Source organism: Sander vitreus, chromosome 12, assembly GCF_031162955.1.
Source record: "Sander vitreus isolate 19-12246 chromosome 12, sanVit1, whole genome shotgun sequence".
Taxonomy (NCBI): Eukaryota; Metazoa; Chordata; class Actinopteri; order Perciformes; family Percidae; genus Sander; species Sander vitreus.
The window spans coordinates 9418995-9479942 of record NC_135866.1 but is presented as its reverse complement, the minus strand read 5'-3'; the positions used below and the strand labels follow the sequence as shown (position 1 = coordinate 9479942).

The 60948-nt window shown below is 41.6% G+C and overlaps 2 protein-coding genes across 2 annotated transcripts; one reads left to right on the top strand and one right to left on the bottom strand.

Moving 5' to 3' along the window:
• Positions 1-690: 690 nt before the first annotated feature.
• Positions 691-4406, top strand: tm6sf2a (transmembrane 6 superfamily member 2a). The gene is made up of 10 exons (XM_078264971.1): positions 691-782; positions 2028-2131; positions 2214-2311; positions 2415-2518; positions 2600-2682; positions 2761-2885; positions 3594-3695; positions 3802-3894; positions 3989-4108; positions 4197-4406. The coding sequence occupies exons 1-10, from the start codon at positions 691-693 to the stop codon at positions 4404-4406; spliced, it is 1131 nt and encodes a 376-aa protein (XP_078121097.1).
• A 4629-nt stretch (positions 4407-9035) lies between these two features.
• On the bottom strand, positions 9036-39569 carry LOC144526676 (neurocan core protein-like). The gene is made up of 19 exons (XM_078264290.1): positions 39506-39569; positions 34296-34496; positions 32138-32320; positions 31360-31534; positions 30100-30227; positions 29222-29506; positions 28293-28436; positions 28063-28152; positions 27815-27969; positions 27568-27730; positions 23943-25136; positions 20374-20490; positions 16116-16229; positions 13084-13135; positions 12788-12894; positions 12388-12470; positions 11721-11865; positions 10465-10647; positions 9036-9220 (listed from the first exon to the last, which is right to left on the bottom strand). Exons 1-19 carry the CDS (start codon positions 39567-39569, stop codon positions 9102-9104), a joined length of 3702 nt encoding a protein of 1233 aa, XP_078120416.1. The 3' UTR covers positions 9036-9101.
• Between the last annotated feature and the right edge of the window lie 21379 nt (positions 39570-60948).

The window sequence follows — 60948 nt, the reverse complement described above, 5'->3', positions numbered from 1 at the left end:
CAGAGGAGTTCTTAATCTGACAACAAACAGGACAGATGGCTCCTTAATCAGACCCCAGGGGCCACAGGAGCACAGACATCACTTCAACATGTGCAGCATGACATTATCTTTTCACAACAGACTCATCTCATGTACCTAGAATTCATAAACTGGATGAAATGAAAGCAAAAAGGTGAAAATCAGTGTTTGAAAAAGTCATCGCGGAAAGAAAGTTAAGTACTTCCACCAGATGGCAGTCTGTACAAGCATACACTGAATGGTGGACGACAATAGATTGTGGTTTCCTCGCACAGCAGATAGTTGAACTGTAATCAATTGCAGCCAGGAATACCAAAGTGCTTGTTTTCACAAGGACAAATGCGTATTTTACGCATTACGCGCGATCCAGAAGTCCATTATCTGCACTTTGCACGGCTCTCCCTTTAAAATTTCAATCAGTAGACGTGATTACTGAGTTGAACTTTGAGACATACTAGATAGCAAACGTATTGGAGCAGCAGTGTTGTTTCATCACAGATCAAAAGGCAACGGGGTGATACACTTTAATGACCTCCGTCCCTCGGTGGCAGTGGAGAGGACACTGGCTTCTAACATGCCTCGCTTCACAACCAAGCGTGTTTAGCAGATAATATTTCGATCTGGACATTTCTTTCTAAAAAAAAAAAGAGGTCAAACAATTCGTTTTTAACAATGCGGCCTCCGGTGGACGTCTGCGTGTTGATCCTTTCTCTCTCGGCTCCTGGAGTTTTGAAGGCCATGGACAACATCCCTGCACTTCAGGAGTAAGTGTGCATCATGCACTCTCCGATCATTTAACTGTCATCTTGGCCTGCTGTAGACTACTGTATGGAGGCACTGCTTAAAGCCGCTGATATTTGGGGTATAAAGCGGCCCACAGCAAGAGGGGAGAGGAGGTTTAGCGAGGGCGTGTTTATCCCGAGGTAACCTCGTTTAAAGTTACTGTTGGGAGTCTTTAAGCCAACACAGGAAACAAGATTCACTTAAGCCTTAGGATTACATTCGTGAATTTAAGGAGAATGTAATACACTTTTAAAAGTAGGCCTAAATGTAGTAAATTCATTGATTGCCTTGAGTGTGAGGCTTTTAAAATGTAACTATATCACACACATTCATCAGTGTTCCTTGTTGGTCCCAAGATCAATGCTATTGATCCATAAAGCTGCACTTTTAAAGGTCCCATATCAGGCTCATTGTCAGGTTCATACTTGTATTTTGTGTTTCTACTAGAAATGTTTACATGCTTTAATGTTCGAAAAACATACTTTTTCTTGTATCTGTCTGTCTGAATATACCTGTATTCACCCTCTGTCTAAAACACTCTGTTTTAGCGCTTGTGTCTTTAAGGCACCCTCCTAAAAAAAAGCCCAGTCTGCTCTGATTGGTCAACGTTTCTGGATCTTCCACATCTTCTCTGTACCATCACTGCAGCCGGGGAATGACTGTAAAGCCACTGTAGCTGCACTTTCTACCTAGTAGAGTTGGGAATCACAATCTAGTTTCACAGTATTTATATAGCACCTCAACCTGCTTTATAATTTAAAAAAAAAGACCTACAACCCTACATTTTCTTTTCTTCTTGACCAGCATTACTCTTCAAACAAAACTGAGAATTTTAATTTCAAACCTCAAAGTTAATGAAAGGTCTGTGAATTTGATGTCTAAATGAGAGTGGGGGGAGTTTGGCCCCTTGTGAGTCCAATGACTCAGTGTGTGTTGAGATAATTTTTCTAAAAAAGAAAATGGAGGAAACGACAGGTTATGGAGTCAATGAAATGGTGTCTAGGGTTGTCTACAACCTATAAACCTTTGTTTCTAACCTCCTTTTTTCAGATTTTTATTTATGATCGGGGCTGCAACTAAGGACTATTTTCATTTTCAACTAATCTGCTGATTATTTTCTCGATTAATTGAGTAATCACTCGATTAATGAATGTCAGAAAATGAAAGATCATTTTCCAAAGCACGGTTTGTAAATTGTTGTATGGACTCTCCCCGTTATTCCTCAGACCTCTTCCTATCCTGGGAATGGGAATGTTCGTCCTGGGACTTGTTAGTCTTCTCCTCCTCCTCACTGTGCGAAACCAGAAGAAAGTGGACCCCTTATTCTATGGTACAACCAGACAAACACACACTTGAACTTTTGTTTTTGTTGTGAAATGGTGTTTTTTTTTTTTCATTGTGTGTCTGTCCAGTATTTGCAGGGTTTTCCTTCACCTGCATGGTGGGCCTGACCAATGCTTTAGAGCAGGATGGGTTCATCTCTGGCTTCATGGCCTTCTACCTAAAGATGGTAAGAGGACACCAACACAGAGCTAAACCTTCACCCTCTCTGATGCTTTGTATTTCAGACGTTTCTATGTCAAAATTCAAAATTCTTCATGCCGTCTGTCCAGGGTGAGCCTCATCTAAGAACAGCCTACGCTGTGATGATGTCTTACTGGGACGGCATCGTTCATTTGCTCCTCTTCCTCACCATCATCCACCGCATGTTCAAAGGGTAAGCTATGACATCACCATCAGAAACCTGTCCGCTATGTGTTCAGTGAGTCCTCTAATGATGGATTTTCTGTCCATGCAGGAAGTCCTATCGTAGCCTGGGGCTGCTGTGGGCCGGCTCCTCCATCGGCCATCAAATTGTTCACATCCCAGGAGTGGTTATTGGTAAGAGCTGCCTATTGATTCATCACATCACCTGTGCTGTTTGCATCTGTTTCTATTACTGATGTCTTGTCTGTGCAGGTAAATACGGGTCTAACATTCAACCAGCCTTTTGGAGGAACGTCCCCTTCTTCTTGCTGCCTTTCTGGGTGGCCTCGCTGCTCTTTAGCCGACCCAGAGAGATGCCAGTCATAACAGCAGACAAGGTATATCTCAGCAGATGAGACATTTACAGTATTCTGTATATCTAGAGAAGTGGTGTCCAACCTTTTTTCTTTTAAGATTGTTTAATATGAGCTATTGTCAGAGGAGGAACGTTTTTACAGTAAGAAAAGGCAAAGGGAAAACAAATAAAAATTGTGAAGCAATCATATTTATTTTTTCTTTCCTCACTCTGACAATAATGTCATGACCCGTGAATGCAAAATAACAGAATTTCATCAGAAGTTATGATAAATTTCATTTATTTTTTATTCATCTCAATCAACAATGTTGCAAGACAAAACAATTTTTTTTAAACCATAAAATAAAACACAAACAATTAGTGTAATAAAAAAAAATATATATATATATATATATATATATATATATATATATATAAGGATTAGTTCGTGAAGGAGCAGGCAATAGCAAACAGCTTATTTGGTCCTGCTCCTTATTTCACAAAATCTTATTATTACAAAGTAAATAGATATGCAAATACAGCATACAACCTTTCAGGTCTTACAATAACTTACAACAATATACAACAAATAAATACTATAAAATTGCAAATACATTTTAAACATTAAGACATACAAATATGCATACAAATGTGCCTATGCAAATTTGCCTATTGGTCAGGCTTTATTGACCCTTTCAAGTAATTGAAGGTATTGAATGTTCGGTACTGAGATTTTTCCTGTGTCGACTAGATTATAGCCGAGCAGAAGAAAGGATTGCTGTCTCGACCCGTTGACCTGCTTCTGTCTCTTCTGTTACTCGGAGCAATGGCCTTCTCTGTTTTCAGAGGCTTTGTGAGTAAAACTATTTATCTGTCCAGTATTACTGCTGAACTCACTGAGACACAAGGTCACATGTGTAGTGTGGATACCATGAATGTCTCCTCCTGCTCTGCTCCAGGTGGTGCTGGACTGTCCTCTGGACACCTGTTTCACCTACGTCTACCAATACGAGCCCTATCTCAAAGACCCAGTTGGCTTTCCAAGAGTTACGGTCAGTCCGGAGAAAAATACACCGGATAAATTCAAATGTTCTGTATATTCTTGTTCAAAATGATAAGTGATCTTTTTGTGCACCATTCCTGCAGATGCTGGTGTATTTTTTCTATGCTCTGCCCCTGCTGACTGTTTTCACTTATGGTCTGAGAACACCTGGATGCAGCTGGATGTTGGACTGGACCATCTTCTTTGCTGGGGCCATGGCTCAGGTAACTGGTTATTATTGTTGCTTTAATTAATATTCCTTGAAAAAGCTAAATACAGTGTAAAGCTGACTTCCTCCTGCTGTTCTCTCAGACCCAGTGGTGCCATATCGGAGCATCTCTGCACTCCCGCACTCCCTTCACGTACCGAGTCCCAGCAGACAAATGGTGGCCTGTTATCACCCTCAATGTGCTGCTGGTTGCTGCGCCGGCTTTGCTGGCCCTGCGCTGCTGCAACAACCCCGCTTATTTTCTGAAACCTGTTCCCGAGGGACAAACCAACAACGAGAAGAAGAAAAACTAGACCACACACCAGCCACGGTCTGTTGAGGAATAATTCACGCTGTGACAAGGCTAATGTTTTCTGGGGACTCTCTTTGGCGCACAAACTGCATTAACACACTTTATCAACTTCAAACTCAGATGAAATCTTAAAAAACATTACTCTCTGAATCAACTGTTTAAAATCAGTCACCTCACGCAGTGGCAGCACTCCCTGCATGGACTATTGGACCCTGATAAGAAGGCTGTTGATGGAGTTGAGGAATGTGATCAGCTTGCAGGTGACTCATGCGAAAGCCAGTTGGTATCTTCCCAAACTAAGACTATTAACCTGGATCATACAGTTTGGCAACACACTACTGGAGAGTAACAGTCAGCATTATGCATCTTTTTTTATGCAGAAATCTACAGCACAACTCCACTGTTTTTACTGATCTAAAATGCAGTTTCAGTTGTTTAAAAACTGTGAATATAAGAAGACTCACTGAATGCTTAAAATGCTGAATAACTAAGAGTTGATGATAAGTTAGATAATAGCAGATGCTATTCAAATGGAGAATTTGATGAAGGAAAAAGTCAACCTGGTGCTCTATATTGTGTCAAATATTTGATGACTTTCATTATGTCACCAGGGGAGCAACCAACAATGACATTCTTATTAATTGTTTAATCATTTGGTCTAGAAAATAATGAAAAATGTCCATCATAATTTCCAAAAGCCCATGGTGACATTGTTTGTGTTGTCTGACTAGCGGCTCAAAACCCAAAGATATTCAGTTTACAATGATTGAAAAAAACCTCCTCACATTGGAGAAGCTGAAACCAGAGATTATTTGGTGTGCTTGATAAGTGACTTAAATGATTAATTGATTATCAAAATAATTCTGTCCAGCAACTAATTGATTAATCAATTTCCACTATAATTCTGACTGCATCTTAGAGTGGTTTTCCATGTTTTTATGTTCCACTTTATTTTGTATAATAAAAACAAATGGAGCACTGAATTGGGCTTGTTTTTGTATTTATGGGATACAGATTATTTGAGCCGGGTATTGGCTGGTAGTGTCTAAATCAAAAAGTTGATCAAAAAAAAGTTGAGGATTATCTTTTCAGATGTCAATATTGTCTCCGGTTAGTAATGTCATTGTGTCCTGTGAAGTGAACTGCTGGCCCAGTTAACTCTGCTGCTGTTGGCAAACTGATAAGAGATGAACCCTGGATTTAGGTGAGCCACAACAGCAAACATGATGAATTACACATCAGTCAGCTGTCTGTGTAGTTCTCTCATGGTGAATCAACATGGTTGCCCTTTTCTCATCAGTTGTGGGCTGTAGTTCACCTTTTATATTTAAAAGTTACACAGTGTTTTAAAATGGAGGATACCAATGTTTTTAGATGCAGTGACCTGCAATTTTACGCTTTTGGTCGATTGCTTCAACATTTTCCCAATAGAATGTAGTCATGGTAGAGGAGAGAAAAGTAAAAGAAAATCATCATTTTTAGGCCACATGCAAGTGGTTTTAAATGAATACAAATGTACACCAATTTTGTTTTATTATACATCAAAAAAAATATTTCAAAACAGAAGATTTTAGGGAATTTTTCACGTCTCCCATACGGGGCCAAAAGGGCTTCCTGGATTTAAAGACAAATGTGTAGGATTAAGTGACATATAGCGATGAGGTTCCAGATTGCAATTAACTAAATAACCCTCCCCTTTCCGCTTCCTTTCCAAGTGTGCAGGAGAACGTACAGTAGCTTTCAGGAAACATAGAAATGCAAAAGGCCCTCTGTAGAGCTGGTGTTTGGTTTGTCCGTTCTGGGCTACTGTAGAAACATGGCAGTGCAACATGGCAGGCTCCATGGAAGAGGACCTGCTCCCTATGTAGATTTGAAGGGCCCATTCTAAAATAATGAAAACACAGTTCTTAGTTTCAGGGTATACACTAATGGAAACAAAGAAAAAAATATGAATAATATATTACATTTCTGCCAATATATCCCCCTAAATTCTAAACACTGCTGCTTAAAAATCCTCGCTATGGCCCTAATTAAATCCAGTTTAGATAGAAGTGAAGAACCATAGATTTCTGTGGTTGAACTTCAGTATCAGATTAAAATCAAACCGTAATTCACCAGAAGAAAACTGAATGGTTATTTTCACAGTACGGTTTCTGTTTTTTTTTTCTGGCATACAGTCTTTCATGTTCCACTCACCTGGTGGGCCATCCTTCTCTCTTCAAATATTCTGCTCACAGACACAACAGAGATGAGAAAATTGACTTGTGAACGCAACAGGATAAAACTATTGCTCGCTGTGTAGTGCAATATAGTGAGCAAAATAAAAGGGTTTGATCGAGTTCTATCTGCTGGGGTACCAAGGTGACACAAAATCAAAACAATCTCTAAACACAACAGCACTTTCCTGTCTGAAAGTAATGGATTATAGGATCTGTACACACTACAGTAAAACTAAACTTGAGCATACAGTCATGCTAGTGGCTCTAAGTAAGGCTACTTAGGCACGGGGGTGCTAAATGCTAATGTCAGCATGCTAAAATGCTTACAACGAATGCTAATATTTACCATGTTCACTATATTGGTTTAGTATGTGAGGTTGCTAACGTGCTAAACAGCACTAAACGTAAGCTAGCTAGCTAGCTGAGACTAATAGGAATGTTGTTAGTTTTGTAAGTATGAACCAATATGTGGCATTAGGGAAAAAGTTAAGGAACCACCAATGTTATAATTCATACTGTGGGGAACATGAATCAGTGTACCAATTTCATTACAATCCGTCCAATAGACTGTATATAGAATGGACCAACAGATCCCGTTGCTCTGGACGGAGACCAGTGAGGATATTAGAAGCACTTTTCCGGTGATGGCTGAGCGTTACTGTGCAGCCTCCAACTGAGAGAGACGACGTAAATGTGACGTGAGCAACCTGTCTGAAAGTTGTATGTCTTCTGGTAGCTGTGCCAAGAGAAATCTCAATCATTCCCAATCTTACAGAGACGGAGAGCGTAGGTATATGTAAGGAGATAACATGGACACAGGCTAATTATTGCTAGCTAAAGTGCTAGTTAACATTAGTAATTAAACTTAAACAGCTAATGGAAGTCGAAACTGCCTGCGAGCTTCTCCTGTACTATACGGTAATTCCTCTACTATGCGACTTACTGTCGCATAGTAGAGGAATATATTATATATATATTTTTTTATTATTATATTATATATTTATTATATTATATATTTATATATTATTATAAAAACGTCTGCTACTGAGCCATAACGTGAGATACAAGGTAATGGAGCCTTTTATACATTGTCGTGTTTCTTTAGAAATAAACAATGGACAAAAAAAAGTCTTTAAACGCTTCAGATGTAAAGTTATTCGCTGTCAAAGTGACGTCAAAATGAATGGCAGTCAATGGAATGCTAACGTCGGGTGATCGTCTGGTAGCATCAAAATGGCGCCATAGGAGGTTCGAGTTCTGAAGCGAAGCTTACCCCCTTGGTTCATCCTCTGGGGACCGTGAATAGAGTACTGCAGGGATGACGTATTTATGTGGGTGAACCCGCAAGTTAGCATCGCACCGGTTAGACAACAATAAAATGAAATGTTTCAATTTGATTTTGGATCATTGCAGAAAATAAGCTCTGTGACAAACAAATGTTACACGTTTTGTTCAGTAAGATAATCTTTAGTAGTTAAGCTAACGTCAGTCTAAACCAACCGAACTACACCACGATCACATGACTTCAGGTGACGTTTAATGTCCCAGACAGCTTTTAGCTTGAATAAAATTAAAAAAAAAAAAATCTGAAATTGTTGTTCATTTTATCGATTTATTAAGAATGGAATACAACAGCAGGAAAAAAAGTCATAAGAACACCAAAAAAGTGGATGACCGATCAAATATCAAAGGGACCAAAGACAAAAAAAATTTGTGACATTCTACCCATCATGTAAATATAGCCGTGCAAAGATTGAAAGTATTTAGCAATTCAGATACAATCAAGTGGTTATCTCAAGAAAGTATAATCCCATCCACACTATCTATTTCAGTGGGACATATTCATTAGCTGAGAGTGCTTATGAGGAGGGGGGGGGTCTATTTGATTAGACAAGGTCCAGCTGTTGATCAGGGATCAGCCAATAACAAACACCACAAATACAATACAGAGATTAGAGGCAATCAAATGATTACTTTAGTTTGTTGTTCATTGTTGGACTTATATACTGGTATAGAAAAATGATGTTACATCAGCTTTTTGAAGTATAAGTAAAAAAAGAAAGCATATTCACTAGCAAACAATTCATAATAAATAGTAACATAACACAAAAACATCGCAAATATTAGAAAAAAGCATGTCAGTAGAACAAAACAGACTACAGATTTACTGTACTGATGATAATGATATTAGGTTAGGTAGGGAGGGCGGGATCAAGAGATAGTGTTATAGTTAGTGTTCGCATGGACCTTGGTTAAAGGAAGCAGGGTGAAAACAAAAAGAAGCATCAAAACACCCAAACTCAGAGATAGGGGTTATGGAGTTAAACTGTATGTTAGAGTAAGAAAACTGTAGGAGGAATGAAGCCAAACGGAGCAAGGTTAGAAGCAGGAAAAAGTAGTGAGGGTGATCTGAACTACTGTCTTTCTTTATGGGCCATGGTTAGCACCTAGGCTTTGCAGATGTTATATTATTTGGTTCAGTAGTAGCTGTGTGCGTCCTCTCTGGCCTTGTGTCCCTCTCCTCCGTGTCTCCTGTGGCTGCGACGTTCGTTGTGCTGATTGTGATGGTGGCGTCGGTACCGGTGTGACCGCCGGGCTAAAAGTGGAGGTAAAAATTTTTTTTTTAATGTTTAACGTATACTGTAGTAGATACACAGCTGTCATCAGGTTCTTTCTTTCTTTGCACTTAGAAATACTTTAAAGGGACCATACATTAAATACGAAAGATCGACTGATACTGGACTTTTGAGGCTGATGCTGGTATGAAAATCAGAGTTTTAAAATCCAATAATAATAATAATCTTTTTTTAACATGAACACATAACTAAAAACATATTTCCATTAAATTCTTTTTTTTTCTTTTTAAGAATTGTGGCCAATATATGGAGTGGCAAACAATGTAAAGGTAGTCTCGCATTGCCAGACCTTCCTCCACAGTGCTGCGGAGGAGGGTCTGGCTGGTCCACACAGCATTCCGGGATGGGAGAAAAATGTGCTCTTGTTTATTGGCATCACAATCGTCTTGGGGCGGCGCTAAACACCGGACACAATGACAGCGCCTCTGCAAAATAACCTTGGGCAGGAACTTGTTTTTGTGGAACATACGTTCAAAAGTTGTTTAAGTCGTGCAACAGAAAACTACAGATATGACAGCTGATCTAGCAGACAACACAAAGAAAGCGGAAGGTGACGGACATCCGGCCGAAAATGAGGGACATCCGGCGGAATTCCCGACGGCACCTGAACATTCCCGGAAGTGGAACGTAGTCGATATAGACTAATGTGAAGAGGTGACACTCAAACATATCTTGCTGTTTTTCTACTGCAATTTCTTGTTGCTAATCAGCCGACAGCTGGACATGAACCAGGGACATTGTGGCTCATGGTTGGTGCCCTGACCCCCAGGCCACAGGGGCACCTTTAGTTTGCCTTCAATCGACTTCTTACATTGAATTCGTTGTAATTTCAGTGGTTAAAAGGAATGAATCCTATTTTACTCCTGCACTAACTGTATTGTAAGTTGCACTGAACATGAGCATCAAAATACAAAAGACCAGAAACTAGGCTATATGTAACCAGGAAATCCAATAAAAAAAACAAATAATGATTTACAATGACAATCTGGCAGAGGGTTTGGAATTGAGGGAACTGGGGGACAGGGCAGGACAACAATAAAAAAGACACAATCACATGGCAGTAAAATGTTATCAGATGACACAGAAATTGATTACAATTGATAAAAAAACAAACTAATACTGATAATCTTTAACCTCTAACCAGTTGGTATAAGAGAGCCTTTACATACATGACACACGATAAAGCTTTAAGATAGACACTCACACTTTGTGCAGATGATCCTGGGTCTCTCCCAGCTCCCGTCGGCCCGGCAGCGAGCGGTGGGGATGTGACGCTGGAAGAAGCCCTCAGAGCACTGGTAGCGTACCACTGCGTGGATGTCATAGTGGGATCTCCGCCGACCTATCAAATGGGCATTCTCCACTGCGGGCGGGGTCCCACACAACACTGCCAAAAACAATTAAATCAAACCATATCAATCATACAGTACAGATAAAGGTTGGTATATATCCAGTATCTATTTCAAATTAATCCAGAGATGTATATGTTGCCAAAAGTCCAAAATTGTATGACTCTCCATGATGAAATAACCAATATAATAGTGTTAACTTCCACTTATCAAGCATCGGTTAAGTATAAATACTCTTACTACAGCAAAAGAGAGTGTCAAGAGACATATTGTTTGGTTCTCCCTCTAGATGGCAGCCTTGTTGCTGTATCTGAGTGTGATTTGTAGAGTGGCTAGAAGGAGGTAATGGATCTCTGCAGTAGGCAGGGAGTACAGCCAAACCACAGAGCCATGAGACCACAGCTTGACAAACAAACACCCTTAAACTACTTAATCCTCTTCACCATGTCCTCCTCCATCTTTGTCCTTCCTTTCCTAACTCCTCCTGACCGTCCTCCATTTCTCCAGCGTGTCTGTCCCAGTCTTTAGCTTTTCTTTGCATTCTACAAGCTCTCGCTGCATTCACATTCAGGTCAGTTGAGTCAAGGCAAGGCAGTAATTGCCAATAACTGCAACTAACGGTTCTGCTGTCTGGAAAAGCATAAGTGAGCCCAGAGGAGAGAGAGAGAGAGAGAGACAGCAATAAGAGGAAGATTGAGATTTATATTGCTCTCATGAAATCAATACCGGTTTGAGACTGAATCACAACTTTGACTTTAGTTTGTGTTCGTCGTCAATTTTCTTTTGGAGCATTTGCCCAGTGACCTTTAATTGAGAAAAAGCGCGAGTGATGCGAAACGGCTACCAAAGTCTGACCAACCGCTGAATCTTTTCTGCATAAAGAGCACAAGAAGTGATGATGATCAGTGATGACTAACAGGTGGCCAGCTGGTCAGCAAAAACACACAAGCAACCAATTGTTGGAAGACAGCAAAAATCTCTCCTGATGAATTGATTTAGCTTTGATTTGATGAGAAAGTCACACCGGACCTGAATGTGACAAACAAGTTATTGTTTATATGCACGTTTGCTGTGCTGTTTGGTTACATTGGGTCCAGCAGTATTACAGTACCTGTGCCTTTCTTGCAGATGTAGGGCAGGTTGTAGTTGCAGGGCACGTCGTTCCACTTGCCGTCCTCATGGGCAATTGTGACCACGCAGTCCTCCCCTCCCGCGAAGAAGTTATCCGGCTGGCTCTCCCTCCAGTTCTCGTATACCTGCACAACAACGAAACAACAGAATCCAGCTGCAGTTGCTTTTCATTTGTCAGCACCTGTGACAGCAGACTATAACTCTACAATCTTCTCTCTCGCTAAAAGCAAAGATGAAACCTTTCAGATGAATGCCATTTGCAAGATAACACATGAGATCTTGCACATAAATCGGGACACAGTTTTAATTAAAATGCTAGATTTGAAGATGATTTCTTTCTATGAGCAATGGGTCCTTAATGAATACAAAACTTTATAAGAACAAGAGATTTCTTTATTTGTGTTTTTGCCTGAACTCTTCTAACTGGTTTCCAGAACTTCTGCCCATTTTAGGATTGAGCAACATTTGAATCATAGATCTGTCTGCTGATGTTGGAAGGCTGCTGTCTATCAAATCTGATCGGTCGTTTTTGAGTATAAAACCTTAAATCAGTAATAACTGAGGTCAATACAAACAAAAACTTTAGATTTGAAGATTTTAAAACTGAGATCCTCACATAGTAGCTCAATTTAAAACTGATCACTGACCAGATCGTTGCTATCAGTCCACTGAAAGTCTTCCTCCACCGTGCGGTCATTCAGACCGATCCAGGCGTTATCATGACCCAGACCTGTAAAAAACAACAGTACATGTTCCTTTTGTAAAAACTCTGATATCCACACAGACTTAAACACTCACTGATACATTATCTCAAATCATTTTAAATTTCTGTCAGTGAATTAACAAATCAGGAAGACTTTGGAAATAAGTTAACACAACACCTCGTCTTTGCTATGCGATAGTTATGCTATACTTTTATATTATATCTTTTGTTTATGAATATACAAACATTTCGGTGCATTCAGAGACATTCATTGAATTTGTGTCTTTTGTGTTGGTACAAGTGTGTTATGTGTAGGTTTGTTTATGACAGAAATACACACATACCATTGATAAACTCCTGCTCAGTAGCCGAGATGACGCTACTGAGGTGGGCACTGTGCTCTCTGCAGTCTTTCTCTGCATCCTCCCAGGTGTGTCTGTGGGTGAAGTACCTGTGGGACAACGCAGTGAAAGTGGAAATGAAAATACATATTTCATACATACAAGACAAGTTTAAATCAGTGCTGTGGTAAGATAACTCCAGGGTATACAAAAAAAATGCAGATAGATAAGGCACCTGTGGTTGCAGGTAAATATATTTATTTTAACAGCGCAGACAGTTTTTCATAATTTTTTTTTACCTGTAGCAGTGGCCGTGGAACTTTCTCCAACCGTGCTCGCAACCTTCTACGTCTGTGAAGATGAAGAGAAAAGAGGAGGGGAAGTGAGAGACACTAAAATCATTTCTTGAAGGGCACCTGAAGGCATAGTTACTGTAAGTGTAGGAACACAAAGTAAGATAAAATGGTCTGGTAAGATGGGAGGAGAGAGGAAGCTTCTTTTTTTTTTACCGAGCGTTCAACCCATTTGGCAAATAAAGACAAAAGTATATATGACTGTGGCATCTTGAGAGGCTAAATACTGTCATTATACAGGCTTGTTTTCAATTCACAGCACATGTGGTCCTCTCCATGCACTATTAGTATTCATTAATAACACCACAGCCCGTGGATTCATTTATAACTGCAAAGGTTAGATATTCATTTGTTCTCATTACTAGTGCACGGCTTGCACACACACACACACACACACACACACACACACACACACACACACACACACAAGGAGGACAGATCTGGAGCTGGAGGTGGCTAAAACCAGTGAGGTGATGAATCAGCACGTGAGTGCACGTTGGTATGAGTGTGTGGTATGGGGGGTTATTTGCACTACCACCATGACACACACTCTCATAGAGCACCTTACTATAGAGCACCTTACCTGCCCTGTCACTGCAAGCGTCTCATGCGTATACATCCCTTAGTACATTCATGTGGATTTTTCATTTTGTATCTTTTCTTTTATTGTCCGTATTATTCATGTGGATTTTTTTGTTGTTGTTATTTTATTATCCTGTTTATGATGTATGTGTATGTTGTGTGTGATGTCTTTAAGCTACTGGGACCTTTAATTTCCCCTTGGGGATCAATAAAGTATCTATCTATCTATCTATCTATGAGACTACATTGCCTCCTTTTTTTTGTATAATGGGCTGGCGGCCCCATGTTGGTTTGTTGATTGCTGCCTTAGGCTTCTTTGATTACATCACGCTAATCTTGATTTGCCAACTTCAATATCAGATGGCCTGCATCAAATTATTTTATAGCCAGCCAGTTATTGCTAGCTTTGCCTGCATGGTTTATATTTAGCTACAAAGCCATCCTCCTGATTGTTTTAACTGGCTTGTTTCTCTGCCTCCCCATCCTTGGTTATGACTGTTATTTACTTAATTATTTACTTTACTTTGGCTTAGCATAAAGACTGGAAACCGGGGAGAAACAGCTAGCCTGGCTATGTCCACAGGTAACAAAATCCCTGAACAAGCACCACTAAAGCTCACTGATTGACACATTATACTTTGGCAACTCTTGGCAAGACAGCGAATAAGCGTGGTTTCCAAAATGTCTATTTTGAATGCACATTTTTAGTGCGCGATCACGGAAGGCTTGTATCATGTGGACGCGCCGACAGTTTTGTTGTCATTACTTAGAATTCCTCATGGGGGCGACAGAAACTACGCACTATAGCTTTAACTGGCGACAGCATAAATCTAGAAGGCAATTTTACTGGGCTCAGTTCATCTTGTAAATGTATTTATTTCAACTGTCCTTCCTACTTGAAACAGTTTTTTGGTTCCATGTAGATCTTCATATCCACTCAGACATAAGCAATATCCCTTTTTTTTTTGTTCCCCCGAATTCTCAAAGAAGTTGGACGCAGATCATTCAAATCAGGAGCGATTCTAGGATCAGGCCTTTAGGGGGGCTCAGCCCCTAATGAGAATGTGACACGGATACAGTGCCTTGCAAAAGTGTTAACCCCCCCCTGCTAAATCAGTACTTTCATTATTATTTCATGATCTCTGAGCTAGCTACTGAACGTCAGTAAATGTTTTTAACTAAACCTGACACTTTATAAGTCACAGTAATAACGACCAATTTGACACAATGTTCTAAAATTCAGCAAATTTAGTTGTTTACGTTTCAATTTGGGTGCTAATCTGCGCCATGAAGTTAACAATTTCTTCTCTGGGGACTACCAACATTAAACTTCCCAACCACACTCCTGCTCTCCCTCTGACAGATTAGATAGAGCGAGACTCAGCCAAAGGCGGAAGTCTGACACAACCTCCTCCGATTGGCCAAAGCTACGTTTCTGTTAACCCTTTCCTTGACTGGGTTAGAGGTGCGTAGCATCGGCGACAGCGACACAGGATATAAAATAAGTTTCAAGCCCTTTGAACCTGTAATTCTTTGTCATGTGTCACTAACAGACAAGTTCACAAACTCTCACTTGAAGCACCAAAATAAAAAAAATAAAAAAAATAAAAAATAAATGTTTTTTATTATTGTCATTTTTAGGGGGGTTGAGCCCATAAAATCGCCCATGATTCAAATATATCCAATTCCAATTGGAATAATCTTCCTGTGTCTCTGAGATCTATTACCCGCTATCACCGCTGCTTCAGGACGTCTTTATTTTCTCATCTTAAAACAAAAACTGTCTATGCTTTTAATTTGTGTGTACTTAACTTTTAGAATTAACTTTATTTGTGCTGAAGGCAACCTGCTTCAATTGTTCATAATTGTTTTGTGATGGAATTGATTTATTATCTGGGTTATTATTGTATCTAATTTTTTCTTTGTGTGTATAACAGCTGTGTGTGTGTGTGTGTGTGTGTATGTGTGTGTGAGATAGGGTGAGCAAGCTGTCTGTATCTGCGTATTTGGAATGTATGTATGTACCCCCTCGAAAATGAGATGCTACATCTCAATCCTTCCCATCCTTCCAATAAATTCAAATGTAGAATGCTGACTGAAAACTGTGCAAATACTAACTGATGCTTGGGAAACAGTGTGTATATTGTTGTGTCTGCAGGAGTTTAAGTCAGTATCTATCACCCTGCAGCCCTGTGACACACACAGATACACTGTGTCTGATAGCTGCTGAGATTGTGATACCGCGTTGTGACATACAGCTGTTTTTTACACCAGCACAGTTTGCAACAAACCTTTTACTGAAAGTATCAGATGACCGTGAATCTTAACAAGTTCACCGCTGTGGTTGCACACACAGCGATGTACTGGATTTGCCGACGCAGTATTCACACTCTCACCTTTCTCACACGTGTCTCCTCCATAGCTGGGCAAGCAAAGGCAGAGGAATGAATCAATCTTGTCAATGCAAGTGCCTCCATTTTCACATGGCTCGGACTGGCAGTCATCAACATCTGTGAAGAGGAGAAAGAAAAAAGTGTGTGGGTGTTTGCTGCCATTCAAATACAGACACAAGACAATTGCCTAATCCCTTCTTTTGTCTCTTGTCCGTTGTTTCCATTTACAAAAAGGCTGCACGAGGGAGAAATAACACGTTGCATTGCTTTTTCCTTTAAAGCAGTTAAAATGTAGACATACATTTGGTGGACTAGACAGCAGAGAGGATGAACCTGACCAGAGTATCTGGATTCAAGCCCTCATTTTGGCAGCCATCCACCCTGCCTAAGAAGCCTTAAGCAGCAACAGACACCCTACCAGCTCCAGGGCTGCTATACTACTGTGCTCGCTAACCTCTCAGTGGGGCAAAAAAGGAACATTTCTCCACAGGGATCAATAAAATATCACTGAATCACTGTAAATCAAGGGCATGTAATCTTATTTCACCACTGTGTGTGTGTTGGGAGGGGGGGTTTGGACCCAGAATAACAGATATACCCCAGGACTGCAGAAATCTATTAAAACTCACAGCGAGAGAGCAAAAAGAAAGCGTCTTATGAATTCACTTCAAAGTAGCTCCTCGCATCTTAACGTTTACTTGGTTCCAAGCAAAAAGCTGAAAAGACTAAAGAAAAGGTGAGTGGCTATAAAGTGTATAAATGTGTCAGACAGATCAAACTAGAATTACCTTTAGCTTTCACTTCAGACTGTTGTCATTAGACACACTGAGGGTTGGTTGCAATAGCAAGGATTCATTCCTAATCTGGACTAAATTGTGGTTTACCATTAAAGAATGTTGAAGGGTTCTAGTGTGGGACTAAGTAAGATTGTCTTTTTTAATCTTTTCTAAAATCCAATTTTCTCATTCTCTTTAAGCTTACACTTCAGTTTTTGCTTTGACTTGGAAATGTTTAAGGTTTGATCTAACTTTGATCTGACAGTAGAGGCTGTCACTCTGTTTATAGAAATGACAAGCGAGGTTGATTTTTTTTAGGACAAATATAGTAAGATTTATGCTAATGCATTTTCCCTCCAACAGGCTCGTAGTTGTGCGATCGATCAAACAATGTTGTTTGTCTGTAAGATCAAATAGCAGTTCAAGAGCATAGCTAGCCTGAGAGCATTTTCAAATGTCACTTTGACAGCTTGGTTCATCGGTTTAAATCACTTCAAACCACTATGTGTAGAATTGGAAAATGTCCCACTTTTGCTGGATGAGGAATGAAACTATTTAGTATTAAAGTGCTCATATTATGCTCATTTTCAGGTTCATAATTGTATTTAGAGGTGTCCCAGAATAGGTTTATGTGGTTTAATTTTCAGAAAACACCATATATTTGTTGTACTGCACATTGCTGCAGCTCACTGTAGCTACAGAGTGAGGCATCTCACTTCTGTTCCATCTTTGTTGGGAGTCGCACATGCGCAGTAAGTACTGCTAGCTAGTCAGTTGCAGAGTATGAGGGCGTGCCATGCTAGCAGCTAGGCGAGCATTACAACGTGTGTTACAAAGTGACGCACGTTCATCACGGAAGTAAAGGCTGGACTACAATAGAGCTGTTTGGAGCAGTTTGTGAACAGTGTTTTCTGTTGGAGATGGTAAGTCCCTTTGGGGTGGACTTTGGGCTTTTTCACTTTGTGAACCTATAACGTGCACAAAAAAGATATATAACACAATAAAGGAAAGAGAAAAAGCCAAAAAGCATAATATGAGCACTTTAAATCAATCTTAGATTTACCAAACCATGGTGAAGCTGTTGGAAACTGGTGAAACAACTCTGATAACTTGAATCAAGGATTTGTTGTTTGACACGTGGTTTGTACCAATCTCATTTCTAAGAGATTCAAACTAAACCGTGTGGGTGCAACTCAGCTTGGATTCAAACTTGTAAGACAATCTCAAATGTTTCGTCAAGAGAAAATGAAATCGGAAAATCACACATGAGTTTAACCAAAATGTGCAGAGGCTGGATTTCCTGCAAAGTAATGAAGAAGTCATTTGCATTTTTTTTCTTCTCAACAATGAAGAGAAAAACAGGTTACTCAGGCGTCAGACTAAATGAGTTACAATTTAAAGAAATGTCATATGAATATGAAATGCCCCAAAGCTAATCATGATGTTGAATGACCTCTTGATATGATGTTAGTCAATACACACCCCCAACTCTCTCCCTCTCCCCCCAATAAAATCAGTCCAGCTCTTTGTTGTTCAACATAAAAAGTCCCCTCCCCCTTGCGATGGTCTACAACCTCAGATATTTCATAGCAGCTATCTCGGAATAAAAGGTTAGTGTGGCGAAATGACAGTTGACAAATTTCTATGGCCTCATATTTATCATTGTGAACCTTACTGTGGGTGGACATAATAAAATGTGTCAGCTGGTTGTCTGCAGATGTTTATTCTTACCTTGAATGCACAGGATCACATCTGGCTCCCTGATACTACAGCGAAATACAGTTACACATCTATGCAGAAACATACTTCAGACCTGATCTTACCACGCTACAGTCAACCAGAAAGGACAAACAAAAGGGGAATCAGCACAGAGAGAGAGAGAGAGAGAGAGAGAGAGAGAGAGAGAGAGAGAGAGAGAGAGAGAGGGAGAGAGAGAGAGAGAGAGAGAGAGAGAGAGAGAGAGAGAGAGAGAGGGAGAGAGAGAGAGAGAGAGAGAGAGAGAGAGAGAGAGATAATTGATTGGGAAGATTTTGAATCTAGATACTGTCAGTCCATCTTTGTCTTGCAGGTAACAGTTGGAACAATGCAGCCTGTTGGCCATGACCTGCTGTGGTAAAATGTATCTAATCTCTCACCTTTATATCTGCACAAGGAGGTTATGTTGTCTCTGCTGTTAGTTGCTCCTTCTGTCAGCAGCATATCATCAAATATGAATGGATTTCTATGAAGTTCGTTGGGCATAAAGGCCTTCGGGTGAGGAACAATTGATTTGTCTTTGGTGCTGATTCGAAACCATGATTTCTGTCATTCAGCTATTTTTCTTTTTAGCCAACGACACAACTAAGAGAGGCCTTGACTTGATTCCAAAGCCTTAAGGTATTTTTTTTTTTTTGCAGGGACAAGAAATCAATTCAGCTCAAAAATTCAATTGACTGAAAGTAGTTGTTTTTTTTCTCCAGGAATTGTTTTTAGTGTTTGCAAAATAAAAACCTTGGCAGTGAAAGCTACCAATAGTTTTACCTTGAGGGACAAATCTCATGGCCCTACTCTAGGGGTCAGATCCTAACCTTTGACCCCAGCCTCCATTCAACCTCCTCTCTCAATGTGAGGGACAGCTTGACCTTTGACCTGCCAATAGGCCATTGGAGAGACTTACGTCAATATGTTCTAAGGCAGGCCTGACTTACTCATGCCACTGCGTGGATACATGCGTGCTTGTGTGGGATGTGTGTGTGTGTGTGTGTGTGTGTGTGTGTGTGTGTGTGTGTGTGTGTGTGTGTGTGTGTGTAAGCATCACTCACCAATCTCACAGTTCTCCCCCAGTGTATCCTTGTGGGCAGTAGCAGCTGTAGCCCGTTCCCTGCGGAAGGCACTTTCCTCCGTGCAGACATGGGTTTGTCACGCAGGGCTCTACCTTGTCTAAAAGAGACGGATGGGGGGTGGAGGGTGGATTTAGGGATTTAAAATAAAAGACATAATTAGTGATACAGTAAAGGAAGAATTCTTTTTCTGTTTGGAAATGTGATTTATTCTGGCGAGGACAAAACATTTGTATCTAAGCTCACCAGAGGAATAAAGAGGGACAAGAAATCAATTCAGCTCAAAAATTCAATTGACTGAAAGTAGTTGTTTTTTTTCTCCAGGAATTGTTTTTAGTGTTTGCAAAATAAAAACCTTGGCAGTGAAAGCTACCAATAGTTTTACCTTGAGGGACAAATCTCATGGCCCTACTCTAGGGGTCAGATCCTAACCTTTGACCCCAGCCTCCATTCAACCTCCTCTCTCAATGTGAGGGACAGCTTGACCTTTGACCTGCCAATAGGCCATTGGAGAGACTTACGTCAATATGTTCTAAGGCAGGCCTGACTTACTCATGCCACTGCGTGGATACATGCGTGCTTGTGTGGGATGTGTGTGTGTGTGTGTGTGTGTGTGTGTGTGTGTGTGTGTGTGTGTGTGTGTGTGTGTGTGTAAGCATCACTCACCAATCTCACAGTTCTCCCCAGTGTATCCTTGTGGGCAGTAGCAGCTGTAGCCCGTTCCCTGCGGAAGGCACTTTCCTCCGTGCAGACATGGGTTTGTCACGCAGGGCTCTACCTTGTCTAAAAGAGACGGATGGGGGGGTGGAGGGTGGATTTAGGGATTTAAAATAAAAGACATAATTAGTGATACAGTAAAGGAAGAATTCTTTTTCTGTTTGGAAATGTGATTTATTCTGGCGAGGACAAAACATTTGTATCTAAGCTCACCAGAGGAATAAAGCTTGGCTTAAACACAATTTTTTTTTTTTAAATAAAAACAAAATAAAGGCATGACTCAGGGAAAAAAAAACATGGCACCCTAAATTTCCATCATTGCAGCTCAACCAAAACTAGCAGTTACAACACACGCATATCCATTTCAAACTAGGTCTCTTTTCAAAGGGATCAGAAGCCAGAGAGCCTCAACCTCGCCATCCACTCACAGCCACAGTTGTCATGGTTACCATATGGAAAGCGAGGCCTTGGTGCAGTCCACCGAGCGTAGTGGGCAGTGTGAGAACTTCAGACATTAGCCATCCTCAACAGAAATGAGCAGACCTCCCGTTGAGTGCCTCAGCTCTGCTATTCACCCCCTAAATGTGAGCGTGTGTGTGGTCTCCTTCCACAATCATTTCCATATCAATTGACACACTACCACGTGTTTCTCCCCTGAGCCGCTCATTATAGCAACTTAAGGTCTTTGAAAACCACCACTCGTTCATCCTGGCCGCAAAAGATTGCCTGTGTCTTTGTTCTGCCAGATCTCTCTGACACTGAGGACTGCGAGAGGGGGTTGTGTGTGAGGTTGACATTGTGTGTGTGTGTGTGTGTGTGTGTGTGTGTGTGTGCGTGTGCGTGTGCGTGCGTGCGTGCGTGCGTGCGTGTGTGTGTGTGCGTGTGTGTGTAGGTTTGTGTGTTTGTGTTTACACAGTACAATGAGCAAAAATCAATACCGTGGCTATGATTAGCCTTGAGATCGATCATGTCCAATAACTACCCAGAGGCTGACATCTCAAGCACCACATCCTCTGAGTTGTCATGCCGACTGGCTGCTGTGTCAGGCAAATTAAATGTTTTATTCAATTTGTTAAATTTAATAAATTAAATGTTCCAAGGATTTAAAAAAGAAAAGAAAAGATTGAGGCTTTTCAATCACAGGAGCAAAATTTCTCAACAGCGTCCATAGATTTATGTTAAGTTTTGCGTGCTAATCCTCTGCTCGTGGTTTGAATGCTGCTGATGTCAGGTGCTAAAAGTGCACTTGCATCCACCGCGTCAGTCAAGGTCATGGCACGCCTTGACAAATACCAACTGTTATGACAAGCAGAGCATGTGTGTGTGTGTGTGTGTGTGTATGTGTGTGTGTGTGTGTGTGTGTGTGTGTCTGCCCATGTGTGTGTGGGAAAGATAAACCTTGTGCGATTGGCCGTTCATTAAAGCGAGTGGTGCAGAAAAATCAATAGTCTGTAGAAGAAGCTGACAGAGTCGACTGTCCCTTGTTTTGTACAGCGGCCGACACCACCGGCACAAACAATAAAAATAAGCTGGCAACAGCAAAATATCCAACTATAAGGTTTACAGAAATAGGAGAGTAAGGGGATAATACGTGGTAGAGGCAACGCTGGGATACCTCAAAGTATTAATCCAAGCATCACTGTAGCCTGGAAATATGGTTTACTTTGGAAATATGATTTCCGGATAAGCACTTTAGACCTCACAGGCAGTGTTGGCATTTCTGTGAGGACAGGAGAGCAGAAAAAGGAAGGTGGAAGCAAAGAAACCGTTACAGAAAGATGGTGTGGTGTTCGTGTTTGAGAACAATGTGCTTTGCTACTGAAGGTCCTTGAATCTAACCTGAGGCTTCTCTTTTTCCTCTCCTCTCTCATTGTAAACTGATTGATTAAGTGCTCTGTGATCCAGTCAGGAGAGAAAACACTGACCACCACCATGAAACCCAACCCCAAGGGACTGAAGTAGAGTCGAGATTGTGTAAACCAGAGAGAGAGAGAGAGAGAGAGAGAGAGAGAGAGAGAGAGAGAGAGAGATGTAAGCCATTATTCTGGTCAAATCTCCTGGGAGTGCATCCATCCACACCTTCTGTTTGTGGAGCAAAGATATGACCGTGTGTTTGTGTGTTTATGGCCTTCTGCCTGCATGACTCCAGGGTGTCAGTCAATCAATCTACCCCAATACTGTACACCCGAAGCCCAGATGGTTGCCCTTGGCTTCTTGTCGATACAGTTTACCATCTGCAGACTCCTCACACCCCGAGCAGGCAGCTCAGCCATGTCTGCCGCAGACGTGAGTCGCTTTTCAAAGGGAATGAAATAAATCACCATAGAAATGTGTGATAGCATAATGCCTGCAGGGCTTTCAAACACCGGGTGAAAGGATGTTCCCTGTATGAACTCTCATTATCAAGCGAAAAATAAGTAAACCAGGTGGCCAGCCAGAAGCTTCACTGAGATATACCGTGCTGCAGACTTAATCAACAGATTGTGTGTGGTGGCGGGAATGTGGTCTTTGCTTTGCTTCTGGTGGGAATAAAAGGCGTGGAGCCGAGGCAATACACACTGAGTTTTTTGAATAAATATGCCAGTGGTGAGGTCAGGGGAGGAAATGAAAAGGCAATCTTACAGGATAGTTCTATTTTTTTACAACGTGGGTCTTATTTTCATCTGCCTTCATTCCTATCGGTTATGATAAGAGTGTACTTAATCATAGTAATTCCTGAGGTATGCAGGCACAGTGAGACGAGCAGACTTAGACTGAGGTCCTAAACAGTGTTGGTTAACAACTGTTACTTGAATTACTAATTGTTTCACTACTTGTCATATTACTTCATGTTCCTCAATAGGGCTGTGCACAGTTGAAGGTGTTTTCACTGTTCATTTTTTTAATTCAATAAACATGTATCCAAAATGAGTGAATGTCCAATGAGTGATTGTGTTAAATAATAATAGTGAATTCAGTATTCTAGTCTTAACGACTACTCAAATCGCTTTTACGTAGTAAAGGAGCCATTCACACACTGTGGCTGAGGCCACCGTACAAGGTGCCACCTGCTCATCAGATAAACATTCACACCCCGATGCACATCAGCACTTTGACATAGGACTGCAGGGATAGGGATCAAACCACCAACTTTCCAATTGGCAGGCAACCGCTCTACCACTGAGCCACATGCATCTAGAAAAGCAAATAAAGGTATTTCCCCACATGTCATCTTTTTTTTTAACAAGCAGCCAGTCTCTGATCTGGAGATATTTTGACCATCAACAGCTGCACGTCCAGTCCTCACAGTCAACTGAAGCAGTGTGGTTCACACATTCTTAATAATGCCAATAACTGATGGTCAAAACTACAAAAATAATACCCAAGCTGTAATAAATCAGAATTGTCCTTTACCAATCAAATCAAAATAACGCTTCAATTAATTACAACGAATAAACAATGATACATGGACACACTTATCAAAGTAAAGTCTACCAACAGGCTGGCGAAACATCTGAAAACAGGCACACAATGCTAACCTGTTGGGCTCAGAGTTATGGTACTGATGTTGACTGCCTCTCTGTTGCTCTCCTCCTCCACATTGCCAGGTAACAAGGCCCCCGACCCCACAGCGTGGGACCAAGAAGGCTCCTCCACATCTGGAGTTCCCGACAGTAATGGAGGATAATCCAGAGAGCTGTTCAGAACAGCTTTCTCCACTGGGACCCAGCGGGGTGATGTCACGTGGTTGGTGGAGCTGTCCTGGTTGTCTGAGTGAGTAGATGGCGCTGGCTCTCCTGAGCCAGCAGTTTGAAATGGGAAATGGGAACGGGGTGATGAGGGAGAGGTTGAGGGGGATGGAGGTGAGGAAGTGGATGGAGATGGAGATGGAGATGGTGATGGTGATGGTGATGGCGTGGAGGAAGATGGAAGAGACACGGATGGGGAGGGAGATTGGGATTCAAACAGGGATTGAGATGGGGATGGCTGAGAAGAGGATGGAGATGGGGACGCAGTTACAGACGGCAATGGTGACGGAGATGAGGAGAGGAATCGGTCTGGATCTGGTGAGCTTGATGGCGAAGGGGTTTCTGCCGGTGAGGTGGACGGGGATTTCGACGTAGATAAGTCAGCACTTTCCGGCCCAGTTGTGGTCATCACTGTGAGCTCCAGAGGACTGGTGGTGGCAGTGGTAGTCGTGGTAGTGGTGGACTGTCCCTTCCTGTGACCCCTCTCTCTAGATCTTTCTCTGGATCTCTCTCTTGGTTTGCTTGTTCCAACTGGTCGACGTGAAACTTGTATCTCCCCCTTTGCTTCCGCGCCGGTGATTTCTCCACTCCCCTCGTCTTCTCCTTTCCCCTTCTCCTCTCCTCTCCCCTTCTCCTCTCCTCTGCTCCTGTCCTCCCCTCTGTTCTTCTTCCCCCTTCCTCTGCCTCCTCTGCTGCTGCCTCTGGAGGTCACTGTCTCTTCCCTCTTGCCACCCGGCTGGGTCGTGGTCTCTGAATCAACGCGGACCCAGATTTCCCCGCTGGATGATGTGATTCCGGAAGAAGAGCTGGAGGCGGTGGACGTGAGTGTCTCTGAAGTCTCCCAGCTCTTAGTGCTCTCTGTAGTCATAGAGTTACTGGAGGCAGCCAAAGTAGATGCCAGACGTGTGGGAGGTTCTTCACTCGCTGGTGTAGAGGTTTCCCTCATGGGACTGCTAAACCATGAACTTCCCCAAGAAAACAAACCTGCAGAGGGCACAAAACAAACAAAAAAATGGAGTGAAGTCAGGGGTTTGTCAATTATTGCAGACAGAGATAATAGTGCAAAAGAGTGTCAAGAGTGACAAACAAAGCAAAAAGCATCTTATGGATTCTCTTGGCTTTGCCAAGGGAGACAAAACAAGCACTTCTAAGCTGTCTGAGCTGTTTTTTTCTGTCACTGTACCAGCACCGTCTACACTTCAATACGATCAACTTCAGCAAGCAAACCTCTGTGGAGACTGTGAAGAAAAACATCTAAAGAAAAGGTCTGAACACTTCCCTCTACAGTATGTTAAAACAGTATTGTCACAGGGATAAATATAACCAGAGACAAAGGCAATGAGACAGGTGATCTGTGATGAATTGTTTACTAATTAGCAAAAAGTGCTTGGTTGAAAGGTCTAATTTTCAACGCTAAGTGTGTGAGCTTTTAAAACAATATTACGCCACGTTCATGTCATATCAGAGTTACTGTAATGAGCCATTTCTCACTTGTAAATGTCGCTCACGTCAACACCGAAGTCGTGACAACAGCTAGGCCTAATTAAACTGCCACTGTTCGACTTGATGCTTAAAGGGGCTGTACTCGATATAAAGAAGAAAAAAAGTAGTCTGGGATTGCCTGCACATGGCTCGCACAGACCGTTCCCCAACTCGTCAAAAACCGTCGCTTTTTCACGGCCCTCGGCGTCTGATACCGATGGCAAGGCACTCACGTGCACTCACATGCACTCACATGCACTACCATGCACGTGCGGCCTGACCGGCTATCAAAAGAAAGAACAAAGAAGCTTGGATTGCAACACACACAAAGGAAATACTGTACATAGCAAATAGTTGCCATATTAATGTTCTGAATACAGTACAGCCCCTATAACTATATGGAACAGTTTATTTAAAACAGCCACTGTCAACTACAACAAATATAAATGAAGACAAAAAAGACATGGGTGAAGGTCAGAATGAATGAAACAGAATGAAAATTAGGACCATCACAGCCTCAGAATTGAATCAGCAACTGTAACACAGTTTAAACAAACACTGAACAGAGATGCTTGCCAATTGGAAACCACTTTCATCCACATAAAGCACAGAAAGAGCTGTAAACCTGCTGAACCTCTGAGACACGGGAAAGAGGAGTACAGGTTGAGGAGTTGGATCTTCCTCTTTTTCCATCATCTGCCTGTTTGAAGGAAACCTGATGTTTTAAACCCACGACGCCTGTGCCTCAGTGTTAATAATGGGCATCCAGCTCAAGAGAGACATGGTTTCTCTGCATGGATATAACATGTAGAGGTATTTTTCCTCTACAATACCTTTGTAGCAGTAAGCATCATATAGATATGTGCATAGCATATGTCTTCCATGGAGCTATTGTTAAAGAGACTTTTGGTTTAGCTATTGCCTGTGGTTTTGGCATTAGATCTGCTTAGTTTTGGATGCCAGTTGGAACAGACAAGCTGAGTTTGAAAGTTATGAAATCACCCATGTGACCTTTGTTATAAAGCTGAATAGATAAATATCAGTGCTTACCAAATAGCATTTGCTTGTGGTACTATTTGATTATCATATGACTTTGTTCTTTTTAATTGAAAAGACCTAGAGCTTATCTTATACCATTTTTAATTAACTTTTAGCCATTGACTTTAGTTCTTGTGTGGCAGAGGTATAGCTGTTACAGTACACATAAGACACAATACTCTTTCTAATATTCTTTAATAAAGCCTTAAGAAATGCTTATAATATTTTGAATTATCAACTCGTTGTAATATTTTCCATGCAGGTCAATTACAAGTTACAGTTATAAAAAAAAACTAAATCACAGCTGGAGCTCATCAGCGGCCACACCTGTTGTCAATCACAGCTCGTTAGTGGCCCAACAGGAGAGCCAGTCTGAGCAACAGAGCGTTTTGAAGACAGATTTTGCAGAAGAAAGAGTTGATGCTCTCCCAGTTACCCCCTTATTAATTCTGTGTTTCTCTAATGACCTTCATTCCTGGGGCTTCTTTGTACTGTAATTAATGTGTCATCCTGTTGTGTTGCCCAACTGATGTTTCCCCAACATCACAGACCTGAGCCAATTAGTGCCTCAACAGCGTTATGTTCAGAATACTGTACATGTTCATAAACACACACTGCAATCAAGCCTTCTGGTTGCTTTATAACTCCTATAAATCCTTATAAATCCTGTGGCTGTGTCCCTATTCCAGACATACTGTGCTAACAGTTATGTGTACTGTATAAAGTAAACACTGGAAGAGTTACAAAATGTACTATGCTCAAAGTGTTTTTTTCTCAATTTTTCCTCTGTTATGCTCTTTTCAGAAATGTATTCACTCATAAGATTTTTATGGGGTTAACCCCAGATGATTAGACATATTATTTCACAAATTAGAAGCAGTATAAATCCACTCACTTGGTGATGCTGCACTGGATGAGTTTGACCCCTCATCGGTCTTTTTCGTGGCCGTCTCCTCTTCCCCTGCCTGTCCACTTGGTGTTTGGGTTCCTTCCTCATCTCCAGTCCCTGCCAGGTAGTTCCAAGGCTTCCAAATGGACTTGACAATCTTGGAGATCGCCTAAGTGATGCAATGAATGAAGTTGGTTCAGCGATGTTGCTTTTGTATTCAAATCTCGAAATAAGAGCTTAAACCAAGGCCAACCTTGTCAGCAGGAGTAGGGTAGACCAGCGGTCGGAGAAACTTCTCTGAGTTGGGGCCAGGCTCCAGTGGCTCTCCCCAGTCTAAGAGGCTCTGTCCTGGGATTAGCTGGAGGGTCACAAATGACCCTGAAGACTCTGAGGACCAGGGGTCTGAGGCTGAGGACACAATCAGTTGGATTATTATCACAGATCCACACTCGTAAGTGATCAATACACATAATCAATTCAATATTTAAAAATCAGCCTTACAAGCATCAGTGTTGTAAAGAGAGGCCTCCTCTTCTAGGTTAACCAATCCTGTCCAGTTTGAAAGTGAAACATCACTGCCATCAGAGTGCCCTGCAAGGATGCACAAAAAAACATGTCTATTGTAAATTCAATTTTACTGTATTTGTGTTTATTGATTGGATGGTTGACTCTCTGATTTATCAGCTGCTTCATGCTGCTACAGATCTGCTCATCATAGACAAATGTAAAACCTCTGGCAGTGGTGGTTTGCTGTGTCGTCCCGTCACTACTGCCTGTCCCTGCAGAGTCAGCATCACCCGAGCCCGTGAGGTAGCTCCAGGGCTTCCACAGGGAGGTGTAGATCTCAGAGATGGAACCGGAATTCTTCGCCTTACCTGGGGAAACAAGTTGAAAAGATTTGTTTTTCACATGGCTATCGCTAAAGGTTTTTACGCAGATTGTCTCAAAGCGTCGCTGTGTTTTAATTTTGCAGAAATGAGCTAATAACAGTCAACACAGGGAACAAAAGCTGAGCATCTAGATGTTTAACTTCAACACATCCTGTTCTCTTTTTCTCTCTCACCCACTGCTGCTACAGCAGTTTCACACATACATACAACGGTGGGATAGATAACGTGGCTCAGAAATCATTGTTGCCATAGCTACAACAGTGGCGGTGACATTTATTCATTGTAACTATGTTAATTAGAACTCAAAGCTTCCATGGTAACATCAACACCTGTATTAGGACTGAGATGGCAGCAATATGAATATGTATCAGTCAATTTGTTTTTTAAGGTAAAGATTATGTTTTGGGCATTTTTTGACAGGACAGCTGAAGAAATGAAAGGGGAGAGAGAGGGGGGGAATGGCATGCAGCAAAGGGCTGCAGATCAGAGTTGAACCCAGGCCCCCTGCGTCGAGGAGTAAACCTCTATATACAGGCGCCCACTCTACCAACTGAGCTATCCGGGCGCCCGTTTTGTAAATTTTGATACACACACTTGAATTTAATATTGATATGAACCATTATGTGACATGATTAATAGGAAACATTATTGAGAGTATGCTGTAGTACACTGTATTCTTTAGCACTGTTTCATCCATCAATAAAAGGTTCAACTACAAACAAAAATATTATGCAAATGCAGCCAGTGGTTTTTTTTTTCCTTTACAATACCTCTGTAGCAGTAAGCATCATATAGCGCTGTGGTGTTGTCAGCAGTGCTGTTGGGTGGGACGGTGCGGACTCCTGGCTGGCCCCCTCCACAGTCTGGGCGAGGCCTGGTCACCGGGTAGCGAGCGCTGCCATCAGACAACCAGCCCGGGGCGCAGCTGTCCAGGCCGGCCTTCCAGGCCAGATAAAGCTGCCCCACTGTGGCCAGCTGCCCCCCGAGGGACACACAGCGGTCTGAGGCTGACGACAGAGACAGCCTGCCCGGGACCGAGGAGTGAAACACTTCACCTGGAGGATGGAGACATGACACAGGAACTTGTCAAAATGCAGATGATATCTATTCTAGCAGGGAGACACCTGGCTCAAACACTGTCATACATGTTTAGGCTTTGCAATCAGACATAATATTGTCTAATTATAATGCTACTTGCTGATGATATTCTATATTTTTGTTATTCTCAACAAATCCCATGAAAAGACCTAAAACAACAATGTGGTTCCCTACCACAGTGTGTGAGTGTGTGGCACTCAGCCCCGAGCCCATTGGTTGCTTGTGAAGACAAAAATCTTTAAAAAAAGGAACGAATGAATGTATACTTTCTTTGTTTTGAAAGGCTAATTTGGTAAAACAGTTGGGCACTGCAGTTTTTACCAAAGGCTACTCAAACAGGTGTAATTGGTGTATTTGTTGAGGACTACTTACAGCCTGGAATGATACACATTTGTTGCAATAGGAGGTTTTTCTTATCTTGCACTTTACTGAAAGTAACATTAAAAAAATCGCCCTTTCTTTAATACTGTAGTGTAATTTGTGTGTGTGTGTGTGTGTGTGTGTGTGTGTGTGTGTGTGTGTGTGTGTGTGTGTGTGTGTGTGTGTGTACCATCTAGTTCTTTTGCGAGACAGTACACATCAAACAGCTCTTTCAGGTCCCTCTTCCCATAATTCCTAACTCCAGATGAGTACTCCTTGTGTCCATAGCAACCAAGCTCTGGCGTCTGGACAGAATAGCTGTGGAAACAACCATGTGGGAGTCATAAATGGGATTGAACCCTAGTTTTTACTAATCATTGGAATTATTGCAGACAGTAATCTTGTGGACATTTTACTGTATGAACATTATCTCAGCTCACATATCAAAGTGATTATTCTCATTAAGACTTAAAATGCCAGTTAGGAATACCTTCTTATTTGAAATCACTTTAACAGGGCAAGACATTACAATAAAATACAATAAAATGCAAAGAAAGAGCAGTGGTAAAAAGAACAACATGAATCTGAAGCAAATGAGGTGACAAAACATAATAACTGAAAATGAATTGAGACAACAGATGATCCGAGAAGAGATGGAACAAACAGTGCATAAAACAAAGCAAATGTCTTCATATTAGAGAATTAGCAGGCATTTCAAAAATAAAGCAGTCTTCCAAAATAGAGCTGAAACAAATGGTTGTTCAACTGATTAGTCGATTGACAATTTTAATAATCGATTAGTCATAGAAATACATTTTTTTAAAGTAGTCTAATATTTTGACATTTTGGGAAATACAGTTATTTGCTAAAATGTTTGAGAGATTGATACCACTCTCTTGTCTACCGCCAGCGTCCACTTAGCTTAGCTTAGCATAAAGACTGGAAACAGGGGACACAGGTAGGCTGGTTTGTCTAGAGATAACAAATACCGCCAACCAGCACATTTAAAACTCACTAACACACGTTTTTATAATCCGTACAAGAACCGAGGTTTAAAAATATAAGCGCCAGGCGGGCTGTTTCCTGCTGTTTCCAGCCAGTCTTTGTGCTACGCTAAGCTTTACATTGATCATACAGACACGCGAGTAGTATTGATCTTATCATCTAACTCTCAGCAAGAAAGCAAATATAATTCCCAAAATGTATAAACTGAATGTACAACTATTCCTGTAAGGAAAAGAAGCCGGTGAATTTCAGCTTTCCAGATATGAGAATCTTTTGGTTTTCTTTATCTTTTATGATGAATTATATATCTTTGGGTTTTGGACGGGGGTCCAGCAAAACAAGCAATTTAAATGTAAGAAACCCTCAACTATTCAATTAATCAAGAAAATAATCTGCAGATTAATCAATAATAATAAAAGGAGGAGGTTATTGAATGTCTCCTCACCGGACAGTCTGGTCATCCAACCAGCCAGCTGCACAGCTGGCAAAGCCATCATAGTACGCTGCCCACAGCTGGGCCGGTGTGGCCATCTGAGCCGAGTTTTCCAGGCAGGCCCGCTGGGCGTCGGTAAATGAGAGGGCGTATCGAGTGCTGGGAGCCTGGTAGTGAAACACAACACCTACACAGGTAGACACAGGGACAGGTGGTGAGATGTTTGTGAATTTATTTTAAAGATACACCAACACAGCCGAGTTTAAAATCAATAAATCAGTGGGATTTAATCAATAAACATGTTATTAAAGCCACAAACAGATCAATTGAAAACAATATGAGTTTCAGCAGAAATTCCACAGATGGGCACACAGAAACATTGCCATTGGTATTCAGTCCAAACTCTTTAATTAAAAGAATAACACATTACTCAAGTGGAAAACTAGATAACAAAAGCAACACAAACACAGAGAGCAAGAGTGAGCTACATTAATTAAGTCAGTCATTATGATGCTGATATGGTAAATACATGTTATTAATGTTTAATATAATTAAATAGCTGAAAAGGCTTGGCAAGGCTCCTGTTTTTTCGAGCCGCCATTATCTAGATCACATTAGCACAATAAAACACAAAGAGCTATTAAGTTAGAAGAATAATTTTAAAGCCTTTTGTGTTACAGCTGCTCAGTCTGTCAGCAGTGTTTCTTCTAAGCTTACATGTGTTCTTTGGGGAGCTGTGGCACTAAACTTATCTCACAATGAAATCTCCGTCAGTGGCTGCTGCACTTACCGGAGACCACCAGGGGCACAGTGTCTCTCTCATAGTCGTTACCCATGACAACCTGACATTGGTAAGTGCCTGAGTCGTTGGTGCGGAGACTGGAGATCTCCATGGTAGCATTCAGAGGACTGGCAGTGTACCCTGGCAGCAGGACGCGGCCACTGAAAGCCTTATTCACCTTGATTACATCACCTTTGGCACAGAAAGAAAGGTTTTTTTTCATTACAAGTGTCTTTTAAAATCCTGCTGATATTAGAGATAATACATAAACTTAAAAGGAGCCCTAGATACATAGATTGAGTTAAAGATAAATGTATCTTCTCAATCGGCCTCTCAGTAATTGTGATCCTATGTGAGCACATCATCAAGTTTAGGTCATTTCCAACAAAGACTTTTGTATTTGTGTTTTTGTCTTAACTCTTCTATCTGGTTGGAACTGTGCGGGGCTCAGTTGGAACAACATACTTCTGTGGACCAATCAGGATTTAGCAACACTTGAAACCAGGGCTGGGCTGGGGTAAAAAAATCAGCCCTGGACTTTTGAGACCCAGACCAGCCAATCATGTGATCTCTCTCCTCTCTGTGGGCCGGTCAGTCAAAGACAAACAATGTGAATGGCCAGTGTTCATTTGAAAGACACACAAGTGGGCCAATGATGTGATCTCTCTTCTCTTTATGGGCTAATCAAAAAAAAACAATAATTTCGACTGGAGTGCAGCTGCAGCCCATTCAGCCCACACAAATAGACCGGCCCATCGGGAAATCTCCCAGTACTCCCGATGGCCAATCCACGCCTGCTTGAAACAAAATCTGACAGATGTTTTGCTTTAGTTTCAGGCCACTATAAATCAAATATGATCAAACTACATCCACACAGTCCTGATGAAGCATATAAGCTCAGTTTTTAAAAGAGTTAAATTAGGTTTTTATTTTTAACTATAGCCTACATTTAATTGCTGCTTATTTATTCATTAACATTTGACGTTAGAAGGAAAGCAAATTAAAATTTAGTTTTCAGTAATTTCATTTAGTTTGAGTGGTTCAGTTCAAAGTAATGAACTGCACATTAACGTTAACTTCCAACTGCAACTTTTGGAGCTTTTCTTTTTCACTAAAAAAACAGCTGCCGCCTGCATATTAAAAGCAGGCTAACAAGAGCAGTAAGACTGACCCAAAACCGGAAAGTTGCAGGCAGTAAAACCAAAACAATAAACTGAATGGTATATAGATGAATTTATCTGTGCCTAGACTTGACTTTGCTAAAAGTCCTTCCACTCAGGGAGGTTTGGAGCATTTACAAGTACATTGGTAAACCTCTACTGAGAGGATTTATCTCATTTTAATACCAGGAGCTGCTATTGTCAGCTTGTTAAGTTCTTAGTCATTGTTTTACTTGTGAGGCCTTCAGATTAATTCATTAAAAACCTCGAGCCGAGGAGAGCTGCAGAGTTGGGTGATGACATTTGATCCACTCTTCATATGAAAATACTGACTAGTGCACCTTTAAGTGTGCTCTCTAAGAACTTAAAATGTTATCTGACTTAGCAAAGTAGAGTAAAGGCGCTGACACACCAACCTGATTATCGGCCATTGGACAGTCTGGCGAGGTCGGTGACTTGAGTCTGTTCGTTGTGTTCCGTGCCGTCGTCAGTCGGAGGACTTAATTTGGGGCAGTCGGACTCAAAACACTTACCGGAAATGACGAGCGGGACGAAGAGCTCTCAAAATCTGACAAAAATCTTTCAAACTGACCTTTGTCGATCAAAAAAACAGACAGATTCAGCAACTGCATGGTCTATTTCTCGCTTAAAATGTTTTCAGAAACACGTTTCGGTGAACTATTTTCGTAAAATACAAGATCATATTCCGAATGAGCCGCCATTATGGTCTGGCTTTGAAAATTGGGAGAAGCCAGACCCACGTGATGCGTTCGTCATTTCCGGATTTCATTTTTTGGGTGACAATACAGATTAGCGCCGCCTGCTGATATGGAGACGTATTATTTCTCGTGCACGCGCACAATGTACACTCAAGTCGCCGTTCGGTGTGTTCCGAGGCACTTTTTGGACCAACGGGAGCCGAATGATCAGTCCGACTGCCTTTTCTGCAGACGGTTGGCCTTAAGTCTTATAAACAGCTAAACCAGATCATCATGGCTTTGTTTTACCTTTAGCAGAAAGCACAATCTGCTTCAGAGGAGCGCTCTCTCCTGCTGGTGCCCTGATGTGAGTCCACAGGAGGTGGGGAGGCTGGCTGGAGGAGCTGGTCTGGAGGGTAAAGACACAGGGGAGGACAGCTTTGCCTGCCAGCGTTTGTTGTACTGTAGGATGGCTGATCCTACGCATGTTTACTATGGAGGAGGCCGCTCCTAAAGAGGGCAACCAAAAGAACAACACACAATGGGATTATGCAGTTAAATATGTTGGAGGACAACAATGGGCAATATATTGCAAATGTCTACTTTTTGCCAGACATGAATAAGTCTGCTGTTTGATTATAGGGTAAATGCTGTACAGTATTCTACACTAAGCATTAGAAGTAAAGAAAGTGTGGGCTGTACTGTAGCTTCTAACCAACGTGTCAGCTACAGTAACAAGACCTCAGGGATTCATTAGCAATTTCACACTAATTTCCACACGAGAACGAGGAACTGGTTTTATCATTCCAACAAAGGAACATAACGCTGGCACACACACACACACACACACACACACACACACACACACACACACACACACACACACACACACACACACACACACACACACAGACAAACAAGAGTAGAAGAACACACACAAGTGACCACAGTTGCTCAGACTCAAACTTATTTCCTTTTATAGGTAGGGTCATAGTTCTGCAGATTGATATCTGCAGATTGATATCCGCAACTCACTCTCTTCAATCGGGTTGCCATGACACACATGTTCAATGTAACCAGGACAACCGGATCACCTGTACAGACATGATCCACTAACCAACTAATTCTGCCTCTTTGTGCTTTGTCCTCTGTGCACCTTAATGTTTGATACTAAGCAAGAGCCCATCCAATTATCTGTAACTGCTGATCCTATTCAGGCAGGGTGGCAGGGGGATGGGGGGTTTGCTGGAGCCAATCCCAGCTGACATTGGGCGAGCAGGGTACACCCTGGACAGGTCGCCAAACTATCACAGGACTGACACAACCCTCCAGAAAAGAACGTGGAAGTCAGAAATCAGTCGTGTATGGGCGTGCGGAAATGTCTGTAACATGCAAAACCAAAATGATAGCTGTTGTGAGAAAAGAGCAGAGCAGTGTAGGGAGTTGATGAGCTTAATAATGAGAAGAGGGGAAGTGAAGTTAACGAGACCCTCTGCCTTGACCCAGATCCTGCAAGACATGGAGCAGCCAGCAAAACAGGCACACCTAATGGAGCAGAGGGGTCGTCACAATGTCTTTGGACTATGGGAGGAAGCCAGCGAACTCAGAGAAACCCCACGCTAGCACGGGGAGAACATGCTCCACACAGAAGGGCCCAAGCCGGCCAGGGGGTTCGGAACCTTCTTTCTGGTTACTGCCAAGCAAGATTAGCTTATTTCATTTTATAGAAGGTTGAAATTGTATTTTTCTGACCATAAAAGTTAATTTCTTTAAAATTATTATTTATTTGCATAGCGGAATGACAACCATCCGCTAATGAAGATTGTGAGATGTGGTTGAAATCTCCCGAAACAGCTAGTAAAAAGACCTTCAGTTAAATTTGTTTGTTGTTGTTGAGGTTCATTTTCATTTATTTACATTACAAAAACAAACTACTATATATATATAATAATTCATAGTAAGTTCATGAGCTGTTTCTGCTCACAAAGTCAATGAGTAGCATGGACTATAAGGCGCGATAGTCTCTGGCAACATAACAACAAAGAGGCAGAAGACATCATTACAAAGCTTTTATAAGCTTGAAGCTAATTTGCTCAAACAACATTTGTTTTGTTTTCTGGTCCTCTATATTCAAATTCACACCATTAGTCAAATGCACCAATTTGTGTAAAACTAATATGAGCGTAACAAAAGAACCTGTGTAAAATCAACAAACAAAGTCTTATTTTAAATAAGCCCACTTATTTTATTTGGAATATTGCACATGGTGGAATAGAATCCCCGGAAGATATTTCCATCTGCATTTAGATTGGATGGCTTTCACAAGCTGAACCCCCTGAGAGCATCTCTCTGTGCCTCCGCTGCCTTTCCCCCGAAATCAGATGTAATCACAAAATCAGAAATACCAGGGAAAAGCACAAGAGAACAAGACAGAGAGCAAGAATGAGAGAGGGAAGGATGAAGAGAGTAAAAGAGAGGGAAAACCAGAGATGGAGGAAAAGAAGGAGTCTAAGAAATTGAATAGAGGAAATTGAGAGACTTTGGATGACAAGTGTACCCTGCAGCATGGTGGTGACAGATGGGACAAAAGAAAAACACTTCCAGCTCTAAAAAGAGGAAGAGAGAGCTGGAAGTGACATGAAAGGACACTCTATCATTAACAGATGCCATCTCTTATTCCTGTCAGTCCTCTTCCAATGAGCTGTCCAATGAGATACGAAGGCTTTCAAGGCCGATATCAATGTCTTTTAAACTGAATCGATCGTGCTGGCTAATTGAATTTGATTTAATGCCAAAAATAATGTTGCACATAAACATGAAATAAGGACATACTAACAAATACTACAGCAGCAAAAAATGATATACTGGTATATGTTTAAAATGCTGAGCATGAATGTTCACTTTTGACCTTTGATGCAAATCTTAACTAAAGATCTCCTTACTAGCTTTTTTCTGGAGCTTTTAACTGCAAAAGCTTGTCTTCCTTAGCAGTTTAAGCAGTTGTCAAGTTGTTGAATAGCACAGGCAAAACAAATATTTCTTTCTTGTGTGAAATAATCAATATTCCTCTGGTTTCATATTCACGGCACAGACATTGAGAGTGGTATCAATGTTTCTATCTAACACTAGAAACAAGAAAGACTACAAGAAAGCACATACAAGTATTTCCCAAAGTGTGAAACAACAACTCCTTAAAGAAGAAGTATGTACATCATCAGACTGATAACTTGATCCCATTGCAGAGGCTTTTGAATCCGACAATGCACCAGTTTAAGGTGTACTGGCATATTCAGGAGATTCTTATCCACTCATAAAGTCAGGAAATATCATGCCACCATGTATTTACCAGACATTTTCTAGCAATGTGCATCTGCTACAGTCGTGATGACATCACTAAGAGTTGCCAAGGTAAAAAAAAAAACTGTTTAATTCCATAGCAAACAGCTTTAAACTCCACTTGTTCTTGGTAGCAGGCTGAACATGTTGTAAAGCACAGGACAGTACATAGAAGATGAACAATGCAGTATTTACCATTAACCTGGAACACTCTTTGTCAGTTGGCTATCATCACAACTCATACAATAAACTCTACTATCCAGGTGTCCCAGTTTGGTATAATGTGGTACTTTGTTGACTGCTTGAGGGCAACTTGTGGTGAGGAACTTGGAAATGACTCGAAAGTGAAATATATATATATATAAAACTGTTTTAACAGCTTTTACAACAACATTAAGATAAGAATCTTGTCTAGGTCTTTTATTTGGGAGTAATAGCTGGTTCCAATCCTGTTTTTTTATGATAGCAGTAGGTAGATCCCTTTGTTTACTTTTGGATGCTGAATTGTGCAAGAAAGACAGAGAAAATATGAATAAATGTGGAGTAATAATTTTCTGCTGTCAGAGCGTTATGACAAGTAAGGTAATGTTTTCATTTTATTGAATTGAATTGTATTATTTTCTCTGCACTGGCTCCCTGTAAAATCCAGGATTTAATTTAAAATCCTTCTTCTGACCTACAAAGCTCTAAATGGTCAAGCACCATCATATCTTGAAGAGCTCATAGTACCTTATTGTCCCACTAGAGCACTGCGCTCCCAGAATGCAGAATTACTTGTGGTTCCTAGAGTCTCTAAAAGTAGAATGGGAGCCAGAGCCTTCAGCTATCAGGCTCCTCTCCTGTGGAACCAGCTTCCAATCTGGGTTTGGGGGGCAGACACCGTCACCACTTTTAAGAGTAAACTTAAAACTCTCCTCTTCATTAAAGCTTATACTTAGGGAGTGAAGAGTTGCAGTGTTCTCCTAGACCGGCAGGGGAGGGTGTGTAGCCACAGTCATGGCGCGCAGCCTCCCTATCTCTGCTTCTCTGCAGCTCTTAGTTATGTGGTTATAGTTTTAGACAACCTCTCTCTTTCCATCTGTGTGTATCCATGTCCCAAGAAATGCTTGTTACTAACCTAGCTCTGGGGAGCTTATTCCCCTAGCATGTTTCCTTGGATCAGGATGGCACCTAAATCATGGTGGCAGCTGTCGTCGTGGTCCTGCTCAATGCCCTGCTGTGCCCTATTACACCCTGCTATGCTCTGCAATGCCCAGCTACGACTTGCTACGTCCTGCTGTGCCCTGCTGTGCCCTGCTACACCCTGTAGTGCCCTGCAGTGTCCTGCAACACCATGAACTACTATAACTACTATTTCTAGTCATTATCTTTATTGTGACTATTATTGCCATTGTCCATCACACCCCCAACCGGCACCGTCAGACACCGCCTACCAAGAGCCTGGGTCTGTCCGAGGTTTCTTCCTAAAGGGAGTTTTTCCTTGCCACTGTCGCATTTACGCGACAGAGGGAATCACTGGAATTGTTGGGTCTTTGTAAATTATAGAGTGTGGTCTAGACCTACTCTATCTGTAACGTGTCCTGAGATAACTGTTGTTATGATTTGATACTATAAATAAAATTGAATTGAATTGAATTGAATTTTGAAAATGAGCGATGCAGTTAATGAAACTCTAGGCTGACCAACTACCATCATGCATGCCAAATGCAGGAAAAGTAATTAAGGAGAGGAACTTATCTTTACTACAGGCAGTCAGCAGGCTGCATGTGCACCTCAAACCTGCGATACTATACACCAGAGACCTGCAGCTCTGACATGTGTTGTCTTTTCGTTCCATAATTGTGAATTTTATGCAGAGTTGTAATAGAACAGATGGTCGACTAAACTTACAGAAATGGGTTTGGAGGTGTTCCAGCTCAGTCCCACCGAGCATGTCTCCAAACATCCTCAGCATGTCAGCTCTCACCTACAAGACCTGTCTTGTGTATTCATGGAAGAAATGAATGTGGGAACTGATGTTTTTTTGTATTCTGGTCCAGCTGCTCCTTCCCTGTTTCTTTTTACCGAACCCACTTGTGTGCCGACATTATCTGTTACTATTTTTTCTTTCGATCACAAACTGCTGTTTAATTTCTGCAGCACCTGAGGAAACAATGAGTGGAGATAGGTAACAGACAACTTACCCGAGCCCAAATAGAGCAGCAGCATCAGAGCAAAGAGGATCTGCCGCCCAGCTGCACACGCCATCCTGGACCTGCATTGAGAGAGACGGGGGTATAAAAACATAGACTTTAAACACAGTGTCCAAGACACTTCCAGACAATAAACTTCATGTTTTTTTATATATCATCCTGAAGTAGATTTAATTGATGTTGTCTGTTAATATTAAAATTCTTAAACCCCAAAGTGGTCCTGGTGGTTAGGCCAGTGCCTTGCATTCAGTTTGCTGCCATTGGTGGGTGAGTGAGTGAGTGAGTGAGTGAGTGAGTGAGTGAGTGAGTGAGTGAGTGAGTGAGTGAGTGAGTGAGTGAGTGAGTTTTGGTGAATGGGTGAATAAGAGGCAAATTGTAAAGTGCTTTGGATAAAGTTACAATATAAATGCAGTCCATTTTTTTGTCAGGTAAAACAGTTTGGTGATTTTTATGTTTGAGTAGATGAAGGTCTGTGTGTGCCGGAAAAAAGCTCCATAGCTGTTTGTTTTACAAAAACCTTTTCTCACACACACACACACACACACACACACACACACACACACACACACACACACACACACACGCTGCTGTAATGGTGCAGCTACTATAAAGCCCCACATCAAATCCCAGCCAATTCACAAGGTAGGTCACTGAATCTCATCTTCTGCATTTCTGCATACACAACAAAACATTAAAACACACACACCAACCTACACACACACACACACACTGCCGGCAGCTGTCACTCATCTTGAAGAGTTGTCTACCATGAAAGTAGCTTTCACCAGTTGAGGTAGCCGCCATCTACAGGTGTTAGAGCAGCAGCATGAAATCTTACTGACACAAAAACTAATGCTGACCTTCACAAGGTGTTTGAGGAATGAGCCCATTACTCATACTTTATTTTGTTTTTTTCTCTCATCTAGTGTGAGTCACTGCACTGTGGCCACACCTATAAAATAAAATCCCCCGAAATGGCCTTGAATACCGAATGCTTTAAATAAAACTACCTAACCCAAAAGGCAAATGAGGTGATTTAGTAGCATGCACACAGTATTGCAGACAGGGATGGAAAATGTATATTATCCATTTTATTTATTGGTATAATAAACAATATTGCATCTGTAGGGCACTTAGAAGCCCGGACACAGTTCGCTGGCTTGTATTCAGTGCTCTCCATTTAGCCGATGCGTTTGTCCAGTCATTGTGTTTCACGTTTCCCCCTCCCGACCACCTGAGCTACAGCTGCCAATTTAACTAATAATGTTATTGTCATCCAGTACTGGTCTCACACCTAGTTAAGTAACAACACACAGAGTGATACATCTAATTAAGAAACATGACAACCACTCCAAAAGTAATGATTGGATTAAGTTTTAGTACACTGTAGTGAAAGAGTGATTCTGGTGGTGCATTTCTACTGCACAACATCGAGGAAATCCTACCACACATCAGAAATGAGCTGCTGACTTTGCCAGAGAATTTGGCTTGGGGCCTGAAGCTTCTCAGCTCAATGGAGAGACGACTGAGACGGAGCTTTATGGCCCCGTACTGGTATGAAATGCAGATGAAGATGCGAGTATGCTGTCGGTAAAGCAACAACAACAACAACAAAACTTCTAAATGATTAATTTACAAAATATTGGTTCATTATATCTCCCTGACTACACAGGCATTATTAACAGAGAGCACATGAAGTATTTGAAATAGTTTGAGGAGAAATTAGCCCAACATGTTTAGACTGTCTAAATTTCAATTAAAGTAAAATAATTTATCCAGGAAAGCAAAAGACCTCTTTGCATTCACCAAGGTAACAACAACTCATGCCACCAGCATCCCTGATGCTCAGAAAGAAGATTATGCAACACCAGTTCAACCCTTTATAAATTACAGGAATAATGGTCGCTCTCTTCTCTGACCATGTGAAAGCGCAGTAAAACCTTCAACCGTATAAAACTGGAGTGTGTGAGGCAAAGAGAAACATTCCTCTCAGAAAAGTAAAGCACTCAGTGACACCTGCCAAACTATACAGTACTGTCATTAAACAACAATTTGTTGAGTCATTTTTAATGGTGTTTTAAGTTGGTGTCTAGACTCTAGACTCTCTAGATTGGAAAAAAAAGGGGATCCTGGTGCGGGTGAGCCCCCCGCTGTGCCACACACTTTAAGGCATCCCCTCTCTGAAGGTGGGTTAGGACCTTGTGATGGGCTGTGACAGATTGGGGTCGAGCCGTTGGACTCGTTGCATGTTGGAAGGCCTGAACCATTGGTTGAGCTAGCTGGGTGGGTGACAAGAGATTTCTAAAGGCTTGGAGAGGGTCATGACACCGAGGAGATTGCCCAGTCTTGTAAGCGGAGAGCATTTCAGAGTGTTGTATTGGAGGGCCTGGGACTGGAAGGGGCCCAGCAGGCACTATCCACAGCAACATAATACAGAATACAGTTCAGCCTATGGACATCTCTATGGATGCTATACAACATACAACACTGTGTGCTCTATAGACAGCCGCCTTTCAAAGTTTTACCAGAGGGGATTTACAACATACAGTGCACTGGCCATCTAATCACACCAGCCGCATACTAACTAGTGCCACCTTTTGTTAACAAGGGAGACATCAGATGTCGTGAACGCCTCCCTCTAAATAACCCCTCTTCACTTTCACAGGCGCAGCTGTGTCTTGAGGAGAAAAGAGCCAGAAGTCTCTAAAATGCTTCAGTGGACTTCAATGTGGATGTCCAGCCGACACATTTTCACGATGTTGTCTGAATAGGACGCATTCTCGACTCATTGTAAGAGCCGACGAGCAGAGTGACAGAGATCCAAAGAGAGCTAACAGACGAGGATGGCAGACCTACGGCTCAGTATAAGTTGTCAATCTGTTGAAGCAAGAGACCAACTGGCCTCATGTTCATTATGATGCAGGCAAGCCAGGCCCCTCGACCCAAATCTCCTTCGGTTCTGCAGTTGGTGGGAAAGTTGCTTGAGGAAAAAACACGAAGAGTGTGGAACACTTCATGTCAGCGGCTGTTATGGTTGTACCAAATCGTGTTTGTGAGCACAGCATGACAGCTTTATGCTTACAATGCCTCCATCATGCTACATTGAAGTGTTTGTGAGTGTGTTCAGAGATTGCAAAGGTTTACTTAATCAGGCCAGGTTGGGTCCCATGTTGATTCATGACACACACACACACACACACACACACACACACATACTGCATCTCACTATCTTTGTGGGGACCCATCATTGACATAATGCATTCTATAGCCCCTTACCCTAACCTTAACCATCACAACTAAATGCCTAATCTTAACCCTTACCCTCACCCTAACCATAACCTAATTATATCCCTAATCCTGATCCTGAAAAAGTCTTAACCCTCAAACAGCCCTTTAAAGTTGTGGGGTCCAGCATTTTGGCACCACAAAGCTGTCCGGACCCCACAAGTATACTGTATTCCCGGTTTTTGGACCCCATGAATATAGTTAAACAAGAACACACACACACACACACACACACACACACACACACACACACACACACACACACACACACACGCTGCTGTAATGGTGCAGCTACTATAAAGCCCCACATCAAATCCCAGCCAATTCAGAAGGTAGGTCACTGAATCTCATCTTCTGCATTTCTGCATACACAAACAAAACATTAAAACACACACACCAACCTACACACACACACACTGCCGGCAGCTGCCATCACAGTTAAGGTCAAGAAAACAAATACACTTCATGTAGGCTATTATAGTTTGTGAATTGACTCACGTAATGCAGTTTACAAAGATAACCGTGGCAGATTTATCCAAAAATCCCAGTCATTTTTTAAACAATGGGTCCAGGATTTAAGACAGAAGTAGACTAAGTCGACAGTCGCATGTCACTTTTAACATAGCTACTGTTGCTGGCAAATTCTAAGCTAACTTTATAGCTAGCTAGCTAATTAACACTAACTTCATGAGTTGGCTTCTCCAGCTGACATGCTTTAAACAAGAAGGCTCCTATATATGCATTTGATAGCTACAGTACATACACATTTATGCTAAAAATGATCATTAAGCTACATGTTCATGGCAAAAAGTCAGCATCCTCACCAGTTGATAATCCATGTTGATAACAAATAAGGGAGCAGCATTGTTCTTGCAGGGTAGAGCTAGTTAGCTAACTAGTAAATAGCTAGCTAGCTTAGTAAATGTCTCCAAACCGAATATAGAAGCCAGACAAAGCCGCTAACGTTAGCCTACACTCTGATATAGCAGCATTTTGGTTTCCACACAGTAGATGTGTCAGTTTTGAACAAGGCTTTTTATAACATAACATGTAATGCCACAAAACAATGCAGTTAGCTTATAGCTATTAATGCAGTTAGCTATGGAAGTAACCCTCTACTACTTACTCTACGCTCAACTACTTTAAGGAGTGAGTAAGAGCATGCTCGGCTAACTATAACGTTTGCAGCCTATGTTAGAGCAGATAAACACAATGTTCAATCCATTCCTTGCAATTTTGCTCTTGTGTTTTTGATTTTGGAAAGGCTAAAACTCTTGAGATCTTGTTTATATGCAATATTTTTCTTCCACCCAACCGAAAAGAGCTCAAGCTCTGTTTGCCCCTTGGGGAAATGAATTTCTGACGGAGGAAAAATATAAACAACATTTTTTTTTTGTATTTTTACAGGAAGTTCCAAGACCTTTTTTGGGTAACTAGATGATGGCAAGAGGAAGCAACAGAATTAATGTCTAAAAATATAACATAGCTTAAGAGGAGAGGCTGAGGACTTTGGATAAATCTGTACTAATAGACATCAGGATGGAAACCAAGCTAGTTTTACATTAAGGAGTCAAACTGCCAGTCTTGTATCCCCCTCCTGGGTCTGACAGGAGAAGGTGATTTCTCTCCTTCCCTTTTTCTTTAATCATGTCTCACAAAACTATTACCTCTGGAGAGCAGCGGAGTGAACAGCAAAATAACAGCTCCAGATGAGTGACAGACAAAGTGGTGAGCTGGTACGGGAAGAAGATGAAGGAAGAGGAATGAAAGGAAGGTCATTTTATCACCGTTGTGACAATACTACACTGCCATGATGAAAAGCTGCGTTGCAAGCTCCATAATTATTTGCGAGACAAATGCTGCATCCTGAATAGATTTGTGGCTGAGATTTGAACGTCTGTGCACTTACACAGACGCAATTCTTTTTAAATGAATTGTAAAGACTGAATAAAATACAGTAGTAGTATGTTGCAGTGGTGATTTGGTGCCATAAAAGAGATATTAAACCAGAGTGCATGAACATTAATCGCTTAAGAAATTAAAAACAGAAAAAAAGGAAAGTGAGCTAAGCTGAATCAGGTATTCACTTCCTGCTCCCTTCATGCATTGTGCACACTCTCTCTCTCACACACACATGCAAACACACACACACACACACACACACACACACACACACAAACACAGACACCCATTGTGTTCAGTGTGTGGTGACTAATCACACTCAAAGCAACTAATGACTCATGCAGCTCTGGTGGCTTCAGCTGGAGAGAGGACCCAGGAAAGCTGGTCCCTCCGATTACACTCTCCTTCCTCTCACACTGACACCATTGATCGCACTGGGCATGGAGAGAGAGATTATTTAAAGCGGCTTGGTGAGGCCAAGTTAAGATTTGGCTATAAAGGCTCTGATACACCAACCCGACGGCCGACCGTCGGCAGAAAAGGCAGTCGGACTGATCAGTCGGCTACCATCTCTCAAAAAAGTGCATCGGAACACACCGAAGCGACGCCAACTTGAGCGTATGTTCTGCGCGTGCCGAGACGTAATACGTCTCCATAACAGCAGGCGGCGCTAATCTATATTGTCGCACAAAAACCGGAAATGACGGAACATCTCTCCAGACCTAGTAAACACAGAGCATGCTGTCGTCAGTCATTGTTTTCATCAGAGAGTGTTGATAGTAGTCAAGAATGATCGTTGTTGTCATTACTCGCTGAATGTAAGAAAATACAATGGCTAGTAATAAGAAGATACTGGCGTTGTCCGCTCTAGAGCTTCTTCTTGTGGAAGAAGCACTGATTCGCTAGTCAAGGGCTAGCACTCCACCAATCAGATTTGTCATTGAGTCCGACTGCCCACTGGCCGATTCAACAAGTCAAATCAGCCAAAATGGATCCTGACAGCTCCTCCGACTGATGACGGCACGGAACACACCGAACAGACTCGAGTCACCGACCTCGCCAGACTGTCCGACAGCCGATAATCGTGATGGTGTGTCAGAGCCTTTAGTGTGTGCAGTAAAGCGCAGAGATGAAGCAGTTTAGGTCACTGAAGGACCCTCAACAGACAAGTCAAGCGAAAAAGAGACTTAGGCTTGTAACTGTTAAGTAGGTGTTAGAACTTTTCTGTTGTTTTTTTCCATTAATTATTCAGTGTTGAACAGCAACCCAAGAGGAAATACGTGATGTTTCATGCATTATACAATTTGTGCCTACCTGTGAGAGATTGACAGCTCTTATAACGTCCATCTGTTGCCGAGCTTCCTGTAGAGCTGTTAAGCTGCTGTGGAGCATCACTCGACAGACCTGCAGCAGATGATCTCAGATATGCTTATTTTCTCTCTCCTCCTTTTTATTCTCAGTCCCTTTCTGGGACCGTCGTATGAGTGTTTTTGTCATTTGTGTGTATGTGCAAAAGGTGTAGGACTATGTGAGATACGGAGAAAAAAAGTCAATATAAATTTAAATATAAATTTGATTAATATATGAGGGAGCTGCACAAAAAGTGTGTACATAAATATGTGAGAAGTATTGTAACAGCTTTTAGAGGAAATAGAAACCAGGGAGCGCCAGACAGCAACTTCGGTAGAATCAATCATCGCTCTTTTCTTTAATGCATCAAAAAGGATGGAATCACACCGACATCAGTTGATTTGTAACCAGTGAACCTTTGACTGGAAGAGGAAAATGATCAGATAACTGGCCATTTCTGCCAGGAAAAATAAAAACTGATGAAAAGTAAACATTGATTAAAAAAACTAAATTATTACATACAGAATTTTGTGAAAGTACAATTTTGACTTACTTACCATATGATTCCATTTTTTTTTATCTTATATGTGATAATTATGACTTAAAACATTATAGTTAGACTCATCATGACTATTCACATTTTTTACTATTCCTAACATTTCATGTATGTATTTTTATTTTCCTGGTAGAAATTGGCTTCCATAGATACTTTTTAATGTTCCTTTAAGGCAGTTACACACCAGGCCGATAATCGGCTGTTGGACAGTCTGGCGAGGTCAGTGACTCGAGTCTGTTCGGTGTGTTCCGTGCCGTCGTCCGTTGGAGGAGCCGTCGGCCTTCATTTTGGCCGACCTGACATGCTCAGTCGGAGACAGGGCAGTCGGGACTCACCCGGAAATGGCAAGCGGAATGAGCGTGACTAAACCTCTCAAAATCTGACGAAAATCTTTTAAACTGACCTTTGTCGATCTGAAATGAAGACAGATTCAGCAACTGCACGGCCTATTTCTCACTTAAAATGTTTTCAGAAACACGTTTCGTTGAACTATTTTAGTACAATATGAGATCGTATTCTGAATGAGTCGCCATTAATGGCCGGTTAAAAAATCCAAAATCCGGAAGCAGCAGCCACACCCAGGTGACGCGTTCGTCCAATCAGCTGCCGGTTTTCATTTTTTGGGCGACAATACAGATTAGTGCCGCCTGCTGTTATGGAGACGTATTACGTCTCGTCGCTTTGGTGTGTTCCGAGGCACTTTTTTGACCAACTCGGGGAGACTGATCAGTCCAACTGCCTTTTCTGCCAACGGTCGGCCGTCGGCTCTGTGTGTAGCTGCCTTTAAAGCAACTAATCATGGGCGCCCGGATAGCTCAGTTGGTAGAGCTGGCGCCCATATATAGAGGTTTACTCCTCGACGCAGTGGGCCAGGGTTCGACTACAAACACCGGCCCTTTGCTGCATGTCATTCCCCCTCTCTCTCCCCTTTCATGTCTTCTGCTGTCCTATCAAAATAAAGGCTGAAAATGCCCAAAAAATATATATATATATAAAAAAAGAGTAACTAATCATACAGTATTTTATGTGCAGTATTTTGCAACGGAACGTAAATGAAAGCATAAACTAAATACTGTCAAAGATCTCTTGTAATCCTTGAAATTTTGGGGGCATGACTGTGGTTTTATCACTACATAAGTTGATACCACAAACGTGTTAGCATATAATGGCTAATTTACACATCCAGCAGACACATTAGTATTCATTTGGAGTCGTGTGTCTGGCCACCTGAGAAATGTAAGTCTAATATTGTGCTTTTCTGTTTTTGGTCTCCACCAACTCCAGAGGGAAATATCTGGCTCCTTTAGCTGCTAAATGCTCCACTATGTTCACCAGCTAGTCTCTAACTTAATTTTTCTGTCGTCTGGTGCTGGAAAGGCAGCGTACGCTGGGTTTTTAGAACTGTTTCACTGCCTGCCAATTGCCAGGAACCAAGATGATGAGAATGCATCAAGGCAATAAAGTTGTGGGCGAAAAAACCAAAACAAGGAGCAGAAAGATGCTAAAACACTCATCTAAAGGGAACTGCAGTCAGGTGATAAATCTCTGGGTTCATCACTACGGGCTTCCCTTTTCACAAACCATGTAGTCATTTGATCCATTGTTTTTATTAATATTGTCAGGAGCGGAGCGAGGGGGTGGCTTCTGGGGCTCCAGCCCCGTATGTTGCCCTGAATCTTTGATGAGTGAAAATGAGTCACCCTCAACAATTGTTATCTTCTGGTTTCAGAATGATGAAGACAATTGGAGAATAATTAAACAAAACAAGATGTAGCCTCAACAGGATGATTTTTTTCCTTGGAAACTATCATCGTCCCAAATGATGTACAGAGTTTTAGGATTTCTATAATCAAATGTCTTGAAAAATAGTGCATATAGCTGCAGTAAATGGAGCATGCCCCCAGACCCGTTTACAACGTCTGGCTCTGCCCCTGAATATTGTAGGCAAATGTTTGTTTAAGCAAGTAGCAATATTGAAGGGAATAATGATTTTAGGGTCAGAGGTAAAAAAAATATGTAGCTAGGGACTGTCGTAAGCAGCCTCTACACCAGCTGTGTCAACACAGGTCAAAGGTGAAGGTTCTGCAGCTCTTGGTAACAAAGTCAATAAAGGATCAGGTGCATGAGACGCAGCTAACATCTTGAGTATAGTAGTCTTTGGCTCACACACACACACACACACACACACACACACACACACACACACACACACACACACACACACACACACACACACAAAGAGACAGACACACTGGATTGGGAGAGCTTCCATAAACAGGCCACCACAGTCCAACCACATTTCCATCCACAGGGAAAGGTGGTCAGAAAAAGGAGTAGCTGTGAAATTAAATGGAATAATAGACACAAACGTAGACGTGGTGGTGGGGCTTCATCCAAGAATTCCTCATCTTTAATGATGTGCTGAGTCTGTAGAATATCAACTAGGTGAGGAAAGACAAAAAACAGAGAGCTCTGTCCTTCTCCAAGTGTTTATCACCAGCGCCAATGCCCGGAGAGGCAGAAGCCATCTCCTCATTCTCACATCAGCATTTAACAATAACAGGAAAGAAGTGCTGAGTGTACATGTTTCAAAGAGTGTGACGTTAGAAAAAATAACACCACTGCAGTTAACTACCTCTTGGGAAGTGACTAATCATTCTAATCTTCTCTGTGTTGCAGAGGTGGATAAAACTTTGCTGCTGCCTTAACGAGCTTCTTCTCAGCCGACTGCAAAGCCAAATATTTGTCTTCCACCTTAGAGGAGAGCCCCCGGCCAAAGACAAAGAGAGGGACCTTTCTCTTTGTGTGGCTGAGCTGTTCAGCTGTGGTCTCATCTACGCTTGTAATGATTGGCCTGGTGGGCTGCTTTAGTCCCTCCCAGGCTAAAGACCGGAGTTGATTGATGGATTGGTTTGTCCAATCCCTTTTGGGTTTTGGTGGCTGGGGACTCACTCGGGTTTCAATATTCCATGGAGAGAGGGAGACATTACCGTTCAATCCAGCAGCTCAAACCACAACTATTCACAGCTTTTTTTCTATTTAACAAATGTTTGTGGTCGGACCATTGGACATTGAGATTTAGGAGCTGTCCAGTGCTGAAAATGTGGACAGTTTTAGCTCTAGTCACCGTGAAGTCATTGTCATTGAAACCTATTCCCCATCTGGCTGTAAATGGTGCACAAAGTTCAAAGAGATCATAGAATTCCCACTTTATAGTTCACAGTTGGATCTGCTGTTTATGAATTACTGCTAGGACAACAACAAAGACATCTCATACATTTTCTGCATAGTACATCACTACCCATCACATTCTGATCAACAAACAAAGTCAACACATTTTTAGGGGAGCATAACCATAAAGTAACAAGCCTGTGGCTGACTTAGAAGTAAGCTTATTTTGGTCATTACTATAAGCGAGCGCTGGTGCTGATTTGAGTTTTTATAGCGCTTTTCTGTTAGCTTTTAGCACTGTATTGTACTGACAGAGCCAATAATCACATGAGTGGGCACTTTCATACCACAGAGAAAACTATCAAACCCTGACTGAGATTTAGTTTCTACTGAAAATACACCATCAGCAAGACTTGTGACAAAACTGCTCACTTATGAACAGCAGGGATAAACTCCCTTTTCCGTTTTATTCTGAAAGGAAACAGTACTTTAGGGCTGCCTGCAACTAACAACTATTGTCATTTTCAATGAATCTGCAGATTATTTTCTCAGTCTTAGTCTATAAAATATCAGGAAATGCCAATCACAATCTTCTAAAACTCAATGACATCTTGATGACGTTTTTTTTTCCTCCGTTCGACCAACAGTCCAAAATACAGAGATATTCAATTTACAATGCTATAAAACATAGAAAAGCAGCAAATCGTCATATTTGAGAAGCTGCCAGTGAATCGTTGCCAATTTTGCTTAAGAAATGCCTGAAATCATAGATATCAAAACAGTTGCTGATCCTAATGTAACTGGTTTGGTATGGTGAACAAAATGCTAGAAAATTGTGAAACAACATTAAATTGCTTGATTTGTCCAACTAAACGCACAAATAAAGAAAGCTACTGTACAAATCCTCACAATAACGAAGAGAAACACGGGAATGTGTGGCATCTTCGCTCGAACAATGACTTAAAATAATCCCAATCGAGTCTGTCAATCGACTAATTGACAAATCGGCTCATTGCTTCACTTCTGCAGTGTTTCATCTATCTAAAAGCATCTAGCATTACTCCTTTTGCCATCTTTCACTGATGCAAAGTGACTCCTGTATTTGCAGACGTCTCAGAGCCAGACGTGATAAACAGCACAGAGGCTGATTGAGTGCAAAGTGTGCAGCAACAGACAGCGAGGCAGCCCAACTGAGCTCGTACTCTAGTTTAATCAGACCTTTTTCTTCTCCACAACACCGCTCTCTGATCCCTCTGCTTGTATGAGTGCAGTCATCTACAGACACACAACTCTACTGTATGCTATGCGTGCCGGGCCTCATGGATGCCCTTTCAAATACACACTCGCACACATCCAGACAGAATGTAAAATGCATGGTGTAAACTTTCAGCTGGGTCTCTTAGCCTCATTCCTCACTACTCTCCTCTCCCCTCATCCCACAGGCACTATACTGCTCTGTTATCTCTCTCACACACACATACATTTCCTCAGCTCGGGCTCGTCTATAGTGTGGCGTTGCCTGGTTAACCACGTCCTGTTTTGTGGCTCTGACACACAGCTGGTGGTGGGCACACTGACAAGGCCAAAGAAGAAAAGACATGGAGTCAGTCAATAGAAGCAGGATGGGCTTTTATTGGGCTGCGGGGGCTCGCATATTCTCAGACTACAGCTCATTTGGCAAGGTGACCCAAACTGTTCTCCTCCTTCACTGTGATTTCAACATGCCAGTGTTTGTTTACAGAGCATCATCATCATCAATACAAGACTTTCAGAGACCTGCCTGGCACCAGGCATTCACTCATTTTACCATCATTTGGTCGCTTTTGTGTATCATTTTATATTTTCAGAGATGGTTTACAAGGCTCAGAGACTTCACTGATCACTGATCATCCAGTTTCTATACATAACAGGATCTTTGATGTCATTCCAAGCTGACAGACAGCTCTGGAGGTGGACCAATAAAAGATCTGATTTTGGCAGCTGTTCACCAAAGGACTCTGATTTACATAATAGATTTCACCAACACCTGTTCAAGTGTTCTGATCTGCTTCCACACTTGCATCAGTCAACAGAAGGCACCCTCCTGTCTGATTTATTTTTGATTTTGTCATCCACTGTAAAGTAAAGGAAGATTTAAAAGATGTTTGTGCATGTAGACCAAAGTTCTTACGGAGAGAAGACATCTCCTGAGAGGAGAGGACACGCTAACAAGGTTACTTGGTGAGTTTATGATTTATACATGCCCCTATATGGGTCGTAAATATAGACCAATATTAAAAGCTTTGACCTGTAAATAATTAAAGATATCCCAAACGGTTGTAATTTTTGTGCGTGTTTAAGGCTGAGAGGCTGTGATCATGCGAGAGGAAAGGATTGATTGGTCTACAGGAAATAGTTATTACCTATTGCATATGCATATAGGCTAATTACATATTGCATGTATTGGCAATGTGAAATTAACTCTACAATGTCCTTAAATTGCGAGCCCTGTCTTTGAAAGTGCGTCTTTATATTGTAACCCAGAAATGAAAGCACTTTAGATCATCTTCCAGCAGCTGAGCGGTCTCAGGCTACGCGGTGACTTGAGATATCACACAATGACTGACCAAATTATTGATTTCATAAAGCATGCATGCGAAGCAAATTATTTCCGTGCTTTCAGTCTTACCTTTTCTGACAAAACCAGACGCGTCTCAATGGTGCAATCTTCAGGAATGTGAGCTTTGCGCCTCGGTGCAGGTGCTCCCCCAAACCTCCCACAGGGTGCAGAGACGGCAAGCGACGGAACCAGGGTGAAACAGCACTTTGCAGAGGCACAAGAGACCGGGGTGAGTGTGTGCACAAGCGCTCCACGTCTTGGACTTCTCACTCCTTCTCCAACGCTATCCTCTCCTCGCTGAGCAGCAGCCTATGCGCCGTTCATCCTCACTCGTTGATATCTGCCGGGATCGGAATAGATTCACACTCACATATACATACACACACACGCGCGCGCACGCAGCAAGGTGCTGCCTCCGATCCCACTCCTCGCCAGCAGCAACGCTGAGGGAGAGAGGCAAAATCAGTTTGAACAAAGAGGCAAGCGGTGACAGGCAGACGGCTCCAGCGCCCCCGTTCAAAGAGGGGGGGACTCAGGGTGGGGGTGTGGGTGGGAGAGGGAGGATGGGGGGTGTAAGAGAGAGAGAGAGAGAGAGAGAGAGGGGAGGGCTTGGGGAGGCGGGTGTACTTTATATGACCATAATCCGATTCCTATATAAACCTCAAAGGTTGATCCGGTGTCTGTGAATTCAGTTTATTTACCCATGAGCTTACAATGACAGTGTGACTATCAGATGAACCCCCTCATATCCTCATGGCACATCCTCACATCCTCTGTTTCTGAATCAACTAAACTTGTGTTATCACATAGAACTCCCAGGTCTTCTGTTCTCACGAGACAAAAAAATAAAGATCACGTATCCACCCAATTAATGTCTGCAGGAATAACATTTTGACTGATGTTGAGCAGAATTCATTGTGACAACTGCTGAGTGAAAACACAGCTGCCTCAGACGCGTCTCAACCTGGCAACAGCCAACATCTTCTGTCCTCACTGCAGCGGGGTCAATACACAGCAAACAGTGAGTCTTCTTTGGCGCATTATAAAGGAAAGCTTGTTAGTTGGCGGTGGCAGCTCTGACAGGTGCCGAGCTCCTATTCTGATTTCTCTCAATGATCAAGTGTGCCGAAGAGCAGCAGACTCATTGTACTGTCTGCAGGTATACTGTCTGCACAGGTCTGCATCCTGTTGCTCAACATGGTTTTGAATAATGTGTCTTCCCTTGTGTAATGGAGGCAGGAGTTGTTTTTTGGGGAATCTCAATAGAGCTAGTAATTATGTGATCACAATGACTTCTAAACAAATATATTTATTTGAGGAAAATGGCTCCATAGTTCACTCATAGTTCAAAAATAGTATGTTTATTTGACGGCTTTTAGAAAGCCTGTGTTTGAGAGAATTGAGGTGAAATGTTTCTTAACATAAGGTTTTAAATGATAAGAAATAAAGTCAAAGAGAGCACTTCCGGGGCGACCTCTAGCTCACCCAGTAAGAGCGTGCGCCCCATGTAGGCTGAGTCCTTCGCAGCAGCCTGGGTTTGAATCTGACCTGCGGCCCTTTTCTGTGTGTCATCCCCCATCTCTCTCCCACCTTTCCTGTCTATCCACTGTCACTATCAAAGAAAGGGAAAAGCCCCCAAAAAAGAGCGAGAGCGCTTCTCTTGGCATTCAGGCAAGTGATCTTAGTCTAGCTTTAACCTAAACTAGAGATGGCCCGATACCATTTTTTGCTTCCCGATACCGATTCCGATTCTTCTGCATCTCCTTCCAGTCCTCCTGTTGTGTTCAGAGAGAATCAGAGATGCAGTGAGAGTTGGATGAATGCCCCACTGCCATGTTTGTCTCTGTTTTCCCCATCACTCTCACAGCGCTGATGAGGGTCCCCGTCAACAAACTTGCTTGTAAATGTGTCTGCTTGTAAAACAAACACACTGACTGGATCAGGAGCATCTGTCACAGGCCTTAACCGCCACTAGTATTTCTAATCTGAAGTTTCTGTGACTTCCATTTGCATATTATTTTCTTCTTCTGCCTCACAAAAGTATTACAAAACACTCCATTGTTTTTGGATGCCAACAAAACCGAAGCCAAGAGCTGATGGTTGCTACGGGATTAGAGGCGAACCCAAATGCAACAATGTTTACATACTAAATACGATTAAATGCGACTAAAATATGGTCTCTGAGACATCAAACAGCTTAAACATTCAAATGGAGATTTTTTTCAAAGAACGTTTGTGTGTGTGTGTGTGTGTGTGTGTGTGTGTGTGTGTGTGTGTGTGTGTGTGTGTGTGTGTGTGTGTGTGTGTATGTGTTTTGTGCAACAAAGAATACCACAAACCATGATGAGCTATTTAGATGGTTGAAGGAACAAACATTTGCCTAGCAGATGTTGAGCTGGCTCAGGCCTTGTTGTCACAAATAATGTGTCCCGTCGAGTCACTCAGCACTGCACCCACCATCCTGGAAATGTATGTGCTCACAGAAAGAAAAAAGCTTTTGTCAACCAGAGGTGCACTTATTCATACGGTATTTGTACTTCATTGTCAGTTCTGCAGGCCAGAACAGAGAAGGAGACAATGTCCATCAATCTCTGTAATGTTTACGTCAGAAGACCACAAACTGTAAGTCTACACCGTTCAATAACAGTAATGGACTGGATCAATACTTGTTATTGGAAACTCCCATATCTCTGTGGACTGGCAACAGATCAGTGCCACGGTGGAAAGACAATCTGCCCTCAGATTCAATTCCAGAGAATCAATTTCCAGCTGAATTATAACAAGTCTTTTCCCGTACAGTTGACCTTGTTTATCCACCCCCTCCCTTGTCAGCTCTGAATTTCTCAGTGTTAGAACTAGGGGTACCCAGAAACAATAAATATATGCCGGTGTCTTCACTTCGTCTGAAGTGTCTCCACTTTCTGAGTTTATAAAAGAAACACTGCATCACATGTCCAACCAGTATATGAGGAGTGGTTCAGCACAGCTTCTATGCTTTCAAATGTCTCAAAACAGGTTTTAGGAAAACACCAGCATCAGCACATTTTAAAGATTCATATGAATGTTTTATCCCCATCCAATTTGACAATGATTAAAGCTGCTCTAATTTATATTTCTTTATTAATTGTATGATGAACCCACAGAGTATTACTCTGCAGTTCCCCTCAGCAGAGATTTTTAGCGCAGGAGTTGCAAAATAGATAGTGGCGATAGCGGACACTGTACATCCGGTAAGCCGGACTAAAAGAATGCTGATGTTGCTACATGTCTGCTGGATGTGGACATTTAGCCTTCGTCAGAACAAAGTTATAATGTAGTAATATGTTAGTACTGTGTTTACAGCTTGTTGTTTCTCCCAAGTGGCCAAAACAAGTCAATTTAATGCAGTATTGTTGTACTGTATTCTGTATCAATTTGTTCCAGCTCTACATTAAAGCTGTATGATGTTTGAGATAATTATTTTTTAAAGATTATTTTTGGTTCTTTAATTCTTGCCTTTAATTGATAGGACAGCTGTAGACAGAAAAGGGAGGAGGAAAAAGGGGGGACGACATGCAGCAAAGGGCCTCAGGTTGGAATCGAACCCAGGCCTCTGCTTAAGGACTGAGCCTTGGTACATGGGGTGCACACTCAGCCAGGTGAGCTACCAGGGAGCCCCTTAAGATAAATATTTAAAGCTACAGCAGAGCAGATGCAAAATATTCTTATTTCTGAATATTAAACATATATTTCACTGCAAGAAGAGAAAGTGGATAGCCGCATGTTTATGCTCACCATTTAGGAGACACACACACACACACACACACACACACACACACATAGTACATACTCATGCAATAAGGCTTGGCTCAGCCTTAATGTGAGCTGTGACTTTTGGAAATGTCAGGCACCTCGCCAAAGAGACAAACAATGTCAGTCACTCTCCAGCAAGGGAGCATGCATCAACGCACAATGGAGAACACACAATACACCAGGGAGGGAGGCAGGATGATGATGATAACACAAAACTGACTTCTGGAAAGCTATTATAGCATCTTAAAGGCTACACAGCCAAGTAACAAATGCTGCTCCCAGTAGGAAACAGAGAGTGTAATGAGGCTTTCAGTAGCGTCATGATTTCTTCCCACTGACAGAGATGTGTGGTGTGTTCAGGCTCCTGTGTTTGCTGGGCAGACTCCTTCATGGGAGTTGCTTTTATGGTGATGCTGTTAATGTGAAGAGATCAAACAGGCCAGTAACCAAGCCACATAAAAAGAGAGGAAACAGGATACATCCCAGTCGAAAGAAGTCTAAACTAAACGGGATTTTATAAACTCAGCAGTTGTTCAGACTTGGTTTAGCCACCATGCTGCGTTTAAGTGTTTGCGAGCCAAGAGGCCCCATCAAGGCGGCAGCAGAGCAGTTATGGAGGAAATTGGGGAGACGTGGCGGACACCGATGACAACCACATGGGATACCTACCTCTACACTCTCTAACCACAGGCCGGCTAGTTAATGTTTGCCTTGGCTTCATTTTTAAGATTCATGGGTTCACGTAGATTTTCATTACAGGCATGAATATCATACTTTGTTATGTGGCTGCACAGTTGAAATTATGAGATTTTCCTTTCAAAGTTTGGAGCATGCTTTGTGTTACTTGCATTGTATTTCAGTGACTAAGTGGAATGCTTACAGTGAAACTTTACTGTGAAATGTCACTACTATAGCTCAGTAGTTTGATAAAAAAAACACCTAACTCAAGGTCTAGGCTACTTAAAGTTTAGCGAAAGTTCTATTAGAAAGACAGTCTTCATGCCTACTTTATTTAAAATGTTCAGCCATGCTGGCGGTGTGGCTCTGTTGGTTTAGTCGCCAGAGACCATTTATGAAAAGAGACCGGTTACAAACTTCCCCCATATTCGATCAACTGGTTGTTCAGTTGTCATCACACGGCCCCAATATTAAGGATTCACCCATCCGATATACCAGATATCCCCAAAACAAACCCAGGCTGAATACCAGCCATTACATGACCCATAACGTTGCAGCTGTGACTGACTAAATCGCAAAACTCTCAACTTTTTATAAAAAGCTACAAGCAGCAATACCACAGGCCAAGCAATTGGCCCGTTCCAAACAGGCACATTTTGAATGGGCACTGTGCTAGTATATAAAATGAATAAAAGAATTACAAAAATTAAAAAAAATCAACATAACACTAGATATCATTGTATCCAAGTCTTAGCACCACCCAGGGCAGTTGGGATTGGTTTAAAGTAATACAAACAAGCCAGAGGTTTTTTTCCCCTGTCCCAGAATACAGTAGGTGGTGCAGCCAGACCATACTCCAGCGCTGACACAGCCAGTCTGGCAATGCGAGACAAAATGTTACCTAACATAAAAAATGATCCACATGAGTTCCACATGATAACAACTAAAACCATCTCCATGACAACTGAGCAAACCCCATTAGCTAATGAGATGTGTTTGAAAGCTCTGGAAAAAGTTGCTTAGTCAAGACTTGAGATTGTTTTAGTCAAATCAGTTACTATGATTTAACTGTTGACGTTCTTACAGTAACATTTGATGGATCACGTCACTGAGCCTGAGGCCGAAATGTAGCTTTATAAGTTACAGAAGAAAAATATAAGTCAGGAATCAAAGAGAAAGGAGGCCTTGGCAGCCTGGAGGAGATGAGAAATAAAGAGAAAAAATGATCATAAGCAGCAGTGGAGGGACTATTAAACAAGACAACAGAGAGTTTGGGGGGAGGAAAGAACAAAAGAAGCGACAAACTCCCAAATCAAAAGTGTTTTTTTCAGTGATAATACAAATGTTTGAGCTCTACGCTTCTGAGACAGAACGAGACCGTTTTATTGTGAAGCTTTTTTTTTTCTTCTTTTTTTTCTTTTTTTTTATCTTTGAAGTGTATTGTTTCAGAGTTGGTTTGTTTGTGCGTGCATCTAGTTTGGCAGATGTGTGAGGGCTTTTAATTCAACTGGATGACAGATTTTAACACCCCCAACCCCCTCAACAACACACACACACACACACACACATACAAAGACACACATACAAGCACAAACACACTGAAAAAAAACCTTTTACATGCTCAATTAAGCGCTGATCTACCTTGGCAGTTAAAATTCAGGTCATGTGTGGAGGAGCAGCTGTGTGTGTGTGTATGTGTGTGTGTGTGTGTGTGTGTGTGTGTGTGTGTGTGTGTGTGTGTGTGTGTGTGTGTGTGTGTCTAATGAGCTCTCCCGTGCAGCATCTGCGGTCTGTGTGGCACTCAGCCTTCGTCCCTCTCCTCCTGCTTCTTTCATCAGGTATCTGTGGCAGTCGCTCTCTTCACAGCAGCAGATAAAAAAAACACAGAACTTTGACAAGAAGCTCTGCTGTCAACGCTTTCGCCGACACTATCTTTTATGCACACACACACATATATAAATAGAGAGAGAAACAAACGCACACAAATATACAGTTTCATTATGTTCATTAACATCGCCCCACATAGACGACATGACAATATAGTCCAAGAGAAAACCATTGTCATATATACTCTTACGTATTGTCTACTCTGCCTTAACTCTGTTGTATTCTTCCTTGTTCTTCTCTCTTCTACTGGAACTTAACTGTGCCCAGCTGTACTCTAACCTACTGTCTTTACAGTAACAACTACTTTAACTTTACTCTGTTCTGCTCTGCTCTATTCTACTCTGTGTTGTACACTGCTTTTAAAGCCACTTTTCTCTACTCTTTTCTGATCTAGTATATTCTATTCTAGTATATTCTATTCTGTTCTAGTCTATTCTATTACTTTGTCGTTACACTACTCTAATCTGCTATTCTGTACACTGCTTTAAAGAAAAACTACAGTTTATTACAACTGTCGGTTAACGTTGTTTCACCAACGTTATACCTGAGATATATAGAAACGCTGCGACATTGTCAAAAATAGGTCCAACAAGCATGAGTGGTCAGATGATCACACATATTGTTAACAAATCCCCAAATCTATTTAGGAGAGAAAACAAAGGCAAACTGAAATATGCCAACCCGAACTGTCTACATGAATCACAAATGTTTGATTCTGTTATTGCTTTTTGTTGTTGTCTTTTTCTGTTATTTATTATTTATTTCATTTCATGTCGCTGTTTTTTTGTTTTCTAACATGCTACTGTGCTTTTGTTTTATAAAATGAGGGCATGCTACTGTGTTTTCATTGTTCTGATATGACAAATGTGTATTGTGCTTTATATTTGTGTGTTTCTCTTGTGTTGGACCCCAGAAAAGTCTTCACTACGGTGATGGCTAATGGGGATCCTTATTAAACAATAAACAATAAATGTGGGCGTTCACGGTTTTAATTCATCTGTGTGGTCATTTTGGAGGCTGTAGATTGTGGTGCTGTTGAATTGTATTGTGTCATACAGCAAAGTGTTTCTGTTGTTTTGTGTCCACCCCATTTATATCAAAGAGGGTATAAGCTAAAAAAAAAAAAAAAAAGACAGAGAGAAAGAGAGAGACAAACACCTCTCTGTATAACTGCACCCTCCAAAATGAGCATGCAGTTAAATCAACACCTTTCAACAAAAACGGAACACTATAACTTGCTTAACTATCAGACTGAATTAGTTATAGCTAGGTGTAAATCTCAAGCCCAGTCGGAGATGACCCTGATGACATCATCAGGGTTATTTTGTTCAAACTTTGTAAAGCTCCTCCAGAACCACAAAGATATTATGTGACTGTTTTTACAGGCTGAGTACTCCTTGTGCATTGTAAACTAAACATTGTGTGGAAAATTGGTGAAGTGCCCCTTTAACTCTAGTCTGCTTTTAGTCTAAACTAGTGTATTCAGCTGTAACTCCTCTTTGCTCTACTCTATTCAACTTCAGTCTTCTCTGCTGTACTCTGCTATAACTCTCCTGTAAATGAGTTATGTGTTATCCTAACCCCGCACTGTGATTGAATTTGTAACATAATGAAAGAATAGAACAAGTAGGTGAGCTTTTTATTTCCTCATCGCTGCAGGTAAGACTTGTCCTAGTTGGCCTGATAATAAAGTGTGTTTCAGTGTTATTGCCTCACTCTGCCTCCCTGACAGTGAGTGGAATCTGACTAGATGATCACATAGCCTATATCTGCACACTCACTCCTTAACCTACTTTACTCTAGTTTTAACCCTGTTTCATCACCCAGGTCTTCAGTCTGTTTTCTTTTCCAGCCTAATTCAGTTTGAAAGCAAGTTGCTAAAAAACATGCTCCAGTTTCTGTCTGTGCCGACCAATGAGGTCTCAGTATGTTCAAGGACTATATTTCATAACAGAGTAAACACCTCTCATGAACCCTTTCATAATGTTCTTTCCCTGCATCAGCCTTCTTTCTTCTGCTTTCTATTGATTTCCAATTACTGCAAACTCAGAAATGCATGTTATTCACTGCTTAGGTAAGCGTTAAATAAAAATAAAAAATCAGATCAAAATCTAATGATAAAAGGCCATAACAGATTGCTTCGAGAGGCAAAACTATCCTGCTAGAGTTAAGCAATGACAAATAAGGCACTTTAAAAAAAAAAAAATGGTTTGG

Excerpts from the sequence above, each read along its gene's own strand:
- tm6sf2a (XM_078264971.1), top strand. The coding sequence starts at position 691 with ATGCGGCCTCCGGTGGACGTCTGCGTGTTGATCCTTTCTCTCTCGGCT. Across the intron at positions 2,519-2,599 it reads ATCCACCGCATGTTCAAAGG|GAAGTCCTATCGTAGCCTGG; the intron begins GTAAGCTATGAC and ends CTGTCCATGCAG. Across the intron at positions 4,109-4,196 it reads TTGCTGGGGCCATGGCTCAG|ACCCAGTGGTGCCATATCGG; the intron begins GTAACTGGTTAT and ends CTGTTCTCTCAG.
- LOC144526676 (XM_078264290.1), bottom strand. The coding sequence starts at position 39,569 with ATGGCGTGTGCAGCTGGGCGGCAGATCCTCTTTGCTCTGATGCTGCTG. Across the intron at positions 28,153-28,292 it reads GCAAACCACCACTGCCAGAG|GGCACTCTGATGGCAGTGAT; the intron begins GTTTTACATTTG and ends GCATCCTTGCAG. Across the intron at positions 10,648-11,720 it reads CATCTGCAAGAAAGGCACAG|TGTTGTGTGGGACCCCGCCC; the intron begins GTACTGTAATAC and ends TGTTTTTGGCAG.